Source organism: Crinia signifera, chromosome 2 (genome assembly GCF_055691185.1).
Source record: "Crinia signifera chromosome 2, ASM5569118v1, whole genome shotgun sequence".
Taxonomy (NCBI): Eukaryota; Metazoa; Chordata; class Amphibia; order Anura; family Myobatrachidae; genus Crinia; species Crinia signifera.
This window is the reverse complement of record NC_139218.1, coordinates 2,135,961-2,208,049: the sequence shown is the minus strand read 5'-3', so window position 1 is coordinate 2,208,049 and position 72,089 is coordinate 2,135,961. Positions and strand designations below refer to the sequence as shown.

General features: G+C 48.6%; 1 protein-coding gene across 1 annotated transcript; it reads right to left on the bottom strand.

Moving 5' to 3' along the window:
• Positions 1-15,606: 15,606 nt before the first annotated feature.
• AGPAT3 (1-acylglycerol-3-phosphate O-acyltransferase 3) lies at positions 15,607-61,432 on the bottom strand. The gene is given in 11 exon segments (XM_083171439.1): positions 15,607-17,621; positions 17,708-17,906; positions 19,401-19,476; positions 21,444-21,546; positions 29,543-29,696; positions 41,724-41,783; positions 41,785-41,837; positions 41,840-41,885; positions 44,583-44,755; positions 44,983-45,214; positions 61,278-61,432. Coding segments are annotated over 10 exon segments (1,134 nt in total). The 5' UTR covers positions 45,161-45,214; positions 61,278-61,432; the 3' UTR covers positions 15,607-17,529.
• Positions 61,433-72,089: the final 10,657 nt, after the last annotated feature.

The following is a 72,089-nucleotide window of genomic DNA, read 5'->3' as shown; positions in this document are numbered from 1 at the left end:
CATCACTAAAGACTCAAGAACTTTTAGCTTTTACACATGATGGCAAACAATACTGCTGGACAAGATTGCCTCAAGGGGGCTCCACTAGCCCCAGTGACTACTCTGAAGCCATGTCACTGGTTCTCCAGGCTTGGAGACCCTTTTACTCAGAAGAAACTCAGCTTATCCAGTATGTCGATGACCTCTTGTTAACTACAACAACTCAAGACAAATGCCAGCAAGAAACAGTGTCCCTACTGAAGTTCCTGGAAGAACAAGACTGTAGGGCTTCAAAAGATAAACTACAGCTTTGTAAACAAAAGGTTGTCTTCCTTGGACATTGTATCTCTCAAGGCATCAAACACCTGACAGAAGACAGGAAGAAGCTAATACTACAAGCTAAAATACCAAAGACTGTGAAACAAGTCAGGTCATTCCTAGGCCTGGTGGGCTACTGCAGGGACTGGAGTCCTAACCCTAACAATGCAATCAAAACAGACGGTCCACATCCAACAGATGAAGACATGGCTCAAGCAGTTCAGCAATTAAAGTTGGCCATTGCCTCTTCACCTGCCCTAGGCCTACCAGACCTATTACCTTATATCAACCTTTTACCTTATATTGCCATGAGGAAAGAGGACATGCTTTGGGAGTGTTAACACAGATCCACGGAACAAGACAAAGACCTCTTGCTTACTATTCCAGCAGGCTTGACAATATCATTCAAGGATCACCTACATGTATTAAAGCTGTAGCAGCGGCTACTGTATTGAAGGACAAGTGCAGACATTGTTCTTAATCATGAACTAACTATACAAGTACCACATGCTGTAACAGAAATCCTACAACAAGCAAAAACCAAAAAATTTTCAGCAGCTAGACTCACCAAGTACGAAGAGTCCCTATTGAGTGCAACCAATGTGACAATCAAGAGGTGCACCACTCTGAATCCTGCCACGCTTCTACCAGCCCTTTTGCTGGAACAGAAGGAATATGAACATCAATGTTCAAAAGGAGGGAGAGTAAGGGGACAAGCACCTTCTGTCAGCACAGTAACATCTACAGCAGCCCAGAGAATGGAAGTAGATCTAGAAGGTGAAGACAAAGAGGAAAATACTTGTACTGAAAAATTTTCCCATGACTGTCTTGCTTTGATGGAACAAGAAACCCAGACATTGCCACACGTCCAAGATATGCCCATTCCCAATGCTCATTACGAACTATACGTTGATGGGTCCAGATACTATGAAAATGGCACACCCTACACTGGATATGCCGTCACTACCGACACTGAAGTAGTAACTTCTGGAGCCCTACCAGCACACTTATCAGCACAAGCAGCTGAGCATACAACAGCGAACATACAGATTCCAGATACAGCTGGGGAGTGACAATGGACTATGGGTTGATCTGGAAAAGCAGAGACTTTAACAGTTACAGGTAAACAGATACAGCATGCTGACCTCATTAAAAAACATTTCCAAGCATTAAGGAAGCCACACAAAGTTGCCATCATTAAGATTCAAGCACACTCAAAGAATCAAACAAAAGAAACAAGAGGAAACACTCTTGCAGATGCAGAAGCTAAGAGAGCAGCAAAAGCCCAGCCAGTAGAAGAAAGACACTACTTGGTTGTGACAGAAACTAGAGAACCACAACATATGGCAAATATGCAACAATTAAAGAAATTCCAAGACCAAGCAGGTCCAGTGGAAAAAGCAGAATGGCAAAGGAAAGGAGCAGCAAAAGATGAAGAAACGGAGCTCTGGAAAAGAGATGAACTGTTATGCCTACCCAGAGTACTCTACCCAGCTATGTGCCAAATTACTCATGGACAGACCCACCTTGGGAAGGATCAAATGACTGCTATTACTAATGATAGATGGATAGCTCCAGGATTCCAATCAGCAGTAGCACTTCACACACAAGCATGCTGGATCTGTGGAACAAGCAATCCAGGGACAAGAGTAAAAACTCCACAAGGGGCAATACCAAAAAGCAACAGCTCCTTTTCAGAGACTGCAGATTGACTACATTCAGATGCCTAAGTGTGGAGTGTATGAGTATGCACTCGTAATAGTTGACATTCTGACTAAATGGGTGGAGGCGTTTGCCGTGGCAAAGGCCACAGCAAGGAACACAGCTAAGAAAATCCTCTCAGAAATTGTCTGTAGATATGGTGTCCCAGATGTCATTGAGTCAGATAGGGGCACACACTTACAGGTGAAGTAATGAGACACATAATGCAGGATTTAGGCATACAACAGGCTTTCCAATCAGTGTACAGGCCTGAAGCAAGTGGTCTGGTTGAGAGAATGAATTATACTTTAAAGTCCAAGGTTATACAGGCAATGAAAGACACAGGTAAAACATGGGTAGAATGTTTACCTTTAGCATGAGGACCATGCCTCATAAAAAGTCAGGATACTCTCCATATGAGATTCTGTTTGGTAGCATACCTAGGATAGGATGTTACTACCCACAAGAGCTTGTGCATAAACATGCAGATCTAACCCGTTATGTAAAAGAACTAAAAGACTAACTGAACTTCATGTTGCAGCTTATGCTTCACTTCCAGATTCTACAGCAGAGAACAATCCTCATCATCTCCAGCCAGGAGATTGGGTGTATCTCAAAAGACACGTTCGAAAAATCTCTTGAGCCCAGATATGATGGTCCATTTCAGGTCCTACTGACTACACCAACATCAGTGAAGCTAGAAGGAAGGGATACTTGGGTACACTCACCCCATTGTAAACAATTACGAGTTAAGTTTGATGAAGCAGTTTACTGAGATGTTATTGGGGCCCAAATCTGATAAAAGTCTATGGGGATGCATTCTGTGTTTGGCAACCACAATAGTGGCGATAATATGGTTATGTACAGTACTAGAGGTACCAGATTATGCTAATAACAACAGCACCGTACAAGTTACCTCTATAATCTATCCCAAACCACATTATGTGAGAAAAAGGGAAGTAGCAACCCCTAGCCATGAATGTAGAAATTTGACACACATCTCAAGGTGTATTTGTGAGTATTGTGGACAGCCACCTGAGGAGACATGTATAGAATGGTGTAAGGCCAATACTGGAGAAAACCGAAATATGTTGTTGCAATTACATAATTTGGTAGTGAATGCCCTTAACACTACAAACTGTTGGATCTGCTCTCAAGGTCCTACCTCAGGAGGAGAGTGGACATTTATCCCCATCACATTTGAAGAATAGGCACTATTTGAAGATAACCGTGCAGACAGTGAACCATTCAAAGCATCAGTAAGCCAATACTTACGCAATGTTAATGGTGGGTATACTGCGCTCCCCTCTGGGTTGTGGTTTGGTGCTGCTTAGCCTAAGGGGTGTCCCGTGCCCCCTTTGGGTCATGCAAGGAGAAGGAGAGTTGGGCTGAAGCGCTGCCTTGGTGTGATTAAATAAAATGAATGAGAGAAAATAGTTTTGAGGTGTTTGGTGCATAAAATGTTTTATTAGGAAATGACAATAAATGAATAAATGGCATTAATTGGTATATAAGGTGCAAAAATGTTCGGTGGGAATGGTGGGGTTGACAGCCCGTTGAGTACCGCTACTGAGAGCCCCTAAGGGTATCAACAGATCCCTTTCCACCAATTGGGCTCATATCTCTCAGTAGGTGTGTCCTTGTCCCGGGGCTGCTGGGGATATGTAAAGTCTGTGTGCGTGATGGGGATAAGCAGGGAGCGGCGTCCCGCTAGCCTGCTTCTCACCCTGTCAGCGTTGCGGAGTTGTGCAGTCTGTTCCTTGTGCACAAGCACTTTGGTCCTCCCTTGGGTGGACCTCAGGTGCGGGTGAGAGGGTTTCCCAAACCTGGAAAACAGTCTTGCCTCCTCCCTAATTGGTGTTGGTCTTCAGATCGGGTGTCCGGGTGTCACTGCAGCTGCAGTGTAATGTTCCCGGTGCTGTGTCTGGGTGCCTGGCTCCACTCTCACTGGCCACGGTGTCACTTCCGGGTCTCGCGAGACCAGCGGCGATTCCCGGGTGACGTCACCTGCCGTGCTAGTGCGCTCGACTCCCGACGGAGGAGACTTTTCCTGGAGATGGTGAAGTTCCCTCTTGTGCGGGTGGTGCTGAATGCGACCAACGTGTTTCGGCTTTTAGTAGCCGTTGTCTTCCAATAGTCTTCATTCATAAGCTTTGGTCGTTGCTGATTGGCTGAGCAGTCGGCTCCAGCCATTGGTCCTGTGGTGGTGGGTGGGAGGTTCCTGGTTGCCGATTGGTCTAAGCCTTCCCATTCATTGTTCATGCTGTAGTGGGACGCAGGGGTTGCTACGTGATGTAAATCTCCTAACTCGGTTATTAATTGCTAAATGTGTGTGGCTGCAGCAACTGTATCACGATGTTGCAGCAGTGAGGGTGCATGTGTCACCGTTACTGGTAAGTAACTCCTCAAAAATCTATTACGTTTAGTTGATTTTTGGGTCAGTAAGGAAAAAGTGCTAAAGTAGGAGAGATATAGTCATGATGGTTTTGGACGTTAATGAGTGGAACTGGAGGTGATTTTGGGCTTGCGGGTACAGTATTGGTAGTAAGTGTGAAAAGGGATAAACTTTGGGGGGGGAGGAGTGAGAGTGATGGGGGTTATGAGCAGAAAAATTGGGGGAGAGGGGGGCGATGTGGTGTGGATATGGCATGAGATGGTTGAAATGACGCTGTACTAGGTCTTAGCCAAGTGACAATTTACATTATGGAAACAGACAAAATTTGTTGTAGCCAGGCGCAACTCCTTCAAAAAGACTTCATATAAACCACCATGAATTAGGCAGGGGTTTATTGGAATAAAAACATGCAGACAAATAAATGCAATACAATATACAAACAGTAAATTCTTGTGGACATCAGAGTGGGATCGCCAATTTTCATATATTCAAGGGTTAATACATGAATTTATCTCACCATAAACCGATGCTGCGGTGGGCTTTACTTCAGACGAAGTTTCTGCGGCACCACCGCAGGAGGCTTGGTTATTTGGCGAATCCCTCAAGTAAAGTGCAGGTGCAGGAAAGTGCAAGTGCAAAGAAGGTGCAGTCCCAATAAAGTGTCCAGGTACAGTGCAAACAGATGGAAGATTGCACTGTGCAGAATCAATATCAATCAAAGTGTGTCCTTTTTTTCAGGGTCAGCAACGTGTTTCGGAGACACACAGGTCTCCTTTTTCAAGCTGGGTATGAACACACACTGATTATTAAACTTTTTTATACCTACTTCCTAAATTTGCACACCAATAAGAATTCTGCAATTTTCGCGGGCCGGAAGTGCCGTGCGTTCCACACGGCACTTCCGGTATGCGTTCCACACGGCACTTCCGGTATGCGTTCCACCTGGCTTGGTGGAGTGTAGAGCGTCAGGGAGTGGATTTGGATGTCACTTCCACATTTTACGCATTCCGGAAGTGTCATGCGTTCCACACGGCACTTCCACTTTGCGGTCCATCCGATTCATTAAGGTTTTGTGAGCCGGAGACGCCATTGATGTTTACAGACAATTTTTAAACATTCTCTTTTTCTTTTTTTGCGGCGCATCTCTTCTCTTTCATACCATTCCTTCTCTGTGTATGATGTTTGGTGGAGACGCTTCGGAGGTCTGTTATTTTTCTTTCATCTCCGTCCGCCATTTTTCTTAAGGGCAAACTTAAGGGCAGATGACAGGAATATTTCTCTTTTCGAGGTGGCTGCTCCTCATATTACCGATCTGTGCAGTACTTCGTTCCTGACCTCCAGTCATCGTAGGTACATTTGAAGAAATACAATAAATAAAAAAACAGAATTCTGTTTTTTATTTATTGTATTTCTTCATATGTACCTACGATGACTACAAAAAAAAAGGAATAATGAAGTAATGAGGTTGGCTCTCCCAGTAATTAGGGATGGACAATGCAGGAACGAAGTACTGCACAGATCGGTAATATGAGCAGCAGCCACCTCGAAAAGAGAAATATTCCTGTCATCTGCCCTTAAGTTTGCCCTTAAGAAAAATGGCGGATGGAGATGAAAGAAAAATAACAGACCTCCGAAGCGTCTCCACCAAACATCATACACAGAGAAGGAATGGTATGAAAAAAACCGCAAAAAAGAAAAAGAGAATGTTTAAAAATTGTTTGTAAACATCAATGGCGTCTCAGGCTCACAAAACCTTAATGGATCGGATGGAACGCAAACCGGAAGTGCCGTGTGGAACGCATGACACTTCCGGAATGCATAAAATGTGGAAGTGACATCCAAATCCACTCCCTGACGCTCTACACTCCACCAAGCCGGGTGGAACGCATACCGGAAGTGCCGTGTGGAACGCACGGCACTTCCGGCCCGCGAAATTCGCGGAATTCTCATTGGTGTGCAAATTTAGGAAGTAGGTATAAATAAGTTTAATAATCAGTGTGTGTTCATACCCAGCTTGAAAAAGGAGACCTGTGTGTCTCCGAAACGTGTTGCTGACCCTGAAAAAAAGGACACACTTTGATTGATATTGATTCTGCACAGTGCAATCTTCCATCTATTTGCACTGTACCTGGACACTTGGACACTTTTTTATTGCACTTGCACTTTACTTGAGGGACTCACCAAAGAACCAAGCCTCCTGCGGTGGTGCCGCAGAAACTTCGTCTGAAGTAAAGCCCACCGCAGCATCGGTTTATGGTGAGATAAACTCATCTCTAATTCCATTGCTCCATATATCTCTAACCTCATCTCCATTCATACACCCTCCGGCCCTCTACGGTCAGCTGACGACTGTCGTCTCTCCTCCACCCTGATCACTGCTTCCCATGCTAGAGTACAGGACTTTGCCCGTGCTGCACCCCTTCAGTGGAACGCTCTCCCTCGCTCCATTAGACTCTCCCCGACCTTGCAAAGCTTCAAACGGGCACTGAAAACTCACCTATTCATCAAAGCGTACCCTTCCACTGCATAAACCAGCTGGTTCTCCAACCCCTTGCCTGTTTACATCCTGCTATCTAACCACCACCCCCTCGCTTGCACCTCTTGTAATCTGTCTGTCTCCCCTTCCTACTAGATTGTAAGCTCCTCCGAGTAGGGCCCTCTTCCCTCCTGTTGTCAAAGCCCACTTCTCTTCACATTTCACTCACAGCTCTCCTTTACTCCAACACTCAGTGACCATCTTTGTCTGCATACTCATCTCCATCATTGGCCTCAAACCTCTAGTTGTATGTTGTTTGGGACCTCACTACTTACATTTAAGCTGTAATGTGTATTGAACTGTGGTGCTCTTTATTTGTACTGTATTTTTGTTATTTATTCAATGTTATGCCAAGTTTTGTCTCCCTGTATTGTTCCTTTGTACGGCGCTGCGAAACACTTGTGGCGCCTTATAAACAAAATTATAATAATAATAATGTATTAACCCTCGAACATATGAAAATTGACGATCCCACTCTGATGTCCACAAGAATTTACTGTTTGTATATTGTATTGCATTTATTTGTCTGCATGTTTTTATTCCAATTAACCCCTGCCTAATTCATGGTGGTTTATATGAAGTATTTTTGAAGGAGTTGCGCCTGGCTACAACAAATTTTGTCTGTTTCTAGTGCCTTCAGGAGGTGGTGTACCTTCTTCTGTGTTGTAGTAGGCAGCACTCTCTCAAATTTATTGCGATAATTTTTCCACAAAACCTGTGCATATCAAAGTTTGATCGAATACACCAAACTTGTGGAATAATAGCTGCAAAGATGTTCTCTTTTCGAGAAAATAGAAAAAATCCTAAAGATCTGTTTATGACTGGGGTATCAATTGGTAATTCCCTGGAAAATGATAGTATAAGTGGTATTTTAAAAAATCTTGAAAAACTCCTACATAAAGAGAATCGTCTCTGGCGGGAAGTGACCACATTAGAGCAATATCTAAGTAATGATCTAGTACCAAAAGGTTTGGGCCTTGAGAAAACTCCTTCTTTCAATTCCACAAGAGAAGGATTTCTGATAGAATGGAACAAATTCATACATGGTTGTTCAAAGGCCCTAACAGGCCTGATTGTGGAAGAAAGAAGGAGGGAACTCCAGGACACAAAAAGAAATAGACAAATTAAAAACCATCATAGAACCTCATTCTGGTTCTGAGGAAGTGAAAAATAAAGAAAAAGAAATTATAACTAAATTAGAAAAAAAATCATGGGATCTACAGGAAAGAAAAAAGAAAAAATATCAAAGAGATTTGGATATAGTAAAAAAACAAAAATATCCCTCTGCCTGCAGATTTAAATCCTGAATATAGAAATCCCACACCGCATAAAAATAAAAATAAAAAAATCCAAAAAATGGAACCAACAAGGGAAAAACAAATCCATCAATAGAGACCATCAACAAGAGAATTGGAGAAGGAGAAATCCTCCCATGAACTCCCCTAGACAATATTATAGAAATCCGGTGAGAAGGGATAATTATAACCAATTTACTCCTAAAAGAAATTTCACTCCAAGGTACCAATCAGAGCCATCTCGCCAAACATCAGGTAGAAGGGAAAAACAAGAATATGATAGAGAACCAATAAGATTAAGGAATAGATTCAATCCCCCTCAGTGATACAAACCAAATAAGACCACAGAGGCCTTTTTTAGAGAGGGACCAAATGCCCCCCAGGAGAGAATAATAAAAAAGACACATAGGGGCAAAAGGGGAGGGAAACCTCGTCCTAGATCCCACAAAAAAAGTAATACATCTCATGTTCCCAATACGAGCTCCAATGTTTAAAATGAAACGGGAAAAATCTTCAATCTAAGTGATATTGAATTATCTAAAGAGGAGACTCAAATCCTAAAAAAAGGTTTGAAATTCGCACCCACTGCCAAAGCTAACCCCTTTGAACTATTTGTTGACCTACAGAAATTTGTAAGAAAGAGAAGTGTAAAAAAATTCTTTCTGGCAAAAGAAAGCACAGGCCAAATGGAAATAAAGACCACCGAGAATGAGGGTGTAAAAAATAACACCAGCCTCAAATGTAAGTCAAAGTTTTATCCGAAACATGTAAAAGGAGGAAGCATTGATTGCTTCAACTCCATAGTTGCAAAGGAATTGAGAAAAATAGAAACTGTAAAGAAAAAAAATGTCACCCAGAAAGAATGGTTAGCAATTGAGGCACTAAAACAAAATGATAACGTGATAATTAAACCCGCCGATAAGGGGGGAGGGGTGGTGATTATGAATAAATGTGATTATATCAAAGAGATCGAAAGGCAATTAAACGACACTTCAACTTACAAAAAGACTCAGAAGTGACCCAACAACTTCAATTATAAAAAAACTCCAAGAGCTAACTAACATAGCAATGGAAAATGAGTTAATTTCAAAGGAAGAATATGATTTTATTAACATCTCAAATCCTACGACCCCTACAATTTATATATTGCCGAAAATTCATAAACACCTAACAAAACCCCCCAGAAGGCCAATTATCACTGGAACAGGATGTATAACATCGAACTTATCGGCTTTAGTAGATTTTTATTTACAGCCATTGGTCTCTAAGACACGATCCTTTCTCAAGGATACAGGTGATGTCTTACATAAAATGGAACCCATTATATGGGACGAAAATTGTGTACTAGTAAGTGCAGACGTCAGCACACTATACACAATTATAGACTGGAAAAATGGAGAAGAAGCCATACGTTTTTTTCTGGGTAAAAGTGATTATTCAAAAGAATTACAAGATTTTATAATTGAATCAATATGTTTCATTTTACATAATAATTACTTTTATTTTAACGGGAATTATTATCTCCAAATAAAGGGGACAGCCATGGGCACCAGGTTTGCCCCAAGTTACGCCAACCTGTTCATGGCCTTCTGGGAAAAAGGCACAGTGGATGACAGGTTGGCGGAGGGGGTGAACCTGGTAGCCTGGTGGCGTTTTATTGATGACGTTTTATTCATATAGAGGGGTGAGGAAAGTCTTTTAAATGAATTCTGTGAAATTTTAAATTTGAAGGATTTTAATATAAAACTCACTTTTAATATCAGCAAATCTGAACTGTTTTTTTTGGATCTAAAAATTTATATTGATCTTGGTACCATTCATACAAAGACCTACAGGAAGGATACAGATTCCAACTCGTATATTGAAACTAACAGTGAACATCACCAAAGATGGCTAAATAGTATTCCAGTAGGACAATATATGAGGTTAAAAAGGAACTGTACAAAACCAGAAGTATTAGAGCAACAAATGACTGACATAGATCAGAGATTCCTCCAAAAAGGGTATACATATGATAGGCTCCATGAATCCAAAGAAAAGGTAAATAAAATGAGCCGAACAGATTTGCTGAAAATCAAACAAAAAGATAACCAAAAAAAAAAAAAGATTCAAAATATACCGAATGGGCTTTTTTTCCCCCAGTACGGGGCCCATCACAAGAAGGTAGAGAATATAGTGAGGAAAAACTGGCGTATTCTTTTAGATGACCCAATTTTAGATAAAGTGATGCCTCCGAAACCAAATTTTATATATAGGAGAGCTCCTTCACTAAAAAATATTCTGGTAAGAAGTGCACTGGCTGAAAAAATTGGGGGAAGTGATAGAAACAAGGGATTCCACCGCTGTGGATCATGTCTCATGTGCAAAACCACTGGCAAAAATGGTTATGAGAAAAAAACCACTTCATTTAAGATCAACAGAAAAAAGCATAAAATTAATCAGTTTATTACATGCCACTCCAGGAATGTAATTTACATGCTTGAATGTGAGTGCAATATGATTTATATAGGAAAAACCACCAGAAACCTCAAATTGAGGTTGGCCGAGCATGTATATAATATAAGAAAAGGATGCATGACTCATCCATTATCTGATCACTTCACCAAACATTATAACAAATGTGAAGGAGCAATTAAGAGATTCCTGGGAATACAACAAGTTACTTGTAATTGGAAGACCAGGGATCTCGAGATCAGATTAGCCAAAAATGAGATGAAATGGATCTTTACTTTAGATACTTTATGCCCCAATGGTCTCAACGCTGATTTTGAATTGAAGTGGTTTTTAGAATAATTTATCATTGGTGTTTTTATCCTTCTTTTAGTATTCATCTTTTAATAATTTTTTAATGTAGCATTTTTTTATGGATTTTTTAATGCATTTCCATGTCTAATTCTGTTTTTTATTTATTGTATTTCTTCATATGTACCTACGATGACTACAAAAAAAAGGAATAATGAAGTAATGAGGTTGGCTCGCCCGGTAATTAGGGATGGACAATGCAGGAACGAAGTACTGCACAGATCGGTAATATGAGGAGCAGCCACCTCGAAAAGAGAAATATTCCTGTCATCTGCCCTTAAGTTTGCCCCCTTAAGAAAAATGGCGGACGGAGATGAAAGAAAAATAACAGACCTCCGAAGCGTCTCCACCAAACATCATACACAGAGAAGGAATGGTATGAAAGAGAAGAGATGCGCCGCAAAAAAGAAAAAGAGAATGTTTAAAAATTGTCTGTAAACATCAATGGCGTCTCCGGCTCACAAAACCTTAATGAATCGGATGGAACGCAAACTGGAAGTGCCGTGTGGAACGCATGACACTTCCGGAATGCATAAAATGTGGAAGTGACATCCAAATCCACTCCCTGACGCTCTACACTCCACCAAGCCGGGTGGAACGCATACCGGAAGTGCCGTGTGGAATGCATACCGGAAGTGCCGTGTGGAACGCACGGCACTTCCGGCCCGCGAAATTCTCATTGGTATGCAAATTTAGGAAGTAGGTATAAATAAGTTTAATAATCAGTGTGTGTTCATACCCAGCTTGAAAAAGGAGACCTGTGTGTCTCCGAAACGCATTGCTGACCCTGAAAAAAAGGACACACTTTGATTGATATTGATTCTGCACAGTGCAATCTTCCATCTGTTTGCACTGTACCTGGACACTTGGACACTTTTTTATTGCACTTACACTTTCCTGCACCTGCACTTTACTTGAGGGACTCACCTAAGAACCAAGCCTCCTGCGGTGGTGCCGCAGAAACTTCGTCTGAAGTAAAGCCCACCGCAGCATCGGTTTATGGTGAGATAAACTCATGTATTAACCCTCGAATATATGAAAATTGGCGATCCCACTCTGATGTCCACAAGAATTTACTGTTTGTATATTGTATTGCATTTATTTGTCTGCATGTTTTTATTCAAATAAACCCCTGCCTAATTCATGGTGGTTTATATGAAGTCTTTTTGAAGGAGTTGCGCCTGGCTACAACAAATTTTGTCTGTTTCTAGTGCCTTCAGGAGGTGGTGTACCTTCTTCTGTGTTGTAGTAGGCAGCACTCTCCCAAATTTATTGCGCTAATTTTTCCACAAAACCTGTGCATATCAAAATTTACATTATGGAGGCAATGTTGAAATCAATATTGAGTCCCTTGGGCTCTAGAGTTTTTAGGGTATATATCCATTTTAGTTCTTCCCGGTCTAGGGTCTTGCCGTTATTGCCCCCCCCCCACACCAATTGGGTGTCACTTTTGAAATTACGGGGTGAATTGCAAGTTGTTGGGGTCCTGTTTGTGTGTGTCTTTGTAATGAGCAGACACACTGTGTTGTTCATACCCTTTCCGTATGTTTCTGATGTGCTCTGCTAACCGTACTTTGAAAGGTCCGATGGTGCGACCTACATACTGTAGGCCACACGGGCATGTCAGTAGATATATGACCCCCTTAGTGTGGCATGTCAGTTCGTTTTTGATGGTGAAGGTTTCATTAGTGTTTGTTGATTTGAATGTTTTCACTGTCTTGGTTCTATTGCTTTGTGTTCTACAGCCTATACAGTCTCCACATCTGTTGTGCCCTCTAGTTTGCTCGGCTTCAGTTCTTTTGGTGGGATATGGTTTGTCACTAACTTTTGCTTAATGTCCGGTGCTCTCCTGTATACTATACTTACGCAAGGAATCTCCTAAATTGCTAGCACACCTAATTACCCCAAATGTATCTTTCTGCATTGAATTTAAGAAAAAACAAAGTGAAACCATACTTGGCTTTAATAATCAAAAGGTTTTCCCCTCAAACACCTACTTAGGGACATTTCATCCTTGCTCAAAGGCCCCTTTTCGAGTTGGTAGTACCCCTGATACCTTTGAATCAGGAGTACCTCCATACCAAATATTATTAACACCATATGATGATAAACCTGCACTAAGGGAAATGATAAATATTGTGGTGTGGCCAGGGCCAGGATTCCCTAGCTGGATGAATGAGACCGGAAGCAATTCTGACCAGTTCGTAGTTAATGGTACAGTGGCAGCAAAAGGATTGGTTAACCTAAAACAAATGTGGGATAGCATACCTCCAATTCTCCCAAATAATTTGTATTTTTTATGTGGGAAATACGCCTACAAGTGGCTTGTTTATGGCGACTATGGAAATTGTACACTAGGAAGCATAGTACCTGCAGCACAAGTGATAGAGCATGAAGATCTAAAAAACATAATCAAAGGCAAAGAAGGCCTGGTAGGGAAGTATAATCCCATACACAGGGACAGAAGGGAAATAAAAGAAGCAGGAAACAAGGCAAATAAACTAATCTACACACCCTGGCATCAGAGAATGGGATGTTTGGACCCATTTGGCTCAAAATCATATTATAGAGTTGAATCACTTGCAGTGTTATTAGATAACATTACTGAAATATACAATAACACCTTCAGATATGTAGGAAGAGAGAGGTAAAAAAAGAACAATTACAACTCAGATTATTATTAGACCATTTAACGGCACAGACAGGAGGCTATTGTATGACCTTATATACTCAGACAGGAATATTGTGTTGTACATTTATTACGAATGAGACTGAGAATGTTTAAGAGACAATAGAAAAACATGTACAAGAGATAGAAGAAAAACGGATATATGCCACTAGTGTGGCCAATCCCGGGATCGGCGGGATCCCGGGATTTGGCCTAAAAAAGTCCGGGATTTCAATCCCGTTATTGGAGAATCCAATCCCGGGATTTCGGGATTAGACTGCGCATGCGCAGTCTAATGCCGGGCAGCGTCTGAGCACTCGCTCAGACGCTGCCCGGCTGTTCCCGTTACCTGACCCGGCGTGCGGCCTGCGTAGCGTGACAGTAGAGGTCACGCTGCGCAGGCCACACGTCACCAGTGACCGCCTACCCGCCTCTTCTCCGCCGCCCGCCAGCACGCCGGCCTGACTCCGCCCGCCTCCGCCCGCCTGCTGTCTTCTATGGAGGTGCACTTGCCGGGAGGCACCGTGCACCTCCAAACCCACTCCCGGCCGCCCGCCCGCACCCTAATGTAAGTAGATGTGCGGGTCGGCCGGGGTGGGTCCTATGCTAAAAATGTTTTTTTTTGGTGGGGATACCAATCCCGGGATTGAGCATTTTTCAATCCCGGGATTGAAAAAATGCCCCGGGATTGGCATCCCTATATGCCACTGAGCATAATACACCTGACACTCTAGGAGGTAATTGGGGCTGGCTATCTTTTCTGAACCCATCTACATGGTTCACAGGAGTCAGTGGATGGGTTATGGGAATTCTCATGTTCAGCCTAAAAATTATAGGATTATGCATACTGGTTTATATTGCGGTCAAGATATTGATGTGTGTTTTCTCTGTCTGTTTGAGTGCCAGTCTGCAATAACTACAACCAAGTTCAAGAAACTCATATCTGGAAGGACACAGAAAGCAGAGGATCAGTCTATTCCGATGGATGTGAGCCAACGGCCAGTTGCCCTCTGACCTCAGGGAAAGAAGTTACCCTGTCTCAGGGATATAACCCACTAGACCCATCTGATGGGACTAATCCTTTGCATGTTTAGGCAGTTTGTATTGTAAGATGTCTGACCACTTTGTTTCCTTCAATTTATAATAATTTTTTTTGTATTTTTATTTACTACTGTATGTAAACAATATTAATTCAATTGTAATGTATAATTATTATACAAAGGAGGGAGTAATGTTAGAGTGAATCTTACTAAATACTATATTTTCTATATAAGCTGAAGATTCCTTTAAGTACAAAGTATTAAGGATTATGTAGTATAAGAATTAGAACAAATGTATGGTTCTATCTTCAAGGAGTTGAAACAGTTAATATGAATGTATGTTCTCCCTAAGTCTCTATATTTGCTAGAAATACCAATTAATATAGATTCAAACCAGATGTGGAGTACAAGCCATGACTAAAGAAAAACATTCCAATGGATGCATTGGGGGAGAAGATTCCGTTATAAGGCAATGGTTCTAGAAGGATCCATACGTTCTATGGGAGGAAATTGCAATGGTTAGTGTAACATAGAAACTACTCCCAGTCTATAGAGGTTCACTCCTATTACGACGTGAGAGATACCACGTTTCCTACGTCGAACCAAAGTTTTAATTGTTAACCCCACCTTAGAGGTGTGTTGTATATGAATATGTACGTTTTTTTGTAATAACCCCTCCTTTATGGGAGGGGGGGGGGGGGGGACAGCATAAATATGAGAACGCTAAAGCACAATAAAACTATAAACATTTGTAACTTCTTTCCTGCTGATCAGTGTAACTCTTGGTCCTGTGATGTCTGAATGCTGAAATACTGCTGAGGCTCAAATTACACTCGTTCACAGCCAATCCCAGAGACAGGTGACGCCACAACTTGTTTTAGCGCTTTATTTTTACTCCTAACTTCTCTTTACAGGGGAGATAAAAGGTGATCAGACGGCAGCAACATACAGCAACACTACAGTCCTCTCACGTGTGTATGACCGGTGTCATACATCTCACACCCGTGTGACACACAGGATTAACCCCTACATGCAGTATTCTCCTCCCTAGTGGATGATATGTCATATGATATTAATGTGTGAAATTGTCAGTCTGGTTACATGCTAATGACATGTTAAGATCTAACGCGCTACTCCCTGGCAGAGGTAGCCACATACTGTGACACAAGCTTCCTGTGTCCTGGAGCGGTACAATCCACGTGCCAGAGACACACAGCCACTGGTGACAGGAGGAATCCGGAGAGGAAGATGTGGTGGGATACGGAGGATTATACTGGGATCAGGAGACCAAAGTCCAGCGATTCCCTCACACAGAACCGAGATATAACATTTACACCTACACCAGCGCCATTCCTGACTGGTGTACCGTGGGTAAAGTCCGGCGGCTCTGTACAGATCAACAGTGGCAAGCTTCATATTGGGAGCAATCGGATCCACACTGGAGCCCGACTCAGATTTAATTCCAGTGTTCCAGGAGCCCCCTGTCACTCAGCAACACGGAGGGGTGGTGGAGACGCAACAATACATCATGAGAGTTCTCTCAGTAATACTATGGGAAAAGTCCAGATCTCAAACAGGGCGGCAGGACAAAGGGCAGGGTGATCCAAGAAGTACGGAGTGCACACAGGAGGGGCAATATACCCTCGTGCCTGAAGGAAAGAGCCACCAATGGCATACAGAATGAGTAATAAGGATCCAGGGGTACGGAATGGGAAGCGGAGGGTGCAGAGTAAGGGTAGCAGACTCCACCATCAGGGGAGGAGGAGCAGAGTGGACAGTGCAGGGGTAACGTGGACTCGGCCGTCAGGGGAGGAGCAGAGTGTACAGTGCAGGGGTAACGTGGACTCGGCCGTCAGGGGAGGAGCAGAGTGGACAGTGCAGGGGGTAACGTGGACTCGACCGTCAGGGGAGGAGCAGAGTGGACAGTGTAGGGGGTAACATGGACTCGGCCGTCAGGGGAGGAGCAGAGTGGACAGTGTAGGGGGTAACATGGACTCGGCCGTCACTGGAGGAGCAGAGTGGACAGTGTAGGGATAATGTGGTCTCGGCCGTCAGTAGAGGAGCAGAGTGGAAAGAGCAGTGGTAATGTGGTCTCGGCCGTCAGAGGAGGAGCAGAGTGGACAGTGTAGGGTTAATGTGGACTTGGCCGTCAGGGGAGGAGCAGAGTGGACAGTGTAGGGTTAATGTGGACTCGGCCGTCAGGGGAGGAGCAGAGTGGACAGTGTAGGGGTAACGTGGACTTGGCCGTCAGGGGAGGAGCAGAGTGGACAGTGTAGGGTTAATGTGGACTCGGCCGTCAGGGGAGGAGCAGAGTGGACAGTGTAGGGTTAATGTGGACTCGGCCGTCAGGGGAGGAGCAGAGTGGACAGTGTAGGGGTAACGTGGACTCGGCCGTCAGGGGAGGAGCAGAGTGGACAGTGTAGGGTTAATGTGGACTCGGCCGTCAGGGGAGGAGCAGAGTGGACAGTGTAGGGGTAACGTGGACTCGGCCGTCAGTGGAGGAGCAGAGTGGACAGTGTAGGGGTAACGTGGACTCGGCCGTCAGGGGAGGAGCAGAGTGGACAGTGTAGGGGTAACGTGGACTTGGCCGTCAGGGGAGGAGCAGAGGACAGAGTAGGGGTAACATATCCTCTGGCATTGCAGCTACTCTTGCACCAATGAAATGGCAGGTTCCTATTGACTCGCAGTGCCAGTCCAGGATGTAGGCCCTGAAAGGCAGATCCTCCCCCCTCAGTTCATGTTAGTAAGAAACCAAGATAAAAGTTCAAACTGCCTCAGGTACATGGCTCCTGCAGCTAATTCTTCTTCTTCTTCACCTCACTGTTCCCGTAACTAGACCCACGCTCAATCTCTGTCACCCCGATCAGGCGCCGCACAGCAAAGGAGGCTACAAGAGAAGTAAAAACAGCGTCATTAGAACAAAGAGTGAGGGGATAAGGGGACACAACATGTCAGGGTGACAACGCCAGTTACCTGCCCACATGAACCCCATGAAGGAAAGGATTAGAAGGGGAGAACCACTGGCAAAGATACCAATCGCAAATGAGAACAGGGGAGACAGGAGGAGTGTTGCCCAGAACAAAAAGTTGAGGAGGGTCCAAGGCCGGCGGGTGGGCACAATCTGGGTACCCGGATATGATCCCTCTTGGAGGTACTGCTCCTGTAAAGCATCCTGAAAAGAAGCAAAACATCAGCATAAGAACTGCTGTCACAATCTGCCCTCTGACCTCAGCATAATAATGCCAAGGTGGCCGACGTCAGGGGTACCACGCCAAGGTGACGGGACAGTATACACATGCCACCAATAGGACTGTTCTGTTTTTTTGTTGGCTGAAGATGTAATAGGGCCAGAAAGCTCCATATTTATCACTCTCTGGTCTGGTCCCGCTCCCAGGCGCACTACAGGTAAATGGCTGCTGTGGTCTGGTCCCGCTCCCAGTTAAATGGCTGCTGTGGTCTAGTCTCCGCTCCCAGGCACACTACAGGTAAATGGCTGCTCTGGTCTAGTCTCCGCTCCCAGGCACACTACAGGTAAATGGCTGCTCTGGTCTAGTCTCCACTCCTAGGCACACTACAGGTAAATGGCTGCTGTGGTCTGTTCTCCGCTCCCAGGCACACTACAGGAAAATGGCTGCTGTGGTCTGGTCCCGCTCCCAGGCACACTACAGGTAAATGGCTGCTGTGGTCTGTTCTCCGCTCCCAGGCACACTACAGGTAAATGGCTGCTGTGGTCTGGTCCCGCTCCCAGTTAAATGGCTGCTGTGGTCTGGTCCCGCTCCCAGGCACACTACAGGTAAATGGCTGCTGTGGTCTGTTCTCCGCTCCCAGGCACACTACAGGAAAATGGCTGCTCTGGTCTAGTCTCCACTCCCAGGCACACTACAGGAAAATGGCTGCTCTGGTCTAGTCTCCACTCCCAGGCACACTACAGGAAAATGGCTGCTGTGGTCTGGTCCCGCTCCCAGGCACACTATCGGAAAATGGCTGCTCTGGTCTAGTCTCCGCTCCCAGGCACACTACCGGAAAATGGCTGCTCTGGTCTAGTCTCCACTCCCAGGCACACTACCGGAAAATGGCTGCTGTGGTCTGGTCCCCGCTCCCAGACACACTAAAGGAAAATGGCTGTTGTGGTCTAGTCTCTGCTCCCAGGCACACTACAGGAAAATGGCTGCTGTGGTCTAGTCTCCGCTCCCAGGAACACTACAGGAAAATGGCTGCTCTGGTCTAGTCTCAGCAGCCATTTTCCTGTAATGTGCCTGGAAGCTGTGATCTGCTCTCAGGCACACTAGAGGAAAATGGCTAATGTGGTCTGGTCCCCACTCCCAGGCACACTACAGGAAAATGGCTGCTGTGGTCTGGTCCCCGCTCCCTGGCGCACTACAGGAAAATGGCTGCTGTGGTCTGCTCTCAGGCACACTAGAGGAAAATGGCTGCTGTGGTCTGGTCCCCGCTCCCAGGCACACTAAAGGAAAATGGCTGCTCTGGTCTAGTCTCCACTCCTAGGCACACTACAGGAAAATGGCTGGTGTGTTCTTGTCCCCGGTCCCAGACACACTACAGGAAAATGGCTGCTGTGGTCTGGTCCCTGCTCTCTGGCACACTACAGGAAAATGGCTGCTCTGGCCGGGTCAGGACTCCCAGAGGAAGCAGACTGATCTCACTTTACCTTCTCCTGATAGAGCTTATGAAGCCAGTTTGCAGCCTCTCTCTCATCTTCTGGAATATCTTCCACAGGGAAACGTCTGGGACAGATCGAAAAACAGAGGTTATCAGGAACAAATGAAGCACAAAGGCTGACAGACCTCAGACACCACTTGTGGTCAGCTAACACTTTTACCATGTGTAAGTCCCAGAAGAAGTGCTACCTAATTCAGTAGTGTCGCCCCCAAACCTAACCCTCCCCCATCCCTGGTATAATGCTAATCACTGCTCTACATCCCAGCAGTCGAAATCCGGGCGCCGGTATGGAGGCAGTAATTGGTATGCCAGTGTCAGTATAGCGAATGCATCCCCATGTGACAGACCCCTTTTAGGGAAACACGCAGAATATATGTGGTATACGGAGATACCGTGTACGTGGCAGGCGCAGAGTGAGGTAACGCAGAGATGACATGTGGGATACGGAGATACCGTGTACGTGGCAAACGCCGAGTGAGGTAACGCAAAGATCACATGTGGAATACGGAGATACGGTGTACGTGGCAGACGCCGAATGAGGTAACGCAGAGATCCCATGTGGGATACGGAGATACCGTGTACGTGGCAGACTCCGAGCGAGGTAACGCAGAGATCCCATGTGGGATACGGAGATACGGTGTACGTGGCAGGCGCAGAGTGAGGTAACGCAGAGATGACATGTGGGATACGGAGATACCGTGTACGTGGCAAACGCCAAGTGAGGTAACGCAAAGATCACATGTGGAATACGGAGATACGGTGTACGTGGCAGACGCCGAGTGAGGTAACGCAGAGATGACATGTGGGATACGGAGATACCGTGTACGTGGCAAACGCCGAGTGAGGTAACGCAAAAATTAACATGTGGAATATGGAGATACGGTGTACGTGGCAGACGCCGAGTGAGGTAACGCAGAGATCACATGTGGGATACGGAGATACTGTGTACGTGGCAGATGCCGAGTGTGGTAATGCAGAGATCACATGTGGGATACGGAGATACCGTGTACGTGGCAAACGCCGAGTGAGGTAACGCAGAATATATGTGGGATACGGAGATACCGTGTACGTGGCAGGCGCAGAGTGAGGTAACGCAGAGATGACATGTGGGATACGGAGATACGGTGTACGTGGCAGACGCCGAGTGAGGTAATGCAAAGATCACATGTGGAATACGGAGTTACTGTGTACGTGGCAGACGCCGAGTGAGGTAACGTCGAATATATGTGGGATACGGAGATACGGTGTACGTGGCAAACGCCGAGTGAGGTAACGCAGAAATCACATGTGGGATACGGAGATACTGTGTACGTGGCAGATGCCGAGTGTGGTAATGCAGAGATCACATGTGGTATACGGAGATACTGTGTACGTGGCAGACGCCGAGTGAGGTAACGGAGAATATATGTGGGATACGGTGTACGTGGCAAACGCCGAGTGAGGCAACGCAGAGATGACATGTGGGATACGGAGATACCGCGTACGTGGCAGATGCCGAGCGAGATACCGTGTACGTGGCAGATGCCGAGTGAGGTAACGCAGAGATGACATGTGGGATACGGTGTACGTGGCAGATGCCGAGCGAGGCAACGCAGAGATCACATGTGGGATACGGAGATACCGTGTACGTAGCAAATGCCAAGTGAGGTAACGCAGAGATCACATGTGGGATACGGAGTTACCGTGTACGTGGCAAATGGCGAGCAACGTAACGCAGAGATTACATGTGGGATACGGATATACCGTGTACGTGGCAAATGCCGAGTGAGGTAACACAGTGATCACATGTGGGATACAGAGATATGGTGTACGTGGCAGACGCCGAGCGAGGTATCGCAGAGATTACATGTGGGATACGGAGATACCGTGTACGTGGCAAATGCCGAGTGAGGTAACGCAGAGATCACATGTGGGATACGGAGATACAGTGTACGTGGCAGCGTGATGTAATATGGTACACGTTTATCACTAGCCGATTCTGCGGCCTATAGTGTATGTATCCACGTTACAGTAGTGGCAGAGCCCATCTCACCTCACACACATGTCGGCTTCATATTTCTTCCCATACAAAATTCCCAGTAAGGACGGGTTCTTGTTTCCACGGAAATTCAGCGTCACATCATAGACTGCAGCGACTGCAAGACATGGGGGAGAGCATGGCGGTGTGTGAGAACGCAGAGCAGTAATAGGCTTCTGTGCGTGCATGGAAGGAAGACATGGGGGAGAGCATGGCGGTGTGTGAGAACGCAGAGAAGCAATAGGCTTCTGTGCGTGGAAGGAAGACATGGGGACAGCATGGCGGTGTATGAGAACATAGAGCAGCAATAGGCTTCTGTGCGTGCGTGGAAGGAAGACATGCGGGAGAGCATGGCGGTGTGTGAGAACGCAGAGCAGCAATAGACTTCTGTGCGTGTAAGGAAGACATGGGGGAGAGCATGGTGGTATGTGAGAACGCAGAGCAGCAATAGGCTTCTGTGCGTGGAAGGAAGCCATGGGGGAGAGCATGGCGGTGTGTGAGAACACAGAGCAGCAATAGGCTTCTGTGCGTGCGTGGAAGGAAGACATGGGGGAGAGCATGGCGGTGTATGAGAATATAGAGCAGCAATAGGCTTCTGTGCGTGCGTGGAAGGAAGACATGGGGGAAGAGCATGGCGATGTGTGAGAACGCAGAGCAGCAATAAGCTTCTGTGCGTGGAAGGAAGACATGGGGGAAGAGCATGGCGATGTGTGAGAACGCAGAGCAGCAATAAGCTTCTGTGCGTGGAAGGAAGACATGGGGGAGAGCATGGTGGTGTGTGAGAACGCAGAGCAGCAATAGACTTCTGTGCGTGGAAGGAAGACATGGGGGAGAGCATGGCAGTGTGTGAGAACGCAGAGCAGCAATAGGCTTCTGTGCGTGGAAGGAAGCCATGGGGGAGAGCATGGCAGTGTGTGAGAACGCAGAGCAGCAATAGGCTTCTGTGCGTGGAAGGAAGCCATGGGGGAGAGCATGGCGGTGTGTGAGAACACAGAGCAGCAATATGCTTCTGTGCGTGCGTTGAAGGAAGACATGGGGAGAGCATGGCGGTGTGTGAGAACGCAGAGCAGTAATAGGCTTCTGTGCGTGCGTGGAAGGAAGACATGGGGACAGCATGGCGGTGTGTGAGAACGCAGAGCAGCAATATGCTTCTGTGCGTGGAAGGAAGACATGGGGGAAAGAATGGCGGTGTGTGAGAACGCAGAGCAGCAATATGCTTCTGTGCGTGAAAGTTAGACATGGGGACATCATGGCGGTGTGTGAGAACGCAGAGCAGCAATAGGCTTCTGTGCGTGGAAGGAAGACATGGGGACAGCATGGCGGTGTGTGAGAACGCAGAGCAGCAATAGGCTTCTGTGAGTGCGTGGAAGGAAGACATGAGGGAGAGCATGGCGGTGTGTGAGAACGCAGAGCAGCAATAGGCTTCTGTGCGTGCGTGCGTGGAAGGAAGACATTGCAGACTGCCTTATATGGCTGCTGTTAGACACTTCATAGATAACCCACTACGATCTCAGGAAGGGGCGTGAGGTTGGCCAAACCAAATACAGCATTGGCTGGATAAGGGGATTTTTGTAAGAACTTACAGTTCGAACCCCTTTCGCTGAGTCCAGTCCGGTGACACAGCTAACCTCGGGATGTAGGAGGGTCCGCAGGAGCCAGGCACCTATGCTTCAATTCTTTGGGCACAGGCTCCTCCCTTCTGCATCCCATCATGCTTCAGTTCAACTTCTAAAGCACACTAGGATACAAAACTCAGTACAATGCCTGAACATCTTATATGCAAACTCACAGCACCATAACATGACAACACATGAACGGTATAACTTACTGAGCATAAGGGAGGGATCGCTGTGTCACCGGTCTGGACTAAGAGAAAGGGATTTGAACGATAAGTTTTTACAAAAATCCCCTTTTCTCTTTCATCCAGTCCGGTGACACAGCTTACGATGGGACGTTCACGAGCTGGTCCTTTGGGAGGGTACGCTCAGACCGCCAGTTCTCATCACTGCCCGTCCGAGGACCAAGTGGCTGCCCTTCACAACTGCTCCGCCGTAGCCCCATGTCGCACAGCCCTTGTGGTATGGGCATTGATCCGTGAAGGAACCGGTCTACCTGCCTTACAGTAGGCAAAAGCAATAGTTGACCTCAACCAACGAGTAATGGTTTGCTTTGAAGCCGGCCACCCAATGTTATGCACATCGTACAACACCAGAAGCAAATTACACTTGCGAATATCCATTACCCTATCCACGTAAATTCGCAAGGCGCGAACCACGTCCAATTTCTTCAATTTGTCCCTATTTCTTACCCCTTCAGGTGTGGAAAACACCGGAAGAACAATGTCCTGATTTAAAATGAAAAGACGACCCTACCTTAGGTAGAAACTTAGGTACTGTTCGAAGCACAGCCCTATCATCATGAAAAATCAAAAATGGTGACTTGCAGGACAAGGCTCCCAAGTCTGAAACACGCCTAGCCGAGGCAATGGCCAACAAAAAAAGTACATTTCCAAGAAACATATTTGAGATCAGCCGATCTTAGTGGTTCAAAAGGATGATTTTGCTATACAGATAGAACTAGAGACAAATACAAGTGCTACCGGCTGTCTAATGCTGTGTACACACGGGGTAATATGATTGCTGGGGATATAGTGCTAGCAATATATCCCCAGCAATCATATTGCTCAGTGTCTCCTTTTCATCAGCGATGAAAAGGAGACACTGCTACGGGGCGAGGGGGAGCGCAGCAGCAGCAGACGCTGCTGCTGTCACTTTGATGGGAGGAGGGAGGGAGCAGCGGCACGGGGCTGGGGAGATCAACGCAGATCTCCCCAGCGCTGACCTCCCGTCACAGCGATTGCCGGGAAAAGCCGCTGGTCGCAGGAGCATGCTCTTGCGACCAGCGACCATTAGGCAGTGCACACGGGAGCGCGCTCAGCGACCATATTCTCAGCGATTTCACATGAAATTGCACCCGTGTGTACTCACCTTAAGGAGGTTTAAGACTGGTTACACCCTGTAAGAAGGTCTGAACCTCAGGTAACAGCTATCCTTTTCAGAAAGAAAATTGACAATGCAGATAACTGCACCTTTATAGACTGTAGTAGACTAAGGCCGGCAGAGAAACCATCCTGCAAGAATTCCAAAAGTCTCGAAACCTTGAACCTAGACGTGTGAACTCTGACGTTCACACCACCTGATGTAGATCTTCCAGACCCAATGGTAATTGGCTGCTGACAAAGGCTTACGAGCCCTGAGCATGGTCTGTATAACCGCATCTGAAAACACCTTTTTTAATAAGGAGGTTTCATAAGCCACGCCGTCAAATTTAGAAGAGCTAGGTTCAGGTGTAGAAACAGTCCTTGTTTTAGCAAATCCGGTCGAAGAGGCAGATGCCAAGAGTCCGTCGACAAACTCAGTATGTCGGAGTACCCTGACCTCCTGGGCCAATCCGTGCAATCAGTATAGCTCGCACACTCTGGCCCTTCAGTCTCTTCAGTACCCTCGGGATCATTGGAAACGGAGGAAATATGTAGATCAGGTTGAAACACCAAGGAATCGTCATGGCATCCACTGCCCAAGCTGACGGGTACCTTGACCGGGAACAAAACCTCGGTACCTGACAGTAGTTCTTTGATGCCGTTAGGTATATCTCTGGTAGCCCCCAGCGGTCCACAATCTCCTGGAAAACTTCCTGATGAAGTGCCCATTCTCCCTCCAGCAAATCCACTCTGCTGAGGAAATCCACTTCTACATTCCGGATACCCAGAATGAACACAGCTGACAATACAGGAATATTGATTTCCGCCCAGGTGAAAATCCGCAATACTTCCTTCATTGCCATCGTGCGGTGAGTTCCACCCTGGTGATTCAGGTAAGCCACTGTTGTGTACTCGTAGCGGTGATCCTTTCAGAAATTCTTCTGCTTGACGCAAGGCATTCCAGACTGCCCGAAGTTCCAGGATATTGATCAGAAGCCTGGATTCTTCCCTGGACCAGAGACCCTGTAACCTTAGGTGAAGGACAACCACCCCCCAACCCCTGAGACTGGCATCGGTCGTAATGACCAGCCAATCCCAGGAGCAAAGGGAACGTCCCAGCTGTAGAGTCTCTACATCTGTCCACCAGTTCGGGGATTGTCTCGACTCCTGAGACAGAACTAACTTTTCCTGCTTCATAGTCTTTGCGTTCCCCGACCAGCACGACAGGATGTTCCACTGAAAAATCCTCGAATGGAATCTGGTAAACTGAAGTGTCTCGAATGTTGCCACCATTTTCCCAAGCAATCGTTCTCCCTGCCACACTGATGGTGCAGGAGCTTGTAAGACTGTCAGCACCACCTGACGAACCTCCAGGTGTGTGTCCAAAATCACCCCGAGAAATTGCAGACTCTGCGTGGTTGTCAAATGAGACTTGGGGAGATTTAGCACTCAGCCCTGATCTCTTAAGAATTGTGTTGCGATGCTCAGATGTTCCTGAAGCTTCTCCGCCGACTCCGCCTTGAATAAAAGGTTGTTCAGATAAGGAATAATTACTATACCTCTAAGTCTGAGCGCTGCAGCCATGACCGCCATCACTTTCGTGAATACCCTTGGAGCCGTTGCTAGACCATACGGCAGAGCTTGGAACTGCCAATGGTTCTCTCCTACCGCAAATCTGAGTAGAGATTGGTGTTCCTTGTAAATGGGTACATGTCATGTATCCACAGATGCCAAAAACTCTCCCGGCTCTATGCTTAAGAGCACTGAGCGCAGAGATTTTAAAATTTAGAATAAGCCTGAAAGACCAGTCTGGTTTGGGGACTAAGAAAAGGATAAAAAAAAATCCCTTCTTCCTTTCCTCCTGAGGCACCGGGACCACTACTCCTTTCTCTTTGAGTGACAAGGCTGCTCCCAGAAGGGCGGACCTCTGAGATGCGGTCCGTGGTAAAGGAATGGCAGAAATCTCTTTGGAGGGACACCCCTGAGATTTATCCGGTAACCTTCGGAAACAATAGAATAAACCCAAGGATCCCCTATGGGGTCCTTCCACCTGTCCCGACCCCCCCCCCCCCCCCCCCCACACTCTGAGCCCAGAACAGGGAGCCTCCACCCCATCATGCAGAGGACATATCCTCACCTTTTCCTGTATGTTTCTTTGTAAAAGCCCCAAATCGTGATTTGAGGATCTTTCCTCTACTGGCCTGGAATCTACCACGCCCTGCCTGTCCTCTGTTAGACGCTCTGCCACGGAAGGACGAGCGAAAGGACGAGCGAAAGGACGGCTTAAAGACTCCAAACTTAGATCCTGTAGATTTAGCTGCAGTTGGGAGAAATGTTCTCTTTCCACCCGTAGCCTGTTTTATAACGGCTTCCAGTTCTGTCCCAAATAGTAACTCGCCCTTAACGGCAAAGTTTCAAGGGACCTTTTTTGATTCGCTATCAGCCTCCCATGCCTTTAGCCAAAGTGCTCTTCTAGCTGTAACTGGAGGTAGCGGAAACCCTAGACACCATCTTAGTGCCTTCCTCACCGGCCTCACACATAATCTGCAGCACATCTGAACTTGTCAGCCAGTATAAAAGCTTCTGAGTCATGGTGGAGCTGACCGCTCAGAGCCTCCGCCCACTTGCTCTAGCCACCCAAGCAGAAGCAATAATGGGACGTAGCGTGAAACCCACGCCGTCAAACACAGCCTTACGACAACCTTCCACCTTTTTGTCCACTGGATCTTTAAAGGCCGCACTCCCTTGCACTGGCAATGCTGTGGACTTAGATAATCTGGCCACAGATGAATCTACCAATGGAACCTTTTCCCATAACTTTATACGTTCCTCCGGCATGGGGTACATATTAGCATATTTCCCAGACATTAACAATCTCCTGTCAGGTGTTTTTCCTGCTTCACCCAGCAAAGAAACCATCCCTTCATCAGAAGGAAAACCAACAGGGTCCCTGCGACTCTTTGAATACACAGTGCGCAGGGGCTTTCTCTTCCTCAGAAAGATTTAAGGTCTGTTTCACTGCCAAAATTAAATCCTCAATACCAGGAACCAAAGCTTCAGATTCATCCCTCCGGTCCCAACCCAAATCCTCCTCACATACACAGTCATCATCAGAATCCACATTCAGAGGCGGCGTAGAAATAGGCTGTCTCAGCACAATATCCTCCGAGGATTTAGTAAACTTCTCCATTAGGGCAGTCATCTTATGAACCCCCTGAGCAGTGTCCTGCATAGCTTGCAACAAAATGGGGTCCCCCTGAGCCGGGGTAAATCGACCCCCCAGAAGTCTGAGAAGGGGGGGATATGGCCAGGAGACCCTAACAAGGAATCCTTCTGCCTATTTAAAGCCTCTGTTAAGGCATTCATAGACCTGCCTAACGCCACAGCCCAGGCTGGTTCACAAATCCCCTGTTCACATGGAAATTTAGCATCACATTTATTACAGTAAATAAACATGTCCAGCGCTCCCTCCTCCATTGCAGCAGAAGTGCACCCTTCAGTCACACAATGCAAAATGTCAGGCACCGCACAGAGCAATGTATCAGTGTACTTCTCTTGTGCTGTATTGTCTACCAGCGACCAGCGAGGGAAGCGCTTTCCAGGAGAGGCTGAAGTCTGTGTTAGAAATCCACCTCGTCAGCTCCGCAGTGCACAGTGCAGGAAGAGACCAAGTCTCTGCTTCAGCGGGGAGGGTAGCCTTTTTGCCACTTTCTCCCCAATTTAGCCACTCCCACAAGTGCCTCTCCTATCCTCCAGTGTCTCCCCTTCAGAATGGGACCACTTGAAGTTGTCCGGCAGCACCGGCATCCTGCAAAAGACTTAAACTCCCTGGCGAGATCTCAGTCTTTCAGCTCTCTAAGATGGCGACCGCCATCGCGGGGAGTCCGTCCCCCAAGATCCGCTTCTGCAAGGAGCCGGTTAGGACACCCCCGGAGCCCAGGAAAAACCTCTTTAGCTGAGAGGTTAAGTGCTGTGCAGAGGGAGCGGACAGCTTCCCTCTGCACAGAGAGCTGACAGGACGCGCTTCTGTCAGCCTCTGCTGCACTCTCAGTGTGTGTGAACTTCTGTGAAGTAACACACTGGCAACCTGCTCTAACTAGTACATTAATAAAACAATAAAAACCTAACTAGTCTAATAAAAATCCAAAGAAAAAAGTGCAGCTGCTCAGCATAGCACCCACTCCTGTGGGCACCTAAAACGAACTGAGGCATTATGGGATGCAGAAGGGAGGAGCCTGCTCCCAAAGAATTGAAGCATAGGTGCCTGGCTCCTGCGGACCCCTCCTACATCCCATCGTGAGCTGTGTCACCGGACTGGACGAAAGAGAAAATCCATTACAGTGATTACTCAATGCAGGGACAGATATCCCATTACATTCTCAGGAAAGCACGGGTCTATACATTCCATTAGCCCCAGGGGGATCATGTGGATGGATAACCAATTATAGCTCCAGGAAGATTGGGGCCACTCGACCCGGGGAAAAGTGAGGGGCCACGCAACCCGCTAGGGCTGGGGTAGCCAACTCCAGTCCTCAAGAGTTACAAACCGTTAATGTTTTCCAGATCTCCTCACAGATTCACAAGTAATTAGCTCCACCTGTGGATCTTTGAAAACGTTCAGTTAGTAATGAGTGCACCTGTGCAGCAGCAGGTTGTCTGGAAAATGTGAACTGTTGGTAGCTGTCGAGGAACTGGGGGGGGGGGGGGGGGGGGGGGGAGAAAGAGCGGGGCCGCGCGACTCTCCAGGGGAACTGGGGGGGGGGGGGGGGGGAGGGAAGAGCGGGGCCACGCGACTCGCCAGGGGAACTTGGGGGGGGGAGAGCGGGGCCGCGCAACTCGCCAGGGGAACTGGGGGGGGGGGGGGGGGGAGCGGGGCCGCGCGACTCGCCAGGGGAACGGGGGGGGGGGGGGGGGAGGGAAGAGTGGGGCCGCGCGACCTGCCAGGGGAACTGGGGGAAAGAGGGGCCGCGCGAGCTGCCAGGGGAACCGGTGGGGATAGAGGGGCCGTGCGACCCGCCAGGGGAACCGGGGGGGATAGAGGGCCCAGACATCCCACTAGGGATACATTTACATAAACTGTCAGCATGTAAGATACAAAACACCAAATAGAACAAAAACAAACAGGCAGACATACCTGTCCCCCGCAGACACTGGATGGCCGTAGTAAATCCCCGGGTCCGAGGCAGGAGATGATGTTTCAGACGAGCGAGTCCTTTTTTATCTGCAACCTCCATACTGATTTTATGCTTTGTCTCGGTGAAACGTGTGCCCTCACAATACAGCAGGAACTGCACAGGAAGGAAGGAGACATTGGATGCCACAGGCCATTGTGCCAGTACAGCTGGACTCATCGCAATACTAGCGCATGCACTCAGTATGGCACCAAGTGTAGAACAGTCTGACAGACGGAGCAGCAAGAACATCATTTATGAACAATCATCCCTGGAACCCCCCCATCTATTTATAGGAGTACGGATATGGCCTCTAAGAAGCAGCGCCAAGCTGGGATAGGGAACACGTTTTACCAGCTCACCAGTGAGGCCAGACAGCCAGAAACAATGGGAGTTATGTCTTACCTGTTAAATTTCTTTATTTGAGGACGTCAGGGGCCACAGGCTAAGGCTGGGTAATGGAGTAGGAGAGAGAATTCCAGTACGCAATAGGTTAATCTTCTCCTGCCTCCCAGTCAGCGGGGCTCCTGCCCTCCTCTACCCGCCTCCAGGCCAGGAAGCTCAGTTTTTAACAAGCCAAGGCAGGAGAGAAGGAAGAGAAGCACCATACGCATTCTGAAGACCGCCTAGTTCGCACAACAGAGGAACTAGGCAACTATAACAGTAACAGAAACTAAAGCAGGTGCGGCAGGGAGGGATCCCTGTGGCCCCTGATGTCCTCAAAGAAAGATTTAACAGGTAAGACAAAAATCTAATTTTATTCTTTGGGACACGTCAGGGGCCACTTCTGTGCAGTAGCAATTACACTCTGGCCAAAAGCAGAGTCCTGGGAGGCAAATGTATCAAATGTGTAAAAGCGCAAGAAGGTATTGGCCGATGACCAAGTCCCCGCCTTGCAAATTTGCTCAGCCATTGCACCGCCTGAACAGCCCAAGGACAGCCCCACAGACCTAGTGGAACGACAGAGCTGACATGTCAGACACCATCTAGGCCGAAGCATGAAAACAGTCTTCCAGGTGAACCAACACAAAGGTCCACTGACCATAAGGGATCAAACGGTCCCACAGGGCAACAAAGAGGATGGATATGTAGGACGCCCTGCATGAATGTGTGGACATCCGGTAACCATGCAAACTTCCTTCAGAACATGATTGACAAAGCCAAAACCTGTTCCTTCAAAGAAGATAAGCACAATCCGGCCTCGAAGCCCTTCTGTTATAAGGACAGAATTCTGGCCAAGCAGTAAAATCCTGGGAATGGTGTGGGAAGCACAACAGCATAAAAAGTAAGCCCGCCAGATGCGATGGTAAGCACCGGCTGAAGGAAGGTTTGCGTGCCCTGAGCATGCTTTAGAATTACTCTGGAGTTAAAGCCTCTGGCTCTTACCAGGAAGGTCTTAACAGCCACCCTGAGAGAGCAGGTCTGGATGTAGAAGGATCGGAGGGGCCACTGACACTGGCCTGTATATCAAGAGAACCAGATCCATCTGAGCCAACTGGGAGTCACCAGGATGTGCCACCCTCTGCCTTCAACTTGCAGATCACTCTCAGGAGGAGCAAAAATCGGAGGAAAGGCGTACATCAGAGCAAACAGCCACGGGGCTGACAGGGCATTTACCATGCAAGCCTGGGTCGTGTGACCTGGACCTGTATAGGGTGACCTCGTGGTTGTGTTGCAATGCCATCAAGTCAACCTCAGTTCTGCCCCAGCATTGTACCGCATCTGGAATACCTACAGATGAAGGGCCCATTCGCCGGCATCCAGAGTCTGACGGGAAGTCCGCTTCCCAGTTCAGGACTCCCGGGATAAAGATTGCAGAGAGCAGGGTTCTTCTCTGCCCATTGAAAAGTGTGGGATGTCTCTGCCACGGCAGCCTAACGCTGGTGGTTAATATAAGCCATCGTTGTCGCATTGTCCGTCTACAAGGCGACACTCGAGCCAGGTTTCCTCCAAGCAAAGTGCCCAGAAGACTGCCCTCAGTTCGAGGACATTAATCGATAGTTGGGCTTCCTGTGTGTTCCAAAGTCCCTGGAACGATCATTGGCAAGTTACTGCCCCCCACCCATGGAGGCCGGCATCTGTGGGGAGGAGAGGCTTGTGGTGGATCCAAAATGGTCTCCCCGCTGTGAGGTTCTGGTCTAGAAGCCACCAGCAGAATGAGAGACTCAAATCCGGGGACAAGGCTCTCAGCTGTGACCGGATCTTGGTGTAGGATCCCCACCGCTTGGTGAGGATCTCCCGTTGTAGCGGATGGGAGTGGAATTGGGTGTATTTCGCCATGTCGAAGGTCGATACCATTGAACCTAAGACCCTCATGCAGGCATGAAATGACACCCATCTGAGGTAGAGGAAACTTATGTGGGACTGCAGTGTCCGTTCTCTGGCAGGTAGATCTTTTGACGTACAATATCCAACTGTGCAGGAATCATGGACGACTTGAGCCAATTGATAATCCAGCTGTGATGTTCTAAGACCGTCACCACTGTCGTCAGATGGTACTTGAAAAATCTTTGCAGATCGTGCCAGAATCAACAGGTCATCCAGATACGGAAGTATACGGACTCTCTGGTTGCGGTCTGCTGCCCATCACTGCCATGACCTTCGTAAACACCCAAGGGGCAGTAGACAGTCCGAAAGGCAGAGCCCGAAACTGAAAAGGGACAGTCCTGCACGGCTAACCGCAGGAACTGCTGATGTTCCGGCCTGATGGGCATATGCATCCTGAATCTCTGCCAAGTCGGCAAGAACCGCAAAAACCTTCTTCCTGACAGCTATTCCACTACTGAACAATGTACTGTAAGATACTGATAATCTAACACCTAACTGCTCTGTCTAACATTGCAAATCATAGCATGTGAATTGTCATTTGTATGTATGTCCTGTTATCCCTCTTGCACCATGCTTGAAGCTGCACTATATCCAAAAATGAATTCCTAGTATACATGGCCAATAAAGTGATTCTGATGCCCAGGGATGCTGGTGTAGATACCCAAACCCCGCTGAGACAAAAGGACCGGTGCTATTACTGCAGATTGCAGGAGCTTCTGGACTGACTGCTCCAGAGCCCTCAACCTTTCTAAGTCCCTTGTGGAACAGAACAAGTTTGGTGGATAACCCTGAAGGTTAGAAGACATCCCAAAGACATGCGTCTGTTGGGTTTTTCAGACGTCTGGCTGGAATCCACAACAGGCGGGATCCCCCAGGTGGATTCCCGCCCCATCATGCGGAGGGTGTGTCCTCTGGCTTAAGATAAGGGTGCCCGGTAGCCCTGGGATGCTTACGCTTGGGTTTAGAGGACCTGCCAACCTGGGGTTGGGTTCTTCAAAAAGAATGTCCCCTACCCCTGTCCTGGAAGCGAAAGAACTGGAAGCCTTTTGTAAATGTCTACAGGAAGGAATCCCTGTGAGGAGATGAGACGCTAATTTTTCATTTCCTCTGCAGAATGTCTGGTGAGTGACCGCTGCACCGCAGGTAGCGGGCTGGTTCTGGTGGGGGGTGTTCATTGTAACAGGGGACTTGTGTGTATGTGACGTGTCAAGTAGGTAAAGGAATCCAGGCTTTCCTGTCCGTTTGGTGGATATTCTAAGGAAATTGGATTGAACCTTTTGGGCTATATTCAGGATTTATTAAGGACATTAAAATACTTGAATTGATCTATAAATGTAAATGTCCCAGGCATGTACATCTCCTGCACAATGCTGATTGGGTGGAATTACCCCCTGTGGTATTCTGGTTGGTATCTGAATGCTGTAACATCTGTATGCCGTGCCTCCTAGAGATACATAGGAGAGGGTCCTTTCCAGGGCTTATATTTGAGTAATAAAACATCTTTTGCCTCAAGACGACCGTTTTCATCTCAGCCTGTACTGGGTAAAGGTTCCAACGTCTTCAACTTCCGCTCTGGTCCATGACCAGTGCGGAACCAATTGATGTCAGCTGGGAGGGGGGGGGGGGGGGGTGTTGCAGTGATAACCCTGACCACTGCGTAGTGGGTGGAGTCAGTAACGGGCGGTTACTAACGGTAACAGGGAAGCCCCTATTGGCCAGGTCCTATGAGACCCAAAGGGCAGGCGTCCAATCACAAGCTCCTTAAGCAGCTATGGCAGACTGGAGCAGACGCTCTAGCAGTGAAGCAGTGGATCACTGGGTGGCTCAGCAGCTCTCCATGTCCCTGGTCACATGTACAGTAGCTGAGGGCAGGAAGGATCAGTGGCGGGGATATGCCACCTCCTGTCCCAGCTGGGTGAGGAGAGCCCACTGCCCCTGCTAATAAGGATTGGTCTCATGCAGCACCGGTAAAATGGTGGGGATCCGTTGCACGCCGGGTGGCCTCGCTTCCAGCGCTGCTGCCCACACACTATTTCCCTGGTCGTCCAGCAGGAGCGAGTGGGGTCCTCAACGTCGGGCTGCAAAGCCGCTAATAGCGGGAAGCTTGTTTCCTTCAATCAGTGCCCCGATGCGGCTGTACTCTCCCGAGTGCCTTGGGACGGTTGCCGGGCCCAGGTGATGGAGAAGCAACGCTGGTGTCTAATAGACCCCCTGCACTGCTACTGACCAAGTCCGTGTAACAAATAAGAATAAAATGACGTAGTAAGGCTGCCTATAGCAGCCTCTCTGTAAGGTGCATGTTGCAGCCTGCCATCACCAAAAAAACTGTATTACCTGGTCTGGAGGCGGGGTAGAGGAGGGGAGGAGCCTGGCTGCCTGAGGGGGAGAAATTTTACCTCTAGGGTACTGGAAACTCTCCCCACTCCACTACCCAGTGTTAGCCCTGTGGCCCCTGATGTGTCCCGAAGAATAAAAAGGGTCTATAGCTAGATATAGTGCACACCCTGAGCTGGGATACAGAACGCATTTTACTATCTCACCAGTGAGGCCAGACAGCCCGAGGACCCGGGTACATAGCTAGATATAGTGCACTCCCTGAGCTGGGATACGGAACGCATTTTACTATCTCGCCAGTGAGGCCAGACAGCCAGAGGAGCCGGGTTTATAGCTATAGTGTCCTCCCTGAGCTGGGATACGGAACGCGTTTTACTCTCACCAGTGAGGCCAGACAGCCCGAGGAGCCGGGTACATAGCTAGATCTAGTGCACTCCCTGAGCTGGGATACAGAACGCGTTTTACTATCTCACCAGTGAGGCCAGACAGCTCGAGGAGCCAGGTATATAGCTAGATATAGTGCACTCCCTGAGCTGGGATACGGAACGCATTTTACTATCTCACCAGCGAGGCCAGACAGCCCGAGAGCCGGGTACATAGCTAGATCTAGTGCACTCCCTGAGCTGGGATACGGAACGCATTTTACTATCTCACCAGTGAGGCCAGACAGCCCGAGGAGCCGGGTACATAGCTAGATCTAGTGCACTCCCTGACCTGGGATACAGAACACATTTTACTATCTCACCAGTGAGGCCAGACAGCCGGGTACATAGCTAGATATAGTGCACTCCCTGAGCTGGGATACGGAACACGTTTTACTATCTCACCAGTGAGGCCAGACAGCCCGAGGAGCCAGGTATATAGCTAGATATAGTGCACTCCCTGAGCTGGGATACAGAACGCATTTTACTATCTCACCAGTGAGGCCAGACAGCCCGAGGAGCTGGGTACATAGCTAGATATAGTTTCCTCCCTAAGCTGGGATACGGAACGCGTTTTACTCTCACCAGTGAGGCCAGACAGCCCGAGGAGCCGGGGTACATAGCTAGATCTAGTGCACTCCCTGAGCTGGGATACAGAACGCATTTTACTATCTCACCAGTGAGGCCAGACAGCCCGAGGAGCCGGGTACATAGCTAGATATAGTGCACTCCCTGAGCTGGGATACGGAACGAGTTTTACTCTCACCAGTGAGGCCAGACAGCCGAGGACCCGGGTACATAGCTAGATCTAGTGCACTCCCTGAGCTGGGATACAGAACGCATTTTACTATCTCACCAGTGAGGCCAGACAGCCCGAGGAGCCGGGTACATAGCTAGATATAGTGCACTCCCTGAGCTGGGATACGGAACGAGTTTTACTCTCACCAGTGAGGCCAGACAGCCGAGGACCCGGGTACATAGCTAGATCTAGTGCACTCCCTGAGCTGGGATACAGAACGCATTTTACTATCTCACCAGTGGAGGCCAGACAGCCCGAGGAGCCGGGTACATAGCTAGATATAGTGCACTCCCTGAGCTGGGATACGGAACGAGTTTTACTCTCACCAGTGAGGCCAGACAGCCGAGACCCGGGTACATAGCTAGATATAGTGCACTCCCTGAGCTGGGATACAGAACGCGTTTTACTATCTCACCAGTGAGGCCAGACAGCCTGAGGAGCCGGGTACATAGCTAGATCTAGTGCACTCCCTGAGCTGGGATACAGAACGCATTTTACTATCTCACCAGTGAGGCCAGACAGCCAGAGGAGCCGGGTACATAGCTAGATATAGTGCACTCCCTGAGCTGGGATACGGAACGAGTTTTACTCTCACCAGTGAGGCCAGACAGCCCGAGGAGCCGGGTACATAGCTAGATCTAGTGCACTCCCTGAGCTGGGATACAGAAACGCGTTTTACTATCTCACCAGTGAGGCCAGACAGCCCGAGGAGCCGGGTACATAGCTAGATCTAGTGCACTCCCTGAGCTGGGATACAGAACGCATTTTACTATCTCACCAGTGAGGCCAGACAGCCAGAGGAGCCGGGTACATAGCTAGATATAGTGCACTCCCTGAGCTGGGATACGGAACGAGTTTTACTCTCACCAGTGAGGCCAGACAGCCCGAGGAGCCGGGTACATAGCTAGATCTAGTGCACTCCCTGAGCTGGGATACAGAACGCATTTTACTATCTCACCAGTGAGGCCAGACAGCCGAGTACATAGCTAGATATAGTGCACTCCCTGAGCTGGGATACGGAACGCATTTTACTATCTCACCAGTGAGGCCAGACAGCCCGAGGAGCCGGGTACATAGCTAGATATAGTGCACTCCCTGAGCTGGGATACGGAACGAGTTTTACTCTCACCAGTGAGGCCAGACAGCCCGAGGAGCCGGGTACATAGCTAGATCTAGTGCACTCCCTGAGCTGGGATACAGAACGCATTTTACTATCTCACCAGTGAGGCCAGACAGCCCGAGGAGCCGGGTACATAGCTAGATCTAGTGCACTCCCTGAGCTGGGATACGGAACGAGTTTTACTCTCACCAGTGAGGCCAGACAGCCGAGGACCCGGGTACATAGCTAGATCTAGTGCACTCCCTGAGCTGGGATACAGAACGCATTTTACTATCTCACCAGTGAGGCCAGACAGCCCGAGGAGCCGGGTACATAGCTAGATATAGTGCACTCCCTGAGCTGGGATACGGAACGAGTTTTACTCTCACCAGGGAGGCCAGACAGCCGAGGACCCGGGTACATAGCTAGATCTAGTGCACTCCCTGAGCTGGGATACAGAACGCATTTTACTATCTCACCAGTGAGGCCAGACAGCCAGAGGAGCCGGGTTTATAGCTATAGTTTCCTCCCTGAGCTGGGATACGGGAACACGTTTTACTATCTCGCCAGTGAGGCCAGACAGCCCGAGGAGTTGGGTACATAGCTAGATATAGTGCACTCCCTGAGCTGGGATACGGAACGAGTTTTACTCTCACCAGTGAGGCCAGACAGCCCGAGGACCCGGGTACATAGCTAGATCTAGTGCACTCCCTGAGCTGAGATACAGAACACGTTTTACTATCTCACCAGTGAGGCCAGAAAGCCTGAGGACCCGGGTACATAGCTAGATATAGTGCATTCCCTGAGCTGGGATACAGAACGCGTTTTACTATCTCACCAGTGAGGCCAGACAGCCCGAGGAGCCGGGTACATAGCTAGATCTAGTGCACTCCCTGAGCTGGGATACGGAACGCATTTTACTCCTATGGAGAATGGCTGTGGTGATGGAGGAGAACGTGGGTGAGTAACGGCTATGAGAACTATCAGATAGTGCACAATGTACAACATGCAGCCAGACACGGATTACTGCAGGACACAGCAGCCCGGACAGAATAACCCCCAATGTATAACAGGGCTGGGCAACACCGGCCCTCCAGATGTTAGTGAACTACACATCCCAGGATGCTTTGCATTAGTTTTGCTATGTGGCCATGCTGAAACTGATGCAAGGCATGCTGGGATGTGTAGTTCATCAACATCTGGAGGGCCGGTGTTGCCCTGCCCTAAGTACAACACGCAGCCAGACACCGATCACTGCAGGACACAGCAGCCCGGACAGAATATCCCCCATAGTGCACAATGTACAACACGCAGCCAGACACCGATCACTGCAGGACACAGCAGCCCGGACAGAATAACCCCCATAGTGCACAATGTACAACACGCAGCCAGACACCGATCACTGCAGGACACAGCAGCCCGGACAGAATAACCCCCATAGTGCACAATGTACAACACGCAGCCAGACACCGATCACTGCAGGACACAGCAGCCCGGACAGAATAACCCCCATAGTGCACAATGTACAACACGCAGCCAGACACCGATCACTGCAGGACACAGCAGCCCGGACAGAATAACCCCCATAGTGCACAATGTACAACACGCAGCCAGACACCGATCACTGCAGGACACAGCAGCCCGGACAGAATAACCCCCATAGTGCACAATGTACAACACGCAGCCAGACACCGATCACTGCAGGACACAGCAGCCCGGACAGAATAACCCCCATAGTGCACAATGTACAACACGCAGCCAGACACCGATCACTGCAGGACACAGCAGCCCGGACAGAATAACCCCCATAGTGCACAATGTACAACACGCAGCCAGACACAGCAGCCCGGACAGAATAACCCCCATAGTGCACAATGTACAACACGCAGCCAGACACCGATCACTGCAGGACACAGCAGCCCGGACAGAATAACCCCCATAGCGCACAATGTACAACACGCAGCCAGACACCGATCACTGCAGGACACAGCAGCCCAGACAGAATAACCCCCATAGCGCACAATGTACAACACGCAGCCAGACACCGATCACTGCAGGACACAGCAGCCCGGACAGAATAACCCCCATAGTGCACAATGTACAACACGCAGCCAGACACCGATCACTGCAGGACACAGCAGCCTGGACAGAATAAGAGGACGCGTGTCCAGTAGGAGGAACGGGTCCCGGTCCTGTGCGTTACTGGCATCTGATCAGGTGTACGCCATGGGAAGTACCATGTATATCTGTACCGCGCAGCGCGGTCACAATCACCATCTCAGATACTCATCACTTCTATACTGGGCTTTAGTACGGATACAGTGACCACTAGAACCCTACCACGTGGCGATAGTACGGATACAGTGACCACTAGAACCCTACCACGTGGCGATAATGACTTCACACTAAGCATCGCGCTGGGTTATTGTGGTCAGTGTGCACCACGTGCTGCCACACAAGGATAATAGGGATTCCCTTTGACAGTCAGTAGCCGCATGTTACTGACTCCACCCACTGCGCAGCGGGCGGTTGCTAATGGCGACCCCTTACTTGGAATCAGGATCCTCCCTCTGACTCTTAGAAGCTCATATATCAGAGTATGTCTGGGCACTGCCGCAACACTCCATGGGCAGTGCCATCTAATGCCCACTGGCAGGGAAGCAATAAGCTTGGAGACGAAGCTCAGTCCAGAACAATCCGCGCTATCCAGTGGTCGCAGGGTATAGATGCAGACACGAGATGGTGCTAAGGGAGGAGGTCAGCAGCAGCACAATCTGCCATGTCCAGAGGGATACACACAGTGTGGCCGGAGAGCCCAGAATACGTGGTTAATGGTCGCCACGGCACTGAAGGGGTTAACCCTCCGTGCTGTGGTGCCACCATGGACAAAGGGCGCTTGGCGCCAAAATTCAAAATGTACTCAGCGCTAGCCGCCATTTGTTTAAATGTGTACAAGTCCCCCAATGGTTGATGTGAATGGGCACCGCGGCACCGATCCCTCTCCGGCAACCGCGGCCACCCTCCATGTGCCGACCCAGGGGAAGGGGAGCCGGGGACACTGGTACACTACAGCCCAGTGAGGCACACTTAATCCCTGTGTAAATGTAAAATGCACTTACATGGTTGTTGTGTCCCAGGGGAATCCAGAGTCCTGTGTGGGCTTCTGGGTTCCCCCAGTCTTTGCCACAAAAACTGAATTCTTTAAGCTGGTAGCAGGGAACATCAGATTTTCGAACAAGCTGAGTGGTTCCTTGGAGCACCCTGGGGCTCTCCGTCAGCGGGCAGGGGATCAGGGCTGCCCATCTCTGGAGCTAATGGCTGGGCTAGAGGAGTTTAGCTGGACCCCTGGAAGGCTTCTGGAAGTAGGTTACGGACAGAAATCTTCCCCCCTCCCCAGACAGACCGGCACCTGGGTGGTACCTGGCCCCCAGGTGGGCTGTGTCATCAGAGGAGTAACCACTCCCTCCGTCCATAAAGGACAATGCAGAGTGTAACACTAAGCTGATTGGTTGGAGACCACAGGGTGGGCTTACCCCCTGTGGTAAATTGTGTATTGGAGTAGCATAGGGCTTCTGCCCTGTGTAAAATTGTACTTGAATGCTGTAACAGCTGTATGCTGTGCCTCCTAGCAAATGGAAGAAGAGACCTTTTAAGATATATTAGCAAATAAACATCTTTCTGCCTCAAGACGACCGTTCTCATCTTGTGACCAACAGAATTACTGCAATAATTCCATTCTCCAGCTGTTCTGGGTACAAGGGTCCAGCGTCTGCCAGCTAACGAAGCAGTGTTCTGGTCCGTGACCAGAGGGGAACCAACCGACGCCAGTCGGGGGGTGGGGTGTCAGCAGCGGGTCGACGCACACACTCAGGTTGTAGTACTCAGGTGCCAGCATTTGGACCTGAGGAGGTAACGGTAGTTCCAGTCGCCACCCAGTAGGAGCTTAGTGATGGCAGCGATATCCCCGCCCACTGCGCAGTGAGCAACAATTGGTTACTGATGGCACAACTACCAGCTTGTTCCGAGACTTCTCCAACTGTGCCCAGCACACTAACTATACAGTTACACCGCATTTAATATTCCAGTTCAGGGGATTAACCCTCTTAGCGCACAACAGGATAGGTTACCGCGGACCATGAGATATCTCCGGTGTACTATGCACTCCAGCTCTGTGTACCTGCTGTGCCGCAGAGCTGTCACCTCCGGGTCACTGAGGGCCTTTCTGTCACCTCTCCTCCACAAATGTAATAGTCTCTGGGCTCATTGATAAAACGTATGCAATATACATTGTGCCCTAGCAAAATCAGCTCCCAATGACCAAAATATGACAGCGGGGAGCACCAATTACCATACACAACGAGTTTTATCACTCCTTCTAGTAGATACCAACCTTATCTCTCTCACTGTGTATAACACACACACACCCGGAAAGGCAGGCAAGTTCCACACATCCCGCTGCCGCCGGATCTGGACAGCAGCCCAGAGACTGCGCCCTGCCACTGCCGGATCTGGACAGGCAGCCCAGAGACTGCGCCCTGCCACTGCCGGATCTGGACAGCAGCCCAGAGACTGCGCCCTGCCACTGCCGGATCTGGACAGGCAGCCCAGAGACTGCGCCCTGCCGCCGCCGGATCTAGACAGGCAGCCCAGAGACTGCGCCCTGCCACTGCCAGACCTGGACAGGCAGCCCAGAGGACTGCGCCCTGCCACTGCGGATCTGGACAGGCAGCCCAGAGACTGCGCCCTGCCACTGCCGGATCTGGACAGGCAGCCCAGACACTGCGCCCTGCCGCCGCCGGATCTGGACAGGCAGCCCAGACACTGCGCCCTGCCACTGCCGGACCTGGACAGGCAGCCCAGAGACTGCGCCCTGCCACTGCCGGATCTGGACAGGCAGCCCAGACACTGCGCCCTGCCACTGCCGGACCTGGACAGGCAGCCCAGAGACTGCGCCCTGCCACTGCCGGACTGGACAGGCAGCCCAGAGACTGCGCCCTGCCGCCGCCGGATCTGGACAGGCAGCCCAGAGACTGCGCCCTGCCACTGCCGGATCTGGACAGGGTCTTTATAAGCAGAAGGCACACATTAAGAAAGAGACATGTTTTATGTATATGACACATATGTATGAAAGTGGGCACCATAAGACACCCGTCGGCACTCACCCACATGTACTCCGGGTAGTCCCGCAGGCTGTGGAGCCCCTGGAGGACGTTGTCTCGATCCTTCTTCCCACTTGCGTTTACAAAAGACTATTTCCAGAAAGTACCACGTCCACCAATAAGCGGAACCATTAGAAGCTCTTTCTTTGCCAGGACCTTCGAGCTCTTTGAGGTTTAAAGAATTAAAAAGTATAACAAATAATAAACAACTGAAGACTCAGAGAAACTGTGAAAGACATGTAAGGAAAGGGATACAGCTAGGACCATAAAATGTGTAAGGTGAGGTGGAGCAGAGACCATGAGACGTGTGGGTGGAAGGAGATGGTGCTAGAGAAGATGTGTAAGGTGAGGTGGAGCAGAGACCGTGAGACGTGTGGATGGAAGGAGATGGTGCTAGAGAAGATGTGTAAGGTGAGGTGGAGCAGAGACCGTGAGACGTGTGGGTGAAAGGAGATGGTGCTAGAGAAGATGTGTAAGGTGAGGTGGAGCAGAGAGAGTGAAACATGTGGGTTGGAAGGAGATGGTGCTAGAGAAGATGTGTAAGGTGAGGTGGAGCAGAGACAGTGAGACGTGTGGGTGGAAGGAGATGGTGCTAGAGAAGATGTGTAAGGTGAGGTGGAGCAGAGACAGTGAGACATGTGGGTGGAAGGAGATGGTGTTAGAGAAGATTGTAAGGAGAGGTGGAGCAGAGACAGTGAGACATGTGGGTGGAAGGAGATGGTGCTAGAGGAAGATGTGTAAGGTGAGGTGGAGCAGAGACCGTGAGACGTGTGGGTGAAAGGAGATGGTGCTAGAGAAGATGTGTAAGGAGAGGTGGAGCAGAGACAGTGAGACGTGTGGGTGGAAGGAGATGGTGCTAGAGAAGATGTGTAAGGTGAGGTGGAGCAGAGACAGTGAGACATGTGGGTGGAAGGAGATGGTGTTATAGAAGATGTGTAAGGAGAGTGGAGCAGAGACAGTGAGACATGTGGGTGGAAGGAGATGGTGTTATAGAAGATGTGTAAGAGAGGTGGAGCAGAGACGTGAGACGTGTGGGTTGAAAGGAGATGGTGCTAGAGAAGATGTGTAAGGAGAGGTGGAGCAGAGACAGTGAGACGTGTGGGTGGAAGGAGATGGTGCTAGAGAAGATGTGTAAGGTGAGGTGGAGCAGAGACCGTGAGACGTGTGGGTGGAAGGAGATGGTGTTATAGAAGATGTGTAAGGTGAGGTGGAGCAGAGACAGTGATGTGTGTGCGTGGAAGGAGATGGTGCTAGAGAAGATGTGTAAGGTGAGGTGGAGCAGAGAGAGTGAAACATGTGGGTGGAAGGAGATGGTGCTAGAGAAGATGTGTAAGGTGAGGTGGAGCAGAGAGTGAGACATGTGGGTGGAAGGAGATGGTGTTAGAGAAGATGTGTAAGGAGAGGTGGAGCAGAGAGAGTGAGACATGTGGGTGGAAGGAGATGGTGCTAGAGAAGATGTGTAAGGTGAGGTGGAGCAGAAACCGTGGAGACGTGTGGGTGAAAGGAGATGGTGTTAGAGAGATGTGTAAGGTGAGGTGGAGCAGAGAGTGAGACATGTGGGTGGAAGGAGATGGTGTTAGAGAAGATGTGTAAGGAAGGTGGAGTAGAGACAGTGAGACGTGTGGGTGGAAGGAGATGGTGCTAGAGAAGATGTGTAAGGTGAGGTGGAGCAGAGACCGTGAGACGTGTGGGTGGAAGGAGATGGTGCTAGAGAAGATGTGTAAGGTGAGGTGGAGCAGAGAGTGGGAGACATGAGGGTGGAAGGAGATGGTGTTAGAGAAGATGTGTAAGGTGAGGTGGAGCAGAAACCGTGAGACGTGTGGGTGAAAGGAGATGGTGCTAGAGAAGATGTGTAAGGTGAGGTGGAGCAGAGAGTGAGACATGTGGGTGGAAGGAGATGGTGTTAGAGAAGATGTGTAAGGAGAGGTGGAGTAGAGACAGTGAGACGTGTGGGTGGAAGGAGATGGTGCTAGAGAAGATGTGTAAGGTGAGGTGGAGCAGAGACCGTGAGACGTGTGGGTGGAAGGAGATGGTGCTAGAGAAGATGTGTAAGGTGAGGTGGAGCAGAGAGTGAGACATGTGGGTGGAAGGAGATGGTGTTAGAGAAGATGTGTAAGGAGAGGTGGAGTAGAGACAGTGAGACGTGTGGGTGGAAGGAGATGGTGCTAGAGAAGATGTGTAAGGTGAGGTGGAGCAGAGACCGTGAGACGTGTGGGTGGAAGGAGATGGTGCTAGAGAAGATGTGTAAGGTGAGGTGGAGCAGAGAGTGAGACATGTGGGTGGAAGGAGATGGTGTTAGAGAAGATGTGTAAGGAGAGGTGGAGCAGAGACAGTGAGACGTGTGGGTGGAAGGAGATGGTGCTAGAGAAGATGTGTAAGGTGAGGTGGAGCAGAGACCGTGAGACGTGTGGGTGAAAGGAGATGGTGCTAGAGAAGATGTGTAAGGTGAGGTGGAGCAGAGAGTGAGACATGTGGGTGGAAGGAGATGGTGTTAGAGAAGATGTGTAAGGAGAGGTGGAGCAGAGACAGTGAGACGTGTGGGTGGAAGGAGATGGTGCTAGAGAAGATGTGTAAGGTGAGGTGGAGCAGAGAGAGTGAAACATGTGGGTGAAGGAGATGGTGTTATAGAAGATGTGTAAGGTGAGGTGGAGCAGAGACAGTGATACGTGTGGGTGGAAGGAGATGGTGCTAGAGAAGATTTGTAAAGTGAGGTGGAGCAAAGACAGCAAGACAGATGTGCGGGTGGAAGGAGGAGATGTTAGAGAACATAATGTGTCTCCATCTATGGTCGGAGGGCCACTGAGATGCAAGACCAAGAACATGGTTAGGGAATGAAGTCTGACATTTCTGAGCATTGGTCACTCACCCCTAGACTCCAAAGCGCTCACACATGGTCCAGCCACACAGAAAGTCAATCTCAAAGTTGTGATTGAGAATAATGATGACATGCTCCTTCCCAAAGTGATCCACTGTCTGCTGGTCTGTGAATAGGGTGCACTGCGTACCAGACCACCACTCCAGCAGCATCACCAACTCTGGGGGCAAGAGAGGAACAGCAACAAAGTCCATGCTGGTTACCAGGACTATGAGAACATACCCGTTATTGTGTCCTACCATGTAACCGCGTACGGTGTAATCTCCCATGGGTGTAACGCACTATTGTGTTCTAGAACAAATACACAAAACTGCATTCCTATATAAAGGAAACATCCGACGTCTATACACAGAGACGCAGGAAGGACATTACTGCGGTGGTACTCACGGCTCCATAGCGAGTAAGCCAGTCGGCAGTTGACCCTTCGGTACAGCTGCTTGTTCACTCCCCACAGTGGAAGGGTGCATAGCTGCAGGAAGTTAATGACGAGGCCGCTTATCACAAAGACGAATCCAATGAGCAGATGGACCACAAACTGCGTCTTCACAAACCCCCAGATCCCCATTCTGCACCCAGCACTCAGTGCCGCTTACACGGACCCTCACTCAAGGCCACCGTCCTGAGGAGAGAAGCAGAAAACAAGGGGGGGGGGGGGGGATCAGTGATGCCAATAACTGAGGAAGAAGAGGGGCTTAGGGGGTGGGGTGAGGGGACAGGATGCATCACAGTATACAGGTCAGTCAGTAATTGCACACAAGAACACACAGAAGAGAAACCATTAGTATTAATCTGTCACTGTATTAGGAAAACCCTGTAAGTACACGGCAAGACCTCACGCATGAGTGAGTAGGATGGTTTGTACTGCGCCTCACCAGGAAAGGGGGGATCCAGAACAGTCTCATTTCTTCCCTTCCAAAATATTGGCAACAAGTGCTGGAGACACAGAACCATAAAAGGTTGACAGCAGGGACAACCCGGCCCATCGAGCCTGCCCAGTGGGTGTGGTGCATTGGGGATGGGAGTAGCTATACGTAAGGTAGTTCTGGTCAGTGTGAAGAACGGACACTGGAGGAAACCGCTGGGTGACACGATGACATGACACCATGTATGTTCATCTCTCACACCCTGAACATGAGACAACCATATTCCTGGCACAGAGGATGAACCTGTGGTGCACTGGACGAATCGGTGCTTGGCACTGTGTGCTGCAAAGGTTATCTGTATTTATATTTTGTGAGATGAATGATTAGGGTGCATCTACCCCCTGTGGCATGGTGGGCAAAAACAGGGTCTTCTGTGGCATGTGGAGAGGACTTCATCTAGCACAGTACTTCTCACCCTCGGCCCTCAGGACCCCCCAACAGTTTACGTTTTCCAGGTCACCCTGCAAGTGCACAGAGGTTGAGCTATTTCACCTGTTGGGGCTCCTGAGGACCAAGGTTGAGAACCACGAGAACGAGTCCTGTTCTGGTTTGAGCCCAGTGTCTCCAAGCTCTGCCCCAGACGGCCATAGCACAGGGTATACAGAGAGAAAGCAGTGCTGACGAATTCCCTGTGCAAAGTATACAAATACAATAAAGACAATTCAAAAAGGAACCGTCTCCTGCTCAACACCTGGGATTACTGGCTGGAATATGTCCTCTTTCAGGTTGGCTGAAACAATACGGCAAATCTCATCCTAACCCGTCTGTATGCCCCCGCACTCCACCCTTCAGCAGCGCCACGTCCCTCAGTTACCTACCACCTGATCATACCGTCCTGGGCGCTTATCTGCTGGTATTCCCATCAGATGGACGGCTTTCCATAGTGTCCCGCCCAGCCAGACAGACACAGACGCATATACACATACACACACATATATATCTCATATATTTCGCTACATCTGTCACTCAAAGTGTGTGAGTGTGTGTATAACAGGAGGGACACATTGCTCTGTTTCTGGACTTCTCCCTTAATTAATGATTGCCAGCACCTGTGTTGAAGCACCTTTCTAATCAATTAATAACATGTATGAAACAGGTGATGGCAATCATACATTATGAGGGAAGTCCAGAAACAGAGCAATGTGTCCCTCCTGGAGAGGGGCATGCTGGGAGGTATGGGACTGACTCACATGACAGAGAACCAGCCCAGTGAGCCCACAGTGCCAGACATCCTCTGCCTCCCCATGTTGCCCAGCAAAGACACTGCACCAGGTGAGCGCCCCCCGCCGCCCCACCCACGATTCGCGCCCCCCGTGACCCCCCCCCTCCCGCGATTTGCGGCAAAACAACCCACCCCCACACGCGATTCGCGACAACCCCCCCGCGCAATTCACGGCACCCCCCTCGACACCCCCCTCCCGCGATTCGCGGCAAACACCCCCCCCCCCCCCCCCAATGTCTATGGTCGACAATGAAAAAGGTTGACTTGAGATTTATTTTTTATTTTTTGAATGTTCTCATATTCAGTCTCATGTGTCGACATGGACACCAATGAAATGCCACACTTATGTCAACATTTACATGTGTTGACCTTTCTGTGTTGATTTTTTCACGCTCATCGCAGCACACTCACCAGATGTTCCGCACACATCGCAGCACTCACCAGTACAGGTAGTAGGCCTACGCTCATCGCAGCACACTCACCAGATGCTCCGCACACATCGCAGCACTCACCAGTACAGGTAGTAGGCCCGCGCTCCGCACACATTGCAGCACTCACCAGTACAGGTAGTAGGCCCACGCTCATCGCAGCACACTCACCAGATGCTCCGCACACATCGCAGCACTCACCAGTACAGGTAGTAGGCCCGCGCTCCGCACACATTGCAGCACTCACCAGTACAGGTAGTAGGCCCACGCTCATCGCAGCACACTCACCAGATGCTCCGCACACATCGCAGCACTCACCAGTACAGGTAGTAGGCCCGCGCTCTGCACACATTGCAGCACTCACCAGTACAGGTAGTAGGCCCACGCTCATCGCAGCACACTCACCAGATGCTCCGCACACATTGCAGCACTCACCAGTACAGGTAGTAGGCCCGCGCTCCGCACACATTGCAGCACTCACCAGTACAGGTAGTAGGCCCGCGCTCCGCACACATTGCAGCACTCACCAGTACAGGTAGTAGGCCCGCGCTCCGCACACATTGCAGCACTCACCAGTACAGGTAGTAGGCCCGCGCTCCGCACACATTGCAGCACTCACCAGTACAGGTAGTAGGCCCGCGCTCCGCACACATTGCAGCACTCACCAGTACAGGTAGTAGGCCCGCGCTCCGCACACATTGCAGCACTCACCAGTACAGGTAGTAGGCCCGCGCTCCGCACACATTGCAGCACTCACCAGTACAGGTAGTAGGCCCGCGCTCCGCACACATTGCAGCACTCACCAGTACAGGTAGTAGGCCCGCGCTCCGCACACATTGCAGCACTCACCAGTACAGGTAGTAGGCCCGCGCTCCGCACACATTGCAGCACTCACCAGTACAGGTAGTAGGCCCGCGCTCCGCACACATTGCAGCACTCACCAGTACAGATAGTAGGCCCGCGCTCCGCACACATTGCAGCACTCACCAGTACAGATAGTAGGCTAAGGGCTATTTCACACGCTCCGGCCGGGCGGCGAAACCCAGCACGGCCAGAAAGCCGTGCCGCACACAGCAGTTTACATTGGTAGGGATGGCCACAGCCCGGCAGCCATCCCTTCCAGTGGTGGGATCCGGCTGCAGCCGGGAGGCCGGGCCGTGGCCGTCCCGTGTGAATGGACACGATAGTGTCCATTAACAACTACTGTGTGCGGCAAGCCTTTTGGCCGAGCGGGATTTCTCCGACCGGCAGAAGCCGGAGCGTGTGAGATAGCCCTAACGCTCCGCAGATATCACCACACTCCCCGGGTGCTCTGCAAATATCACTACCAACCAGTACAAATAGTAGGCCAGCACGCCGTACATAATAAATATATACACACACACACACACACACACACACGCACACGCATCGCAGCACCCACCGGATGCGCCGCACACATCGCAGCACCCACCGGATGCGCCGCACACATCGCAGCACCCACCGGATGCGCCGCACACATCGCAGCACCCACCGGATGCGCCGCACACATCGCAGCACCCACCGGATGCGCCGCACACATCGCAGCACCCACCGGATGCGCCGCACACATCGCAGCACCCACCGGATGCGCCGCACACATCGCAGCACTCACCAGTACAGGTAGTAGGCCAGCGCCAGGGCAAACAGTGTGGCGCACACCCCAGAGAACAGGCAGACCGCAGACTGATTGCCCAGCATCCTGGTAGTAGTAATGTTACAGCGCAGGATCTCGCAGCGACTGTGGACTTCAGGTTACAGGGCCACGCTCCATCCAGGAAGGATCAGGTTAGTCTGTGTCACCTCCCCGCAGGCAGGGGGGGGGGGGGATCCTCTGCTTTATAACTATGAAGACGGGGTACCCGCTGGGAGCCTAGTGCTTCTCCTCAGGACACGCACACAGATGTGACAGGTAAGACGACTCTTACTAAATCCTGAAAATCCCTGAGGATTAAGACTGTTCGGAATAATATGCAGGGTCAGCAGAAGGCAGAAAGAGGGAACCACAGTGACCCCTACATTCCCTAATATACACAGCACCCCGAGGAGGGGAAGCGCACCAACAGAAGACGGAAAAACGGGGTTACAGACAGAAGCAAATGGGTAAACAAAGACGTCCTTAATCTGGGAGAACCTTAAATCTTATAATCAGATTAACACACACACGCAGAGACGGGAACAGCATGGACACAGCGCCGACACACACACACATGCAGAGACGGGAACAGCATGGACACAGCGCCGACACACACACACACGCAGAGACGGGAACAGCATGGACACAGCGCCGACACACACACACATGCAGAGACGGGAACAGCATGGACACAGCGCCGACACACACACACACGCAGAGACGGGAACAGCATGGACACAGCGCCGACACACACACACGCAGAGACGGGAACAGCATGGACACAGCGCCGACACACACACACACGCAGAGACGGGAACAGCATGGACACAGCGCCGACACACACACACATGCAGAGACGGGAACAGCATGGACACAGCGCCGACACACACACACACGCAGAGACGGGAACAGCATGGACACAGCGCCGACACACACACACGCAGAGACGGGAACAGCATGGACACAGCGCCGACACACACACACGCAGAGACGGGAACAGCATGGACACAGCGCCGACACACACACACGCAGAGACGGGAACAGCATGGACACAGCGCCGACACACACACACATGCAGAGACGGGAACAGCATGGACACAGCGCCGACACACACACACATGCAGAGACGGGAACAGCATGGACACAGCGCCGACACACACACACATGCAGAGACGGGAACAGCATGGACACAGCGCCGACAAACACACGGGAACAGCATGGACACAGCACCGACACACACACACACACGCAGAGACGGGGAACAGCATGGACACAGCGCCGACACACACACGCAGAGACGGGAACAGCATGGACACAGCGCCGACACACACACACGCAGAGACGGGAACAGCATGGACACAGCGCCGACACACACACACGCAGAGACGGGAACAGCATGGACACAGCGCCGACACACACACACATGCAGAGACGGGAACAGCATGGACACAGCGCCGACACACACACACACACGCAGAGACGGGAACAGCATGGACACAGCGCCGACACACACACACATGCAGAGACGGGAACAGCATGGACACAGCGCCGACACACACACACATGCAGAGACGGGAACAGCATGGACACAGCGCCGACACACACACACATGCAGAGACGGGAACAGCATGGACACAGCGCCGACACACACACACATGCAGAGACGGGAACAGCATGGACACAGCGCCGACACACACACGCAGAGACGGGAACAGCATGGACACAGCGCCGACACACACACGGGAACAGCATGGACACAGCGCCGACACACACACGCAGAGACAGGAACAGCATGGACACAGCGCCGACACACACACGCAGAGACGGGAACAGCATGGACACAGCGCCGACACACACACGCAGAGACGGGAACAGCATGGACACAGCGCCGACACACACACGCAGAGACGGGAACAGCATGGACACAGCGCCGACACACACACGCAGAGACGGGAACAGCATGGACACAGCGCCGACACACACACGCAGAGACGGGAACAGCATGGACACAGCGCCGACACACACACGCAGAGACGGGAACAGCATGGACACAGCGCCGACACACACACACATGCAGAGACGGGAACAGCATGGACACAGCGCCGACACACACACGGGAACAGCATGGACACAGCGCCGACACACACACGCAGAGACGGGAACAGCATGGACACAGCGCCGACACACACGCAGAGACGGGAACAGCATGGACACAGCGCCGACACACACACGCAGAGACGGGAACAGCATGGACACAGCGCCGACACACACACGCAGAGACGGGAACAGCATGGACACAGCGCCGACACACACACGCAGAGACGGGAACAGCATGGACACAGCGCCGACACACACGCAGAGACGGGAACAGCATGGACACAGCGCCGACACACACGCAGAGACGGGAACAGCATGGACACAGCGCCGACACACACACGCAGAGACGGGAACAGCATGGACACAGCCCCGACACACACACACATGCAGATACTGGAACAGCATGGACACAGCACCGACACACACACAGACGGGAACAGCATGGACACAGCACCAACGCACAAACACATGCAGATACTGGAACAGCATGGATACAGCACCGACACACACGCAGAGACGGGAACAGCATACACACGCAGGGACGGGAACAGCATGGACAAAGCGCCGACACACACATTCAAAGACGGGAACAGCATGGACACAGCACCGACACACACGCAGATACGGGAACAGCATGGACACAGCACCGACACACAGATACGGGAACAGCATGGACACAGCGCCGACACACACAAAATAAGGGGAGAGGGGGACACCAGCGCCCATCCCTTCTCCTTCCAATATTGCTCTCCTCCTGATGGGACATAACAAAAAGAAGCTGCTGCAGCAGAACGCCCCAGATCACCGTCACAATAGTGCCAGGGATAATGTACTGGATCCCTTCTGACCATATACAGAGGTCCAAGGTTCACAGCAGGTAATTATGATCAACCAGAAGTACGTTCATATAGCCTACAATGGAACCAGAAATGCCCGATGCCACTTCAACATGGGATTCTAAGAACCAATAATGCCCGAGTATGCAGGAATCAAAAGACCATCACCTGCAGACCACCTCATCCGGCCACCGAGAGTCCAGAAAGCAGGTTACCATCACCTGCAGAACACCTCATCCGGCCACCAAAAGTCCAAAAAAGCAAGTTACCATCACCTGCAGACCACCTCAACCAACCACCGAGAGTCCAGAAAGCAGATTACCATCAGCTGCAGACCACCTCATCCGACTACCAAGAGTCCAGAAAGCAGGTTACCATTAGCTGCAGACCACCTCAACCAACCACTGAGAGTCCAGAAAGCAGGTTACCATCAGCTGCAGACCACCTCAACTAACCATCGAGAGTCCAGAAAGCAGGTTACCATCACCTGCAGACCACCTCATCCGACTACCGAGAGTCCAGAAAGCAGGTTACCATCACCTGCAGACCACCTCAACCAACCACCGAGAGTCCAGAAAGCAGATTACCATCACCTGCAGACCACCTCATCCGGCCACCAAAAGTCCAAAAAAGCAAGTTACCATCACCTGCAGACCACCTCAACCAACCACGAGAGTCCAGAAAGCAGGTTACCATCAGCTGCAGACCACCTCAACCAACCACCGAGAGTCCAGAAAGCAGGTTACCATCACCTGCAGACCACCTCATCCGACTACCGAGAGTCCAGAAAGCAGGTTACCATCACCTGCAGACCACCTCAACCACCGAGAGTCCAGAAAGCAGGTTACCATCAGCTACAGACCACCTCAACCACCGAGAGTCCAGAAAGCAGATTACCATCAGCTACAGGCCACCTCATCCGGCCCTGAGAGCCCAGAAAGCAGGTTACCATCACCTGCAGAGAACCTCATCCGGCCACCGAGAGTCCAGAAAGCAGGTTACCATCACCTGCAGACCACCGAGAGCCCAGAAAGCAGGTTACCATCACCTGCAGACCACCTCAACTGACCACCGAGAGCCCAGAAAGCAGGTTACCATCACCTGCAGACCACCTCAATCCGACCACTGAAGCTTCGGAAGACAGGATTCCATCGGTTGCATACCACATCATCTGATACTAATCAACGATACTCTGCGAAGTATGTTACCATCATCCACGGACCACCTCAAGCAACCACTGAGTCCAGATAGCAGGTTACCACCATCTACGGACCACAAGATCCAATCACTGTTACTCCGCGAAGCAGGTTACCATCATCTGCAGAATATGTCATCCGACCACTGTGACTCTCTGTGAAGCAGGTTACCATCATCCGTGGAGTGGGGACCATGTACAAAGAACACAAACCCAGACGTGGGAAGCAAATTACCATCATTGGAGGATCATGGCACCTTACCAATGAGACCCAAACCCCAGGAAGCATATTACAATCAATTGTGGACCATGTCATCCGCTCACTGCGACCCAGTCACCGGGAAGCAGATTACTACCAAATTAGGACCATCACTAGCAACCACTGATATCCAGACACTATCATCTGGGGACTACACCATTCACAACTGGACTGACATTCTCCCTCTCCACCGCAGTCTCCTAACGCACCTTACAAAACACTTTAAAGTCCCCCACAGCCCAACTTCCCTCTGTTCCCTACCACAAATGCCCAAAAAACATTCTAAAGCTTACTGTCTCCCCACATCAGTCCCGTAACTCCCCCTGTACCCCAAGAAGAGCACCCCTTCCTATTTCCCTCACACAGAGCACCTTCTCCAACCCCACCATGACCAATGACATCTATCACAGATTTGCTGGGGGTATTAGGAGATCTAGAGCATGAACAAAATAAATGGCAGATTTCCCCTTCTCTGTCATGTCAGTAACCGCCTCTATGTCATCAGCATGGTCCTACAAGGCCACCTGGAATCACATTACCAGGTTCCTCCATCGGCATCACTGGGTATGTATGGACAAGCTGCTGGGGTCCGCTAATCCCCACTGGTCCCTCGCTATGGACCATCCTATGCTGGGTAGCTGGTCACGTGCAGAGCATGGATCACTTGGTGAAACGCCGGAGACTGGAAACCGCTGGTGCTCAGTACACAAGGAGGCAGATGCCAAAGACCATGAATTCCCCAAGTACATGAGAGTTCAGAAGTTCATCCATAACTAATGCAGCCCACACACGCATCGATTTAAGAATGCGTTTTGTACTTTTAAAGTACAAAACGCATCGCGCGTACGATTATCGTGTTGTATTAGTGCGGCGTGTGCGACGCGATGCTGTGCTATGCGCGTTCCCGGGGGCCGATTTTAGATGTCCAAAAAAGTATGTGCAGCAGGTACTTTTTTGGACATTATCGCATAGCATCGGGCTCAGCATTATACAGGCATACGAGCCGATGCTATACGATGGGTTTTTTTTTTTTTTGGAAATAATTACATACAAATTGGTATCAACAACTTTATTGCAGGTTTGAAACATGTGAACTCGAACAAAATAAAGGTCAGAAAAAAGCCAGTGAAAAAATGTGCTTAAATCGCACAGCATCGCATCGCAGACAGCAAAATAACCATCACATCGGGTCATGCTTAATTCTGGCAGAAAAATTGTAAAGAACCATTGTACAGCCAAAAACGCATAGCACTGAAATCGGTGCGTGTGTGGGCACCATTAGTCATAGGATCTCTATCAGTGCCCAGAGCGATAACCTATCCGGATCTCTATCCAATCAAGATAAATATATATGCCAAGTAAAGCAGTCCCTCCCCTGTGCACACAAGCACCTGGGTATATGCTCCGATGGATGGGGGTCTGGAGCGGGAGAGAACACTTCCTCCAGAAACTCTTCCCAGCTAAAAATGGGCAACAGAGGAAAGCCGTCTCCCTGCAATAGAGCTCAAAGGTAGTACCCCCTACACAATCACTCCCCTCCCCCATTACACACCCACTCGTCTGCCTGCCTCCCCCCTACACAATCACTCCCCTCCCCCATTACACACCCACTCGTCTGCCTGCCTCCCCCCTACACAATCACTCCCCTCCCCCATTACACACCCACTCGTCTGCCTCCCCCCTACACAATCACTCCCCTCCCCCATTACACACCCACTCGTCTGCCTGCCTCCCCCCTACACAATCACTCCCCTCCCCATTACACACCCACTCGTCTGCCTGCCTCCCCCCTACACAATCACTCCCCTCCCCCATTACACACCCACTCGTCTGCCTGCCTCCCCCCCTACACAATCACTCCCCTCCCCCATTACACACCCACTCGTCTGCCTGCCTCCCCCCTACACAATCACTCCCCTCCCCCATTACACACCCACTCGTCTGCCTGCCTCCCCCCCTACACAATCACTCCCCTCCCCCATTACACACCCACTCGTCTGCCTGCCTCCCCCCTACACAATCACTCCCCTCCCCCATTACACACCCACTCGTCTGCCTGCCTCCCCCCTACACAATCACTCCCCTCCCCCATTACACACCCACTCGTCTGCCTGCCTCCCCCCTACACAATCACTCCCCTCCCCCATTAATACACACACACCTCCAGCCTCCATAAATACACACACACCTCCAGCCTCCATAAATACACACACACCTCCAGCCTCCATAAATACACACACACACCTCCAGCCTCCATAAATACACACACACACACCTCCAGCCTCCAAAATACACACACACACACACCTCCAGCCTCCATAAATACACACACACACACCTCCAGCCTCCATAAATACACACACACACACCTCCAGCCTCCATAAATACACACACACACACACACACACCTCCAGCCTCCATACATACAACACACACACACACACACACACACACACACACACACCTCCAGCCTCCATAAATACACACACACACCTCCAGCCTCCATAAATACACACACACACCTCCATAAATACACACACACACACCTCCAGCCTCCATAAATACACACACACACACACACACACCTCCAGCCTCCATAAATACACACACACATACCTCCAGCCTCCATAAATACACACACACACACACCTCCAGCCTCCATAAATACACACACACACCTCCAGCCTCCATAAATACACACACAACCTCCAGCCTCCATAAATACACACACACACCTCCAGCCTCCATAAATACACACACACACCTCCAGCCTCCATAAATACACACACACACCTCCAGCCTCCATAAATACACACACACACACCTCCAGCCTCCATAAATTACACACACACACACCTCCAGCCTCCATAAATACACACACACACACCTCCAGCCTCCATAAATACACACACACACACACACACACTCCCAGCCTCCATAAATACACACACACACACACACACACCTCCAGCCTCCATAAATACACACACACACACACACACACACACACACACCTCCAGCCTCCATAAATACACACACACACACCTCCAGCCTCCATAAATACACACACACACCTCCATAAATACACACACACACACCTCCAGCCTCCATAAATACACACACACACACACACACCTCCAGCCTCCATAAATACACACACACATACCTCCAGCCTCCATAAATACACACACACACCTGCAGCCTCCATAAATACACACACACACCTCCAGCCTCCATAAATACACACACACACCTCCAGCCTCCATAAATACACACACACCTCCAGCCTCCATAAATACACACACACACCTCCAGCCTCCATAAATACACACACACACCTCCAGCCTCCATAAATACACACACACACCTCCAGCCTCCATAAATACACACACACACCTCCATAAATACACACACACACCTCCATAAAATACACACACACATACCTCCAGCCTCCATAAATACACACACACACCTCCAGCCTCCATAAATACACACACACACCTCCAGCCTCCATAAATACACACACACACCTCCAGCCTCCATAAATACACACACACACCTCCAGCCTCCATAAATACACACACACACCTCCAGCCTCCATAAATACACACACACACACCTCCAGCCTCCATAAATACACACACACCTCCAGCCTCCATAAATACACACACACCTCCAGCCTCCATAAATACACACACACCTCCAGCCTCCATAAATACACACACACCTCCATAAATACACACACACACACCTCCAGCCTCCATAAATACACACACACACCTCATAAATACACACACACCTCCAGCCTCCATAAATACACACACACACACACACACCTCCATACATATACACTCACTCATCTTGCCTCCATACACACATACTTACTCCTCCTGCCTGCCTGCATGCATACATACTTCTCCACACCTCCAGCCTCCATAAATACACACACACATACCTCCTGCCTCCATACATACACAATCAAACCTCCTGCCTCCATACATACACAATCAAACCTCCTGCCTCCATACATACACAATCAAACCTCCTGCCTCCCATACGGGTGCCGGGACAGGGTCCCGACAGGCATTCACCCAACATCGGGATCCCGGCTGTCCAAACACGGACAGCCGGGTTCCCGACTGCCGTCAGCTAATTTCCATTGTTGGGGGTCCCCAACCCCCATAGAGGGAGAATAGAATAGGTGGCTCGCCTAGCGAGCCACTGTGCCTGAAGCGTGGCGAGCCCGCACGGGGCCTTGTTGCGCTCGCCATGCTGTCTGGATCCCAACGTCGGGATAATGACTGTCCGGATCCTGACTGTCGGACCCCTATACCACACCCGCCTCTATACATACACACTCATCTTGCCTCCTACTGCCTGCATCTATCTATACATACAATCACACCTCCTAGCTCCATACACACACCTCCATACATACACTCACTCCGGTACTTGTGGAGTATCACGGCTCCCATCGTATGCCATATGTAGTGGCATACGATGGCATACGATGCGATACGATGTTTTACCGATTTTTGAGCATTTTTGCTCAAAAATCGTATGCCATCGCATGGCATCGTATGCCATATGTAGTGGCATACGATGCGATATGATGTTTTACCGATTTTTGAGCATTTTAGCTCAAAAATCGTACGCGATCGCATCGGATGCCATACGATGGCATCCGATGCGATCGCACCCGATTTTGCATTGAAATGCATCAGAATGCATTGAAAAGGTGTATTAAACTTGTGAAATGCCCCCAAATGCCATTTTTCATAGTGCACCACCCCCACTATCAACGTGAACCCGAAGCGTGGCGAGCGTAGCGAGCCCGCGAGGGGCGGCGGTACGCGTCCTACAACCTTTTTCATACCCCCACTATCCACGTCGGCGTGGAGTTGAGAATAGAATAGTGTGGCGAGCGCATCGAGCCACCGAGCCCCGCGAGGGGACGCGGATACCTGTGAAGCCCGCGAGGGGACGCGTATAGCTGTGAAGGTATCCGCGGGGCTCGCCACACTATTCTATTCTCAACTCCACGCCGACGTGGATAGTGGGGGTATGAAAAGGTCGTAGGACGCGTACCGCCGCGCTCGCCATGCTTCGGGTTGACGTTGATAGTGGGGGTGGTGCACTATGAAAAATGGCATTTGGGGGCATTTCACAAGTTTAATACACATTTCAATGCATTCTGATGCATTTCAATGCAAAATCGGGTGCGATCGCATCGCATGCCATCGTATGGCATGCGATGCGATCGCATACGATTTTTGAGTAAAATGCTCAAAAATCGGTAAAACATCGTATCGCATCGTATGCCACTACATATGGCACACGATGCCATGCGATGGCATACGATTTTGAGCAAAAATGCTAAAAAAAAATCGGTAAAACATCGCATCGTATGCCACTACATATGGCATGCGATGCGATGCGATTTTTAGCATACGATCTGCATACGATGCAGGTCGTGGGAGCCGTGATACTCCACAAGTACCCTCACTCCTCCTGCCTCCATACATACACTCACTCCTCCTGCCTCCATACATATGTACATACTCATACCTCCATACATACACTCAAACCTCCTGCCTCCTTACATACACTCATTCCTCCATACATACTCTCCTGCCTCCATACATACACTCATACCTCCTGCCTCCATACATACACTCATACCTCCTGCCTCCATACATACACTCATACCTCCTGCCTCCATATATACACTCATACCTCCTGCTCCATATATACACTCATACCTCCTGCCTCCATATATACTCTCCTGCCTCCATACATACACTCATACCTCCTGCCTCCATACATACACTCATACCTCCTGCCTCCATACATACACTCATACCTCCTGCCTCCATACATACACTCATACCTCCATACACTCATGCCTCCATACATACACTCATACCTCCATACATACACTCATACCTCCATACATACATACATACATACATACATACTCTCCTGCCTCCATACATACATACATACATACATACCTCCTGCCTCCATACATACATACATACCTCCTGCCTCCATACATACATACATACATACATACACACATGCCTCCTGCCTCCATACATACACTCATACCCACATCCAAGCCCTGGCCCATTCTTGCCGGATTCCAGTTATGCAACATTGCTCGCATCAGGCCCTTTCTCTCACAGAGTGCAACTAAGCTGATCATCCACTCATTGGTCATCTCACGGCTCGACTACTGCAATGTTCTCCTCACCGGCCTCGCTCAATCCCAACTAGCTCCTCTCCAATCTGTCCTCAATGCTGCAGCCAGGCTTATCTTCCTCTCCCACCGCTCTAATTCTGCCACTCCCCTTCAACACAATCTGCACTGGCTTCCATTCCCCTACAGAATCCTCTTCAAACACCTCACACTCACATACAGGGCCATCTCTAATTCCATTGCTCCATATATCTCTAACCTCATCTCCATTCATACACCCTCCCGCCCTCTACGGTCGGCTGACGACTGTCGTCTCTCCTCCACCCTGATCACTGCTTCCCATGCTAGAGTACAGGACTTTGCCCGTGCTGCACCCCTTCAGTGGAACGCACTCCCTCGGTCCATTAGACTCTCCCCGACCTGCAAAGCTTCAAACGGGCACTGAAAACTCACCTATTCATCAAAGCATACCCTTCCACTGCATAAACCAGCTGGTTCTCTGACCCCTTGCCTGTTTACATCCTGCTATCTAACCACCACCCCCTCGCTTGCACCTCTTGTAATCGGTCTGTCTCCCCTTCCTACTAGATTGTAAGCTCCTCCGAGTAGGGCCCTCTTCCCTCCTGTTGTCAAAGCCCACTTCTCTTCACATGTCACTCACAGCTCTCCTATACTCCAACACTCAGTGACCATCTTCGTCTGCATACTCATCTCCATCATTGGCCTCAAGCCTCTAGTTGTATGTTGATTGGGTCCTCACTACTTACATTTAAGCTGTAATGTGTATTGAACTGTGCGCTCTTTATTTGTACTGTATTTTTGTTATTTATTCAATGTTATGCCAAGCTTTGTCTCCCTGTAGTGTTCCTTTGTACGGCGCTGCGAAACACTTGTGGCGCCTTATAAATAAAATAAATAATAATAATAATAATAATAATAATAATAATAATAATAATAATAATAATAATAATAATAATAATACCTCCTGCCTCCATACACACACTCATGCCTCCTGCCTCCATACACACACTCATGCCTCCTGCCTCCATACACACACTCATGCCTCCTGCCTCCATACACACACTCATGCCTCCATACACACACTCATGCCTCCATACACACACTCATGCCTCCATACACACACTCATGCCTCCTGCCTCCATACACACACTCATACCTCCTGCCTCCATACACACACTCATACCTCCTGCCTCCATACACACACTCATACCTCCTGCCTCCATACACACACTCATACCTCCTGCCTCCATACACACACTCATACCTCCTGCCTCCCATACACACACTCATACCTCCTGCCTCCATACACACACTCATACCACCATACATACACTCAAACCTCCTGCCTCCATACATACATACATACATACACTCATACCTCCTGCCTCCATACATACACTCATACCTCCTGCCTCCATACATACATACACTCATACCTCCTGCCTCCATACATACATACACTCATACCTCCTGCCTCCATACATACACTCATACCTCCTGCCTCCATACATACACTCATACCTCCATACATACACTCATACCTCCATACATACATACATACACTCATACCTCCTGCCTCCATACATACACTCATACCTCCTCCCTCCATACATACACTCATACCTCCATACATACACTCAAACCTCCTGCCTCCATACATACATACATACATACATACATACATACACTCATACCTCCTGCCTCCATACATACATACACTCATACCTCCTGCCTCCATACATACATACATACATACATATATACATACATACTCACTCACTCCTCCTACCCCACACCTCCCAGCACTCGCCCCGCACCATACAATAAGTATTTTCTATTGCTCACCTCCAAGTCCCAGGTCCAAGTGCAAGTGACACAAGATAGCCGGAAGTCCCACCCTCAGACGCCGGCCTAAACCGGAAGAGAACGGCGCACGTGGGAAACACACCAATCAGATAACATCATGTAAGCCGCGCCTACTGCAAACCCCCTCGTCGACGCTTCTACTCATGACGCCCCTCCCACTCACATGGCATCCAGCCGTCGTAAACCACGCCCATCTAATCAGCTGACTGTCGCCTTATGGCTGCGCGCCCATTGGCTGCCTGGCGCGATGTCTGCCGGGAGTTGTAGTTATCGCCCAGAACGACCGCCCCGCCCTATAATAACGGTGCATAATGCATAGAGGTCTGCTCTGTATTATATCATATATATTACCTCACATGGGGGGGGGGGGGGGGGGCGGGGTGTGTGACGTCATATATATCCCTATATACAGCACTCATTATGTGTATAACCCTGGAGACCCCCATATACTAACATTATATATATTACCTCACATGGGGGGGGGGGGGTGACGTCATATATATATCCCTATATACAGCACTCATTATATGTATAACCCTGGAGACCCCCATATACTAACATTATATATATTACCTCACATGGGGGGTCAGGGTGTGTGACGTCATATATATATATCCCTATATACAGCACTCATTATATGTATAACCCTGGAGACCCCCATATACTAACATTATATATATTACCTCACATGGGGGGGGGGGTGACGTCATATATATATCCCTATATACAGCACTCATTATATGTATAACCCTGGAGACCCCCCATATACTAACATTATATATAACCTCACATGGGGGGGGGGGGGGTGACGTCATATATATATCCCTATACAGCACTCATTATGTGTATAACCCTGGAGACCCCCCATATACTAACATTATATATATTACCTCACATGGGGGGGGGGGGGGGGTGTGACGTCATATATATCCCCATCTACAGCACTCATTATGTGTATAACCCTGGAGACCCCCCCATATACTAACATTATATATATTACCTCACATGGGGGGGGGGGGGGTGTGACGTCATATATATATCCCTATATACAGCACTCATTATGTGTATAACCCTGGAGACCCCCCATATACTAACATTATATATATTACCTCACATGGGGGGGGGGGGGTGTGACGTCATATATATATCCCTATATACAGCACTCATTATGTGTATAACCCTGGAGACCCCCATATACTAACATTATATATATTACCTCACATGGGGGGGGGGGGGTGACGTCATATATATATATCCCTATATACAGCACTCATTATATGTATAAACCTGGAGACCCCATATACTAACATTATATATATTACCTCACATGGGGGGGGGTTGACGTCATATATATATATCCCTATATACAGCACTCATTATATGTATAAACCTGGAGACCCCATATACTAACATTATATATATATTACCTCACATGGGGGGGGGGGGGGTGTAACGTCATATATATCCCTATATACAGCACTCATTATATGTATAACCCTGGAGACCCCATATACTAACATTATATATATTACCTCACATGGGGGGGGCGGGGTGTGTGACGTCATATATATATATCCCTATATACAGCACTCATTATATGTATAACCCTGGAGACCCCCATACACTAACATTATATATATTACCTCACATGGGGGGGGGGGGGGCGGGGTGTGTGACGTCATATATATATCCCTATATACAGCACTCATAATATGTATAGCCCTGGAGACCCCCCATATACTAACATTATATATATTACCTCACATGGGGGGTCGGGGTGTGTGACGTCATATATATCCCCATCTACAGCACTCATTATGTGTATAACCCTGGAGACCCCCATATACTAACATTATATATATTACCTCACATGGGGGGGGGGGGGGTGACGTCATATATATATCCCTATATACAGCACTCATTATATGTATAACCCTGGAGACCCCCCATATACTAACATTATATATATTACCTCACATGGGGGGGGGGGGTGTGACGTCATATATATATCCCTATATACAGCACTCATTATATGTATAAACCTGGAGACCCCCCCATATACTAACATTATATATATTACCTCACATGGGGGGTCGGGGTGTGTGACGTCATATATATATCCCTATATACAGCACTCATTATATGTATAAACCTGGAGACCCCCCATATACTAACATTATATATATATATTAACTCACATGGGGGGCGGGGTGTGTGACGTCATATATATATCCCTATATACAGCACTCATTATATGTATAACCCTGGAGACCCCCATATACTAACATTATATATATTACCTCACATGGGGGGCGGGGTGTGTGACGTCATATATATATTCCTATATACAGCACTCATTTTATGTATAACCCTGGAGACCCCCCATACACTAACATTATATATATTACCTCACATGGGGGGGGGGGTGTGACGTCATATATATCCCTATATACAGCACTCATTATATTTATAACCCTGGTGACCCCCCATATACTAACATTATATATATTACCTCACATGGGGGGGGGGGGGGTGTGATGTCATATATATCCCTATATACAGCACTCATAATATGTATAACCCTGGAGACCCCCATATACTAACATTATATATATTACCTCACATGGGGGGGGGGGGGTGTGACGTCATATATATATATCCCTATATACAGCACTCATTATATGTATAACCCTGGAGACCCCCCATATACTAACATTATATATGTTACCTCACATGGGGGGGGGGGTGACGTCATATATATATCCCTATATACAGCACTCATTATATGTATAACCGTGGAGACCCCCATACACTAACATTATATATATATTACCTCACATGGGGGGGGGTGACATCATATATATATCCCTATATACAGCACTCATTATATGTATAACCCTGGAGACCCCCATATACTAACATTATATATATTACCTCACATGGGGGGGGGGTGACGTCATATATATATATATCCCTATATACAGCACTCATTATGTGTATAACCCTGGATACCCCATATACTAACATTATATATATTACCTCACATTGGGGGGGCGGGGTGTTTGACGTCATATATATATATATATATCCCTATATACAGCACTCATAATATGTATAACCCTAGAGACCCCATATACTAACATTATATATATTACCTCACATGGGGGGGGGGGGACGTCATATTTATATCCCTGTATACAGCACTCATTATATGTATAACCCTGGAGACCCCCATACACTAACATTATATATATATTACCTCACATGGGGGGGGGGGGTGGCGGGGTGTGTGACGTCATATATATATCCCTATATACAGCACTCATTTTGTGTATAACCCTGGAGACCCCCATACACTAACATTATATATATATTACCTCACATGGGGGGGGGGGTGAAGTCATATATATATATATATATATATCCCTATATACAGCACTCATTATATGTATAACCCTGGAGACCCCATATACTAACATTATATATATGACCTCACATGGGGGGGGCGGGGTGTGTGATGTCATATATATATCCCTATATACAGCACTCATAATATGTATAACCCTGAAGACCCCCATATACTAACATTATATATATTACCTCACATGGGGGGGGGGGGGGGGGCGGGGGGTGTGACGTCATATATATATCCCTACATACAGCACTCATTATTTGTATAACCCTGGATACCCCACATGAACTAACAATATATATATATATATACATATATATATATATATATATATTACCTCACATCAGGGGGCACAGGGTCTACTCCTATATACAGCACTCATATATATGTATAACACTGGGGACCCCCGTATACTAACATTATATATATTACCTCACATCAGGGGGCCGGGGTCTACTCCTATATACAGCACTCATATATATGTATAACACTGGGGACCCCCCATATACTAACATTATATATATTACCTCACATCAGGGGGCACAGGGTCTACTCCTATATACAGCACTCATATATATGTATAACACTGGGGACCCCCGTATACTAACATTATATATATATATATATATATATATATTACCTCACATCAGGGGGTCGGGGTCTACTCCTATATACAGCACTCATATATATGTATAACACTGGGGACCCCCGTATACTAACATTATATATATATATATATTACCTCACATCAGGGGTCGGGGTCTACTCCTATATACAGCACTCATATATATGTATAACACTGGGGACCCCCCCGTATACTAACAGTATATATATATATATATATATATATATATATATATATATATATATATATATATATATTAGGGATGTGCACCGGCCACTTTTCGGGTTTGGGGTTCTGATTACCTTGAGGTTTTGGGTTCTAATGGGTTTTGGCAAAACACCTCCTAAGTGTTTTGTGTTTGGATTTTTTGGGTTTTGGGTTCTGACTTTTTTGTTAAAAAAGCATAAAAACTGCAAAAATCACAGAATTTTTTATTTTTTTTGCTACTATGCTATATTAACCTCAATAACATTCATTTTCAGAACACCTCACAATATTGTTTTTAGGGCAAAAGGTTGCACTGAGGTAGCTGGATAAGCCACACAAGTGTGCGGCACAAACACGTGGCTCATGTAAGAGTGGCACTGCAGCGACAGACAGGATGGCAGTTAAAAAAAACTAGGCCCCAAAAAGACCCCTATCTGGCTCGATCGTGCACTGTTTACTAGAGATGAGCGGGTCCGGATCTCCGGGATCCGACAGATCCGAACATCGCGATCCAAGTCAGGATCCGAGCCATCTCGGGAGTTCCCGCCTGAATTCCGGACCGAAAACGAGGCAAAACGTCATTATCGCGCTGTCGGATTCTCGCGGGATCGGGATGTTATGTAAGACACACGTGCGCCGCCATCTTCACTCCATTATAGGAGAGGGAAGACGGTGGGTGGGAGATCTGTGCTCTGTGCCCTGTGCTGATTGATTTTTGTTGTTGTAACTAGGTGCTGCAGTGCTCACACGCAGGGGCTGCTGTGCTGCTGACTGTACACTCAGTGTACAGGGGCTGCAGTGTCCATTATACAAGGGTCTGTGTCCAGTGTGTCAGGGGCTGTGTCCAGTGTACAGGGGCTGTGTACAGGGGTTGTGTCCAGTGTACAGGGGCTGTGTCCAGTATACAGGGGCTGTGTCCATTGTCCAGGGGCTGTGTCCAGGGGCTGTGTCCAGGGGTTGTGTCCAGTGTACAGGGGCTGTGTCCAGTATACAGGGGCTGTGTCCAGTGTACAGGGGTTGTGTCCAGTGTGCAGGGGTTGTGTCCAGTGTACAGGGGCTGTGTACAGGGGCTGTGTCCAGTGTACAGGGGTTGTGTCCAGTGTGCAGGGGTTGTGTCCAGTGTACAGGGGCTGTGTACAGGGGTTGTGTCCAGTGTACAGGGGCTGTGTCCAGTGTACAGGGGCTGTGTCCATTGTCCAGGGGCTGTGTCCAGGGTAACGGCCTGTGTCCAGGGGCAGACTGTCAAGTGTGACGGCTGTGTCCAGAGGCTGTGTCCATTGTCCAGGGACTGTGTCCAGGGTGACGGGCTGTATCCAGTGTAACGGGCTGTGTCCAATGTCCAGTGTGACGGACTATATCCAGTGTCCAGTGTGACAGGCGGTGTTCAGTGTGACGGACTATATCTAGTGTCCAGTGTGACGGACTATATCCAGTGTCACGGGCAGTGTCCAGTGTGACGGCCTATATCCAGTGTTCAGTGTGACGGGCTATATCCAGTGTCCAGTGTGACGGGCTATATCCAGTGTCCAGTGTGACGGGCTGTGACCGGTGTCCAGTGTAAAGGCCTATATCTAGTGTCCAGTGTGATGGGCTATATCTAGTGTACAGTGTGATGACTGTGTCCAGTGTACAGGAGCTGTGTCCAGGGGCGGTGTCCAGAGGCTGTGTCCAGAGGCTGTGTCCAGTATTGGAAAAAAAGTTGGAATATAGAATGAATGGCGCAATACAATACTTGAAGATTTTATGTTCGGACACCACCTTTTATGGGATGTCGGCTGACGATTGTCGTCTCTCCTCCACCCTGATCACTGCTTCCCATGCTAGAGTACAGGGCTTTGCCCGTGCTGCACCCCTTCAGTGGAACGCACTCCCTCGCTCCATTAGACTCTCCCCGACCTTGCAAAGCTTCAAACGGGCACTGAAAACTCACCTATTCATCAAAGCATACCCTTCCACTGCATAAACCAGATGGTTCTCCGACCCCTTGCCTGTTTACATCCTGCTATCTAACCACCACCCACTTGCTTGCACCTCTTGTAATCTGTCTGTCTCCCCCTCCTACTAGATTGTAAGCTCCTCCGAGCAGGGCCCTCTTCCCTCCTGTTGTCAAAGCCCACTTCTCTTCACATGTCACTCACAGCTCTCCTATACTCCAACACTGATAAAATGGATTTCGATTATATTAATTGTGCATCAGTTGTAAAAACATTTTTTATCAAAACCAGCAAGGACATTGTTCTATTCCTGTCAGAAGTCATATGGCGATCCAAAGATATCCCAGTATACATTACATTACGACAGTGGGAACCTATTACCTCAACAGACTAAAGGAGAAACGCACAAGATAAACTCCCATATATGAATGTGTTTTGAAATAGTAGCTAGTTAGCATGTTCCCTTATACAGGTCGAGTATCCCGTATCCGAGTATCCGTTATCCGAATTATTCCGAAATACGGACATTCCAGAAAGTGAAAAAAAAATTTTTTTTTGCTAAAAACTCACTGGGGACATTTGTAACAGCATCACTGGGGACATGATATGTAACTGGCACTATATATGTGCAAGACAATGATTGCTTGGCATTCAAATTCAGTGCTGAGATAGTACACACATTTTGTTTCACGTTTTGAAACCTTGTTTTTTGAACAATTAAAATATATTTGTGTGTATTTTATGTGGTAATAAAATATATTTGTGTGTATATTATGTGTTTATACAGCATACATGCAAGATACTTCAAAATACATCATTGAAATATTAAAATATTCCGAAATACGGAATAATCCGTTATCCAAAATTCTCCTGGTCCCGAGCATTTTGGATACCGGATACTCAACCTGTACGTGTATTCCCTTATTTGAATGTCCCCCAGTCAGCAGGTTAAAAGGTATATAACTGTCTAGGGAAGAAGCCCTGATCACCATTCTTTCCCACAGCATCTTGTCACTCAGTGACCATCTTTGTCCGCATACATCATCATTGGCATCTAGCCTCTAGTTGTATGTTGATTGAGTCCTCACTACTTATATCCAAGCTGTAATGTGTATGGATCTGTGGTGCTCTTTATTTGTACTGTATTTTTGTTATTTATTCAATGTTATGCGAAGCTTTGTCTCCCTGTATTGTTCCTTTGTACGGCGCTGCGAAACACTTGTGGCGCCTTATAAATAAAATAATTATAATAATAATGGGATGAGTTGTTCTTAGGCGAATATTGGTTACCAGGCCGTAATAGATCGTGATAAATAAAATAAAAATAAACAGTGATTAGAAATCGGTGTGTGTGTGTCTCTTAATATAAATACTAATGAAAAATAAACTTGGTCCCATAAAGCGTACCGGAACTCACGTTGTTTTCGGATAATCTCCCTCTTATAAAGGTTTCTTTATCACGGTCTCAGGAAACTTGACAGATGGACGTTCTTTTTTGTTCATCTGGTGACCAAGTGTTTTCACGTGTGCTCAAAGAAAGAAGATAAATTGTGTCTCAAACTACAATGTGACCGTGTATTTCTTTTTTTTTTTTTTTTTTTGAGCAAGTGGGGAACTGTACAAAAATAATGAATCTTGACAGCGTACCTCACTTACATTTATATCTGAGTAAAAAACACATATAAAGATTTCTTTGTTTCAAAAAGAAGGCGTACCCCTACTCACGATGTTAACTGGGGTTTTCAAACCTATAAAGGTTTCTTTTGTATGTGTTTTCCACTGGTGCAACAGACTGAGTGATTCTGAAAATCAAATGTGTGTCTCCTGGCCTGATATCTCCAGTATTCCGAAGTACATAGAACATAAACAGAATGTCCAATGGTTAAGTATAACAACATTTTTTTGGGTTCCACAGAAGGTTCATCCACCATATAAAATGGCGTACCTTACTCACCCCTTTAAGTAGGGGGCAAATGCCCGTAATGGTTTATTTTCCAATATATCAATTGCTGATGATAGATATTCCCAGATAAAACCAGAGAACCAATTTGATAAAAAGTGTTTCCAGAAGGTTTAATCCATAAAAAATTCTTTACATGTATCCCATGAACAAATCATGCGGGCAAGAACCAAAACAAAGTCCAAAAAAACACAAAAATTTAAAACATGAAATAAAATTGATAACACATACATCCAAAAGTGTGGCTGTTCACTCTCCTCTGACAGGATCTACGCGTTTCGGTCAGAATGACCTTTATCAAGATGTGTCAGAGTGGAGTGAAGAGCCAATATTTATGTAATGAACAGCCAATAGGGAAAAGACAGGAAGTGACATTTGCGATATTCTTATACTGTCTAATCCTTCATTAAATCCAAGTTTAAACATATATATTATAGTTTAGATGTATAATATCATGATAAAATTCATTAAAAGTCCGAATTTATAGCATAATTAAAGAGTTCACTTGATGTATACATATTCCCGGGCGTCCTGTTACCATGGAAACCCGTTTTATACATCCGGTCATAAGAGATAGTGGAGTAGATGAGTCTCTTGATATAAGCTAGAATAGAGTGATCACGGTTTCCCAATCCATATCTCAATATGTGAACCTTTAGAAAAACCAGCACCATCTATGGAGGTTATTCTGGTTGGTGCGTACATTTCCGAAATCTTTCGGAGCGGTCCGCACGCCACGCTGTGCGGACATCGTCCGAAGAAACGCCCACCGTACCTCCGCATACGGACGGACTGACACTAGAAGAACAGGGCGTGTTTTCGGACGACATCCAAACCTTGCGTGTGCGGTGGACACACACATATTCTGCACGGTCTTACAGCGTTTGCACGGTCTTACCGCGTCAGAACGGACGGGACCCTGGCCGTACGCACCAATGCGGTGTATTTTCTCAAAAATCACCACTCTTATCTGAACTCCGAAATCTGTAACATGACACACTTATGCAATTAGGTAACCTCATTAAAAATTGTTTGTTTGCTATTGGAATCAATTAAATCCTAATACATACTTAAACACATTACTACCACATCCATTACACACATTAACCCTTACATCATGTGAAGTGATATTTTAATCATTGTCACCCCTTTATGTAGCTTTTATGTATGCATATGATATCAGAATTGCACGTCAAATGCTATATTCTACAATGTGCTAATTATTACTAACACATAATAAAGCAGTAAAGTGTAAAACACACACATACAACTTCAAACTGTGATAAACGTTTTATTTAGAACAAGAATATGTAAATAATTTATTAACAAAAGAAAAAAATTATAATATAAGATCTGTCAGATCTTGCAGGTCGGCAATGACCAGCTGCAGGTGATGGCACAGTCTGAGGAGGGCCCCACGTACACCCTTGGGTAGGCTCATCTGTGGGCATGTTAAAGGGGGTCAAATTAGTAATGATATTCATGCATACATTTGACATAGTCATACATAAATGTAATAAATGCAAGGTGACAGGTGTGTGTGTGTATATATATATATATATATATATATATATATATATGTATATAGAGACATGTATAACTATATATATGACACATACATCTATACATACATGCATACATACTAAATGGAAAGCCTGTTTTTTCCCCCCTCTACCCTTTACTCTGTAGAACACCTCACAGTCATAGTGCTCCTTCTGAATCCAAACCCACCCATGACTAAGCTCTGAGAAGCATGTCATGAGCTCCACCAATAACAACTCATCAAAAAGTGCTCAGTGTCTGTTCTCTGATGCAACGTGGCATGGGACTTAGTCAACTCTCAGGAATGCACAGTACATTTGTGCAATCATGCATGGCTTGGCTGCTCATGGTCTGCTCCATAAATCATTGTCATTATGGCAGGTAGGTGAAGCTGCAGCACTAACCCACTCCCATGCACAAAATCATTATTAAGACAAAATCAACCAAAAATTATGTTTTCAGAAATACATGCCAACCACAGGGGGTGGTTAGCTAGAGGAGGGCCCAGGGGCACTGACCACTTGTGACTCCATTCTAAGCCACGCCTGTCCATACTCCATTTATGCCATACTTAATCTAGTTTAGAAATATCAATCAACTGTAAACTCAATTCACCTATATGAGGCTGCAGATTGTACGCTTGCAGCAGGGACATGTAACCCTTAGATGAGCACGTCATCCCTTTATTCCAGGATACAGATTAACTACACAGGTTCAGTGACACTTAAAATCGACCTGAAAGCCATCCCCACAACCTGTGTAATTAACATGTGTCCAGGATGAAAGGGATGGTATCTAACCCCTAAGTGTGTCTGTTGGTACCCAGTTTGTGTTATGACTTTATAGTATTTTAAAACACAATTGAATCACCAGTGCTACATAGCAAATAGTAGACGAAAAAAGGAATAATGATTCTTTATGTATACATACCACTTTCGGGCGCCTGCACCACCTCACAGGCCTCCTCCTCTTCTTCCCTGGCCTCCTATACTGCCACCACCTCCTCCTCCACTGCCACCACCTCCTCCTCCACTGCCACCACCTCCTCCTCCACTTCCTCCCCTTCCTCCGGCACCTCCTCCGCCTCCACTTCCTCCGCCTCCCCTTCCTC